The following is a 71,766-nucleotide window of genomic DNA, read 5'->3' on the forward strand; positions in this document are numbered from 1 at the left end:
TTGGAAGCGTTAGTCATTTATCTGCACAATATCTCTGTTTCTTCTGGTATAAAATAGAAATAATATCTGAACCTATTTCATGTGGTTCTTAGGAAAATTAGATAATGCACGGAAAACTCTCAGCATAGCTCCTGGCATCTAATCACTATTCAATAATATTAACAAATTCCATTAAATGTGACTTGCCTCGAATCCCCCCAAATAAGCCAACACTGAAGCCTTGGCCAGTGCCCTTTCAGTGACACTCAGGCAGCTTCCAGGATAATGGACGTTAGCCCGAGGAAAAGGAGCAACTGCGTTTCAGGCGCTGACTTCAAGACAGGCACTGTGCAGGGACATATGAGGCCGAGTGGGGCTAGTAACCGCCTAAGGTCTAGGAAGTGGGGGATGGCAGGTGGCAGTCACACTATGTGACCTCTAGTCCCACACCTTTGTTCTCAGAATCATCAGGCAGGCTTGTTAAAATCCAGACTCCAGGCCCGTCTCCCAGAGGTTTTGATTCAGCAGGCCTGAAAATTTGCATTTCTAACCAATTCCCAAGTGATGTCAATGCCAGTCCAGGGAGATCACATCTAGAGAGCTTGGTCTGCACAGAGCTGCCTTCTGCTCTGTGATTCACTGTGATGAGAGGGATGGTGCTCTAACATCTGCATAAACTCTGCCACCTCTCAGGCTGCCAGGAGCCCCAGGGCTGCCGTGAGGCACGCTCAGGAAATGTTTTGGTGAAGCACTTCAGGGCCTCATGACACACTAACCACAGCCTTGTCAGGAGCCAACACTCTCAGCTGAGTGTTCTATTTTATTTATTTTTTAAAATAGATTTTCATTGATTTCAGAGAGGAACGGAGGAGAGAGAGATAGAAACATCAACGATGAGAGAGAATCATTGATCAGCTGCCTCCTGCATGCCCCCTACTGGGGATCTAGCCTGCAATTCAGGCATGTGCCCTGACCAGGAATCGAACCGTGACCTCCAGGTTCATAGGTCAACACTCAACCACTGAGCCACGCGGCCGGGCTTGAGTGTTTTATTTTTTATTCACTTGACAGAAAACATACATTAGATCCTAGAAAACACCATGCTACAGGTTTAACGAGTTGCCACTGCACAAAAGAACTCTTCTGGGCTCTGAGGACGCCGCATGGCCGAGGACAGCTCACCAAAGAGAAGGAGAAGAATCCTGCCCCGAAGAAGAGGCTGGCTGCCAGGCTTCCCGGGAGCCCATCCCACAGCCGTACGGAGCCGTGACGTTCACACACACGCTGGACAGCATCACAACAGCGGTCGTGTTGGGAGGAAGGGGTCTCCTGAACTAGAAGATGGCCTTAAAACCAGGGTGTCCAGACAATCTATACACATTACAAACATATAAATTAACAGGTTCATATGTATACAAAATTCTTGAAAGGGGACTTAATTTCATTCTATGGCATGCCAGGTATTTATCAGAACCTTGAAAACAGGTGGTTTTCAATGGAGCCGGTATTAAAAATAAAAGGTATTTATACATGGGCCCTGCTCCTCTCGTGTGCACCATGGAATCCTCTGGTGTTGTCAGGGCCTCTGGGCAACCTCAGCACCCCCACAGGTAACCCATCTGCACTCTGCATCTTCCGAGAGAGCAGGGGACTCGCTCTGGGGCTCTTCTCCTGTGTCCCCATCTCAGCTTGGCGGCGCCTCCGAACCCAGGGGCTGCCAGAGGGCGTGATGCTGCTGTCGGAGGAATAATCCATGCACTTGCGAAGGATCTCTGGGCTGGTGCTACAGTTCAGCCTACCTTCCTCGGCCAGTGGGGATTTTCTGGAAACGCCTCTGCGTTGAGCCAAGGGGCTGCTCCAAGGACTTGAGCACGGAGAGGCATTTGGACTCAGAAAGAGATTCTGGTGGCCAGAAGGGCTGAGTTTATTGGTGACCACATGCCGCCGGCCAGCCATAGGGGACGTGGGATTGCTCTCGGGGTCGGAGGAGCTGTTAGCAGAAGACTCGTCACCCATGTATTGAAGCTCCTCAACTCTCTTGTTCGGGGACTTGTTCAAGTGGATGCTCGCAGTGGGCTCCTCATCGTGGGTCTTGTCTTTGGGAGGTTTCTTTTTGGGTGGCTTCATACCAATCAGAACAGCTTTCATGTTCTCTTTGCCCTGAGATTCCGTGATCATAAACTCATGGGCTTTGATGGCGGCTTCCACCTCCTCGAACTCCACAATGGCACATTCTTGGGTCCCCACCTGGCTGTACCGGCTGCTAATCCTCCGAATGTCAGGGGGCAGCTCTCTCCCAGGTTTGAGGATCCGCACTGATGAAATGACGCCAAAGGTCCCAAAGAGCTTGAGTAGGTGTTCCATCACCTTCTCTTGCACCCTCCCATTCTTCTGCGGGGCGCCCAGGGCCCACAGCTTAGGGGACAGGTAGAGATCATAGACCAGGAGCATCTTGCTGGGGAGGTTCTCATTGGGGAAGAGAGGGACAGGGGTGGTCCTCCTCACCTTCCGGTGGTCCTCATTCAACTCTAGGGTCACCGAGTACTTGAGGGCATGTGCTGTGGTTCTCCAGTCCCGTGTAAGGTGTTTCACCTGAAGAACACAAAGCAAATCTGAAATGGCACCCAATGTCCTGGTCTACCTTGTGTCCTCTGTACTCTCCCTCCCACCTTTCCTTCTTCGCAAGGACTGGTATCTACAACCATACCAGTGTGAGCAGGCACTCAAAAATCTAGTGAGTGAATGAATGAACAAACACACTTTGCAGAATTTCAAACGAGGCAGCACAGTTTAGAGCAGTGCTGTCCGAAAGAACTTGTCATGCTGATGGAAATATTCTATCTATTCTGAACAAATTTAGAGACTAAACCTGCAGGCTCTGGACCAAGGCTGTTGGATGCACAAATGCAAGGCTCACCTCTAACTGGCAGTGAGACCTAAAAAGTTATTCAACCTCCCAGTGCCTCAAATTCCTCATTTGTGAAATGGGGATGTTAATATGCCTACCTCATAGAGTCAGTCTGAGGATTAAATGAATAAATACAGGGTGTCCCCCCAAAAATGTATATGCACTTTGAATGATTATAAAATCAGTGTTTATTAGCACGCAGTTCATTTTCAAAATTTAAAAGAATCTACAGAAATGAATCATTTGTTTTGCCAATGCTTGTTTTCAAACTGATGACCTTTCTGAAGTTGTATATCTGCATTTGTGCCTTTGCTACAAAGGAGGTTCCAAAAAATGTTTCATATTTCACTGCAATATCTCCTGGAAATAATCTGAGCTGTTTCAACTTGGAATTAAATGCAACTTGGGCCTCGTGAAGAATGATTCAATAGAGCCCCTCCTCACAGTGGAAAGTGTGGGTATCGATGTTGCAGTATGTGAAAGCTATATTTATATGGTAAAACAGTAATTTTCAAGAGGCCCACTTTCAGTGAGGGAATTCCAGGAAGGATGAGTCATCCTGAAGAGATGGTGGAGATGGGTGGGGTGGGCGGCCTGACCCAGGAATGGTGAGATCCTCTGAGGCCAGGCCAGAGCAAGCTGCTCTGCAGAGGAACCAAAGCAGGAACTTCCCAGGGCTCAAGAAGGAGCACTCCCTCACAGGGCAGCACTGGGAGGACCTTGGCAGAGCTCTCAAGCGCACAGGCAGGCTCCTGGAAAGAGGACACTTCCACTCTAGCCTGTGGCCTCCAGATGAAATAACCGGATTTGTGCTTAGGGTGTGGGAACCATAAGTCACCTACACACAGGCAATGGGGCTGATCACTGTGACCCAGGCTAAGGGCAGAGAGAAGTGGGTCCAGGGAAAGAGTTGGACTGGCAGTGAGTGGATGTAATGAGGGATCCAGAAAGGGTGAAGATGATGACTGCAGGTCAGTGCCAGGTTGTGGGAGAGCCAAACAGTGGTCCTTTTGAGGGTAGAACATGGGGAGCCTTCTCCAAAACAGGCCAGGGAGGGAGACGCTGGAGAGGACAATCTACTGCCTAAGCCCTGAGCCTGAGCGGACGGTGCCCAGAGGAGGCCAGTGCTGCCTTGCTCAGAGGGCTGGAGAAGTGGCCGCTGGCCACGGCCAGCGGAGAGAAGAGCATGTTCTGGCAAGCACCCTTCCAGAGCTGGGAGCAAGGTCCATGAGAATCTCAGTCTGAGCGTCGCAGGCCTGTGTCTGAGCTTTTAGGAGTGGCCAGGCACCTAAGAAGAGGAACCAGGGAGCTGCGGGCTTTGTGCAATTACGGAAAGAACTTTGTGAGATTTTAAAACGCTGTAATTTCCCTGTTTGTTACCTTTGTCGTATGGGTTTGCTATTATGATTAGCAGGAAACCCTGTCAAAGGAAAAAAGGTCTTTGCTCTCATTTTGGAGGTATGGGGGAGTCTGTGTCCACTCTGTGGCAGGTTTTCAACAGAGAAGACACCTCCTACATAGATACGTAAATGGCAAGTTAAAAAGGAGAGAAAATCAGGATGACTCTTAGGGCGTCTGGGGAGGAAAAAAGAAATGTATAGGATGATTCCACTGGCTGCTGCATTTTGGGGCTCCCGACACTCTGCATGTGAAGGCTTGCTCACTGTTCTCTGCACATGTGTGATTTATAATAAGAAATATATGTATTTGGTCTTCATTTCCATTCCCGGCACTGAGCTCCTGAGTCCTTTTGCCAAGTCTTGAGGGATCAGAGCACTCGAGGCATCTTTTGTTCTAATGAGGTGACCCTGGGCGGGCTCCCAAAGCTCCTGGATGGGGCTGGTCACCAGAAAAACTGAGTCATAATTAGAAGCTTAGAACTTTCAGGCCTCTGCCCCATCCTCTGAGAGCGGAGAAAGGGTGGAAATGAAGTTAATAATGATCACTTTTATGTGAGGGAGCCTCCAAAAAAATCCCAATAGTAGGGGATTTGGAGAGCTTCCAGGTGGGTGAACACATCTGCCTACATGGAGGGTGGTGCACCCCAACTCCACCAGGACAGGCGTTCCTGCGCTCAGGACCCTCCCAGATCCCATCCCTTGTATCTCTTCACCTGGTTATTCATCTGTATCCTTTGTTACGTCCAACTGGTAAATGTCAGTGTTTCCCCGAGTTCTGTGCGCTATTTTGGCAAATAATCGAATCCAAGGGGAGGAGGCCACAGGAACCTCTGATTTGTAGCCAAGTTGGACAGAAGTTGTGGATAAGCTGGGGACCTACTACTTGTGACTGGCACCCGAAGTGGGGGTCAGTCTGTGGGACCGAGCCCTTAACCTCTGGGATCTAATGCCATCTCCAGGTAGACAGTGTCAGAACTGAGGTGAAGTGAGGACCCTCAGCTGTGTCACAGAAATGCTTGGTGTGGGAACCCTCCCCTCACTTCTATTGAAGTGTGAGTGTGGGAATAGTGTGGCAGCAAAGGAGGTACACAGGAGGAGAGTAGGTTTTTCCGTTGAAACATGAAATGCCCCTTCCCCTCTCCTGTATGTTGAAAACTCCTACTCATTCTCCAAGATCCAACTTTAATGTCGCCACTTCTGGGAAGACTTCCCAATTCTCCGGTCAGGATTAGTTGCTCTAAGCAACTCACCACCAACAGTGCTTGCTTTCATGGTGCTAAGGTCATATCGTAGCCCTTCATTAGTCTCTCTCCCCTTCACTGGACTTTGCAAAGGCAAGGGAATGCCAAATTCACCTTGTATATCCTGTGTCTAACACAGGACTCAGCATACAGGATGAGTATGCTTGATGAATGAATAAAATAAAGAGAACAGAAGAGGGCAGAGCATACCAGGACCTGAGGCAGAGAAGCAGTCTGGGAGAAAAGCTGTCCTTGGTGCTTCCTGACAACTTGGCCAGGACCTACTCATTACACATTTCATTATACAACAGTCAGCGTAGTGCTTTTCCATTCTAGTAAACACACTTTCCTCAAGGGAGACAGAGTTCTGAGGCCAACTTATCTGTCAGCTCTTCGAGAAGCAGGCAAACACAGTCCACTTGCTGGATGTGTACACAGCAGGGCCATGCGGTCTGCTGCCCAGACGGCAGCAACAGGCAGATTTCCCACATCTCCATCTACAGATGAGGGTGGCATTGCACACAAAGGCGGCTGGAATCTTGGAGAAGGGCTTATCTCCCAGAATTCTGACCACTCTTTCCTCCTTTTATTTATTCAACTATACAAATGAAAAGCTTGAATTGCATATAATTCTAGGCCTGGTAGGTGTCTCAAAAGGCCATTGCTGAGATCTGTCCCCAAACCCAGGACCCTTTTCATGTGTGGGACAATCCCAAATCCCGCCTCTTGATCATTTTTCTCTTTTTTCAGGCCTCAGAGGAAGTAAAAAATTACTAGTCATTATGTTTGAAAAGGGCAAAAAATATTTTGACCCATAACCCCAAACAGCCTTGAAACCCTTGGGGCAGCTCTGACAATGAGGCCTCACCTTTTTGAAGGATGTGAGCAGCTTAACACTCACATATCCCAACTTGTTCCTCCTCACGTGCTTTAGCAGGAAGGCATCCTTTTCCAAGTTTTCATCGGAAAAGTAGAATTCGATCTGATCCACCAGTTTCCTGATTAACTCCTCGTCTGGAGGCTTCCACTCCTGCTCCAGGTCCTCATGCTCATTCTCGCCCCCACTTGTTGTGGCGCCACTGAGACCAGAAGGAGACACTGGGTGTTATGAGCTGATTTGTCTCCCCCCACCCAGAATTCATATGTTGAAGTCCCAACATTCCCAGCTCAGAATGTGACCTTATTTGGAAAGAGTCTTACAGATGTCATTAGTTGAAGATGAGGCCATATCAGGGCAGGAAGGTCCCTAATCCAGTATGACTCGTCTTTAAAAGGGGAATCCGGACACACAGAGAGAATGCTGTGTGAAGATGAAGGCAGGGACAGGGAAAGGGGAGCATGCAGAAGTCAAGGAACATCAAAGATTGCCCAAAAAATGCCTAGGCCAGACCCTTCCATAGCACCTTGAGAGGGAGCATGCCCCCACTGACACTTTGATTTCAGGCTTCTGGCCTCCAGAACTGAGAGGCAATAATTTTCTGTTGTTCTAGGCCAGTGATGGCGAACCTATGACACGCGTGTCAGAGGTGACACACGAACTCATTTTTTTGGTTGATTTTTCTTTGTTAAATGGCATTTTAATATATAAAATAAATATCAAAAATATAAATCTTTGTTTTACCATAGTCGCAAATATCAAAAAATTTCTATATGTGACACGGCACCAGAGTTAAGTTAGGGTTTTTCAAAATGCTGACACGCCGAGCTCAAAAGGTTCGCCATCACCGTTCTAGGCCCTCCAATTTGTGGTGCTTTGTTACAGCAGCCCTCGGAAATTGCGCTGGGCCATACCTGAATTGGACTCCACAGAGGGGGTGATCACATGGCCACAGGGGATAGGTTTTGCTTCCAAAAAGCTAAGAAATCATGCTTTTGTTTTTAACAAAGAGGGGGGACCATTAATACAACAACACCATCTACTAATATTTATGTGCTGCTCTGTTACCCGATGCTTTTCACAACACACTCCTTATCCTTCCCTCCCCACCTCCACCCTGCAAATCCTGATTTCCAGAAGATAGTTTGGCAAAGTGACTAAGAGTCCCAGTTCTAGAGTTACACAGCCTGGGTTTGAATCCCGACACCACCATATATTAACTGAGTCAAACTGGGCAGGAGCTCCACTGCCACACCTCGGTGCCATTTCTGTAAATTGGGAGTCATGATAGGATTATTGTGAAGGTTAGATGATTAAGACATCCCATATCCCGAAGAGCTCCTGCATACCCGTAGAGCTCAGTGAACGACAGATACATCCATTTGCTCATTCATAAGAGGCAGATCTAGGATCCAAACTCAAACTGTGTCTCCAAAGCCAGCACACACAATATTTTCCAGGTTTCGTTGGGACCCTGCCCTGGAATCTGAAACAATCCCACTCACCGGGGGCTTAAATGAAACCCACACCCCCAGCAGCTCCACCTGGATGACTTCCCCTCCTGAGAATAGAACATGAGAACAAGCCAAAGAAATCCTGGGCAAAGCTTCTTCAGGATGGTCAACCTTTCCAAAGAGGTTATAAAAACTTCAAAGCCATAAATATTTAGGGAATGTGTGATTATCCAAATCATAGTGGATATCATTAAAAGTTATCAAAGGTGAGTTATCATTTGTATATTTATTACCAAATTAAATTATGCATTATACAAATACTACATATACTCCACAATAAAAAGGATTAGTTAAAAATTACTTCCAGAAAAAAATATAGCTGCTTTCCTATGTGGTAGCTTTATGTCCAAGAGCATGAACACCCGGCCCACAGCTTCCATTACATGTTCTGAGCAGGGAGAACAACTGCTGGTACAGACACACACGCTTAGTCCACCGAAAGCATCAGCGTGCTTCTACTCTGTTGTGAGAATGTGTTCACAGCAGCATTATTCACAATAGCCGAAAGATGGAAGCAACTCAAAGTCCACTGATGGATAAATGGGTAAACAAGATGTGGTGTGTACATACAGTGAAATAGATTTCAGCCTCAAAAAGGAAATTCTGACACATACTATAACATGGATGAACCCTGAGGACATTATGCGAAGTGAAATAAGCCAGTCACAAAAGGACAAATCCTGTATGATTCCATTTATATGAGGTCCCTAGAGTAATCAAATTCACAGAGACAGAAAGTAGAGTGGTGGGTAAAAGGAACTGGGGCAGGGTGAATGGGGAGTTATTGTTTAATGGATAGAGTTTCAAGTGGGAAAGAAAAAAATTCTGGAGTAGGAAGGTGGTGTTGGTTGCACAACAATGTGAGTGTACTTAATGCCACTTAAAGGGTTAAGATGATAAATTATATGTGTATTTTACCACAATTAAATTTTTTTAAAAACGGAGGCATTCAATAAAAAAGTATGTATGTTTACATGCATATTATGTTTCCTTTACAAAGAAGCAAACAAGTACCATTTCCCTTGGATCAGCATTAAACTCTTACTTGAAGTAATCAACCAATCCATCTCACAATTTTTCAAATTCAGAAATTAAAATTAGCATAAAATATAGGCATTGGTTGATTTTAAAAATGAAAAGGTTTTGTTATTTGCCTGCAGACAGTCTGGAAATTTTTTAAAAAAATACCTTCCTAATGTCCCAAGACAAATGTGTATGAAGAAAAGAAACATGGAGACTAACTTTAAAAATATCTTTTTAAAAAAGTCTTTTAAAAAAATATTATTTTAAAAAGGAAAAATATTAAAGCAACTCATGGGTATAACAGGTCAAATGCAATTTCAACATTAATAGCTGACTATTTTAGAAGGTCTGTAAAACGTAGCTGTGGCAGACATTAATCTGACTTACCCAGCATCTACTAGCAAACTCTTCCCCACCTGGTTTTGTTTTTTTTTGTTGTTTGTTTGTTTGTTTGTTTGTTTTTACTAGAGAGATTATTAAAAACAACAGTAACAAAAAAAAAACACTAAATACACATTTTCCTAGCTTCTCTTACAAGTAATAGCCATTTGTCACATTATAGCCAATAATACACAAATGAAAATGTTTGGCCCTGCCCCTTCCCCTTTTATCTGTTTTAAGTGTGGATGGGATGGTTAGAGCTTTAGCAGCTATTTTACTGCCATAAGGAAAAGGCCAAAAGAATCAGCTTGGGCCCTGGCCGGTTTGGCTCGGTGGATAGAGTGTCAGCCTGCGGACTGAAGGGTCCCAGGTTCGATTCTGGTCAAGGGCATATACCTTGGTTGCGGGCACATCCCCAGTAGGGGGTATGCAGGAGGCAGCTGATCGATGTTTCTCTCTCATCAATGTTTCTAACTCTCTATCTCTCTCCCTTCCTCTCTGTAAAAAATCAATAAAATATATTTTTTTTAAAAAGAATCAGCTTGGTCTGATTTACTGACGTTATTGAGTTGCTGAACCAATTCCTGTAACTACCTACCTGAAGATTTCTAATTACATGAGGAAGATAAGATCCTATTTGTTTAATTCACTCATTAGTTGGGTTATCTATTACTTATAGCCAAATACTGGGGTAGTAACACTGCATTGAGGAAAGAGGTTTTCCAAACACGCCAGCGGAAAATGCAGTGGAACAATCAATGAAGTGAAAAAGGAGAAGTGAGATGGACAGAACAAATTTTCACTTTATGAGAGAAAACGTGTACCCTAAATAGTAGCTGAAACAGACAGGTTGAATATACTAGGTAAAATAATACAAATGCATAGGAAATTCTAAGCCCAGCTGACAAGGATTACAATAAAAGCAGGGGATGAGGTGAGGTGTGTGACAATGATCAATGAAGAATTGTGGGCGGACTCAGGGGTATTAGCGAGTCCAGTTAAGTCCTAACCAGAGCCTTGATGCTATTATAAAAACTGTATTCTTAAACAAATAAAACATAATGGCAGGAAGGCGATTAGTTTTTCAGTTTCTCCAGTGCCCATTCTAGAGCCTCCTGTTCTTCCCAATGTCTGCCACGGGAAGACTTTATTTCCTGCAGATGATTCGTTTGGGGGCTTGAGGAAAAGAAGTTCATCCAATCAGACTTGCCCAAACCACCCTTGTGTCCTGCCTTCCCACCCCCAAGCTTCCTCCGTGTCTAGACATCCACCAGAGGCCCCGTTTACCACCTCAGAAGCCTTTTCTCCATCCTGGTCCTCTTGCTCTGCTGCAGGATGGGGATACTGTTGACCACCTCCTTCTAGAAACTATTCTCCCTGGGCTTATATGACTTGTTCTTTTCTGATTCTTGGTGCCCATTTAATTGCCCTTTCAGCCTCCTCTTTCTTCTCCCTTTTCTAAGCGGAGGTATTCCCTAAGGGCCTCTCCTTGACTTTTTATCTCCTGACAGCCTCACTTCTGCCCCTGGTTAGCTCATTCAGTTCAACTCTGCCTTCCTCCCCCACCTCTGCCCTTCTCTCACTCCTGAGCTCCAGTCCTACCCGCCTGCCTGCCATTCCACTTAGATACCCTGATACTGCATCAAATTCATTATGTCCGGTTCTGCAGAACTCGTCCTCAGGTAGGATTGGCACCTGAGCCTACCAAGAGACATTCTATCTGGGAAGCTCAACTTCCTTTCAGTCTCACAGTAAACAATCCATAATGTGTTCGGGGTAACTCTGCATCAGTTATTTGCACCCAGTGAGCAAGCAAGCAGGTAGGCAGAGATTTTGAACAGGCGGGCAGAGCTGGGGAGGTGTGTACAACCCCTATTCGAGTGCAGAGGTGGGCTTCTTGCCAGCAGAGGACCCCTCCCGCTGCATGGGTGCTTTAGCAGCAACTGTGTCTCTCCAAAGGGGACAGTTGGAAGAATCAGAGAGCCTGTTTTATACCTGGGAGCATGCTACTGTTTCCTGGTTCACACAAAAAAGATCCTGAATCCTTTACGAACATTTAACAAGTTCATATCCTTTAAATATTAATATTGGCAACTTTTTGTCAATTACAGCAGCCCGGTAAAAACCATATATCGTCTCTCCCAAACTGCCTCACCAATTACTTTCCCTATTCATTCTTCTCTGCACTTGGGCTCAAAACCTAAGATGTCTCTTTTGCCCACATCAAGTCAGTTGCCAAGTATTGGTTTTATTCTGCAGCATCTCCCACCTGTTCTCTTTTCTTTCTTTTTTTAAAAAATATATTTTATTGATTTTTTACAGAGAGGAAGGGAGAGGGATAGAGAGTTAGAAACATTGATCAGCTGCCTCCTGTACACCTCCTACTGGGGATGTGCCCGCAACCAAGATACATGCCCTTGACCAGAATTGAACCTGGGACCTTTCAGTCTGCAGGCTGATGCTCTATCCACTAAGCCAAACCGGTTAGGGCCCACCTGTTCTCTTTTCCATTCCAACTATCCTCATTACTTTCCCCTTGAAGACTATTAATAGCTCATCAAAAATGAATCTTAAAAATTCAGTAAAACTAAAATAAAATACTAGAGATTTTATTTTAGCAACACTTTCCTGCCAATTTCTTCTCACTAGAAGCAACCTCTCTTTATTTGATCATTTAGTTCTTATGAGAATTTTCTTATAATTCTACAAAACATGCTCATAGCTCTACTTTTCACTTGTCAATTACAGACATTCTCTACTCGTGTCCTATTATATAAGATGAGGATTTGGGGTTGCTCACCTCTCAAAGCCTCTTATTCCAATTTAAATTTTTTTTTTGCCCTAGCCAGTTTGGCTGATTGGCTCAGTGGACAGAGCATCAGCCTGCGGACTGAAAGGTCCTGGGTTAGATTCCAGCCAAGGGCACGTACCACAGCCTCAGCCCTGGTCAGGATGCATGCAGGAGGGAGGCAACCAATCAATGTGCTTCTCTCACATTGATATTTCTCTCTGTCTTTCCCTACTTTCCACTCTCTCTAAAAATCAAGGGAAAAATATTCTCAGGTGAGGATTAAAAATATATATTAAAAATTTTTATATTCTTTTTGTCTTTTTGTGTTTTTAAATAATGCACTTAAATTCTGTTTCTTACTCTAGCAACATTAAATAATATTTCTCAATTCCTCACTACACATGATATGCATATTATTACCCTACCTTTTCTTTCACTTCTCCTTCCATTTCCAAACATCCAAATTTTATCAGATATACCTTTATTTCATTTTGTAATGGTTCATAACATTTACATTCTAATTTGTAATTAATTTTCCATGTTTTGTCTAAAGACAGTAAAAGTTAAAAGTTAATCAGTAATATCTATTTTTATGAGTATTGTTCACTGCAGGTTGAAGGCATTTGCTAAGGTTACATTTGTTTTTTAAAGGCCTGTTAGTTGACTGACCATCTGGATTGGTCCTCTATGTCTCTTTTCTCTCATATTGTGTCTTTGCCTTTGTCTTTGATTTACATGGTAAGAGATTTCCTTGACATTATCTTCCAACCTCTCCTAGTGAATTTTTCAATTTTAGTAATTATTTATTGATTCTCTAAGAACTCCTCTATGTTTCCAGATTGTTCCTTTTTAAGAGCATCTTGTTCTTGTTTTGTGGATGCAATATTTTAAATTCTCTCTCAGGGTACTAACTGTAGTACACATTTTTTAGTCTTTTTTTTTCCAACAGTGTCACCTCTGTGTCCTCTGAGGTCAGTTTTTCTACTTAACTTTCATGTAATTGATTTTCTTCATGTGATTGGTAAACAATTCATCTTTTTCTTTATAAACATTTAAAAAATAAACTTATTTTAGAATAGTTTTTAGATTTATAGAGAAATTGTGAAAATAGTACAGAGAGTTCCCATAAACCCCACACCAGGCTTCTTTTTCTATTATTAACAGCTTACATTCATAATATATTAATGAATATTGATGCATTATTATTAGCTAAAGTCCACACTTTATTCGGATTTTCTTAGTTTTTTACCTAATATCCTTTTTCTGTTGCAGGATCCCATCCAGGATGTCATATTGCATTTAGTCATCATGTTTCACAGGCTCCCCTTGGCTGTGACAGTTTCTCAGACTTTCCTTGTTTTTGATGACCTTGACAGTGTTGACAGCATTCCGGTGTATTGTAGAATGTCTCTCTTTATGATTTGTCTGATATTTTTCTCATGATTAGACTGAAGCTACGGGGTTCTAGGAGGACCACAGAAGTAAATTTCCATTCTCATCACATCATATCAAGGCTACATACTATCAATATGACTACTCACTGTGGACGCTGACCCTGGTCATCTGGCTGAGGTAGTTTGTCTCCATCGTAAAGTGACTCCTTTCCCTCCCTCCCCATACTGTACACATTGGAAGGTAGTCACTGCATACAGCCCACACGTACGGAATGGGGAGTTAGGCTCCAAGGCTATTCCTTTTGAAGAATGAAGGTCTGGATAGCTTTTTATTGGTGGGTCATGTGGGTTCCCTCTAGAGCTGTACACTCCTGTTGGTTTTCTTCTTAGGTGGCTCTCGCCAATTGGCAGGCTTCACTTTAGGGAGAACAGGCAGGGAATCATGACGTAAAGGTTTATGTGGAGAAGGCTTTACATTGTAGACACTGGCTCTACCTTAGCAGCCCTAGATCACCAGTTAGTTCATTTAGTTCCTTTAGAAAATAATCTTTTTCCCCCCCTTGGAAGTAAATGGTATGCTGTCTGCTACTTTTCAATGTCAGGCAGAGAGACTGGAAATTGTTCTAAAGGAAGAATTTGAATTACTTCTCAGATATTAGCATTGTATAATGCTAATTATAAACAATTATAAACATTGTAGCAATGTTTCACGCTTGTATCCTTTCCAGGCTCCTGTCTTCCCATCTCCTGCCCCCTGCCCCACTCCAGTTGCATTTCAGGTTAAGCCTCTTCCACTCTGTGCCTTATCACATGTTTTTAAGAACAGCCATGTCATTGCTCTAATGATGATGTTAACAAAACAACAATGTTTTCTATTTCATATTAAATAAAACCCAAGTCCATAGCTCTATATTCACATTCACTTAGAATCTGGCTGTGTAACTGGCTTCCAAACTTATTTCAACCTATTCCTTTCAGATTCTTTGCTCCAAGCAATTAAAGACTTATAGTTCCTGCCCTGGCCTGGTGGAAGGCTGGTTGGAGTGTCATTGGTACACCAAAAGGTTTCAGGTTTGATTTCCAGTCAGGATACATACCTAGGTTGTGGGTTTGATCCTTGGTCAGGCACATACAGGAGGCAACTGATCGATGCTTCTCTCTCTCTCTTCCCCTCTCTCTAAAATCAATAGAACATTTTAAAAAAGACTTATAGTTCCGCCCAGCCAGCATGGCTCAGTGATTGAGTGTCCATCTATGAACCAGGAGGTCACAGTTCGATTCCTGGTCAGGGCACATGCCCAGGTTGCGGGCTTGATCCCCAGTGTGGGGTGTGCAGAAGGCAGCTGACCAATGATTCTCTCTCATCATTGATGTTCTATCTCTCTCTCTCCCTCTCTCTTCCTCTCTGAAATCAATAAAAATATATTTTGAGAAAACTAAAAAAAAGACTTACAGTTCCTTATAAGGGTCCCAAGGTTTCTGAACTCTAGGCCTTTGAGCATACTGTCCCCATCTCCTTGAATGTTTTGCCCCATCTCTCAAGTATAAATCCTAGCTAGACATCAAGGTTCATCTCAAATGCAATTCTCCCAAGAAGGAAGTCATGTGAGCTTTCAACTAACACCTGTCTATACTTGTATTGGAACTACTTGGGTGCACTTCTTTTTAATGCCCTGAACTCAAAGTGCCTGGAGAGCAGGGTTCATATTGGTTCTTTCATTCTAGCATCAACCAAGAGCCTTGCACATAGTAGGAATTTAAAAAGTACCACCAATATAAAGTGAATCATTTCTGTAAGGGCAAATCATGCCTATTAGGATTCTTTGAGACAGAAAGTATAAGTATGGTTACTGGTGAGTATCTTTAGTGTCCTTTCTTTTTTTAAAATATATTTTTTATGGATTTCAGAGAGAAAGGGAGAGGTAGAAGGAGAGCGAGAGGGAGAGGAGAGGAAGAGGGAGAGGGAGAGGGAGAGGGAGAGGGAGAGGGAGAGGGAGAGGGAGAGGGAGAGGGAGAGGGAGAGGAGAGGGAGAGGGAGAGGGAGAGGGAGAGGGAGAGGGAGAGAAACATCAATGATGGAAGAGAATCATTGATAGGCTGCCTCCTACACACCGCACACTGGGGATTGAGCCCTGGGCATGTGCCCTGACTGGAAATTGAACCATAACCTCCTGGTTTATAGGTTGATGTTCAATCCCTGAGCCCATCAGCTGGGCTTGTTAGTGGCCTTTCAAGAGAACTTTGAAAAAGATTTAAGTTTTATGTTTACATTATTGTTCATTTTAAATAAAGCATTGTACATTGGGAATGGTGATAAGTTCTAATAAAGCCTGCTAGAAATAGAAGCATAGTGTAGAAATAGGGGGCACATTTCAAAACAGAGGACTGGGCTCCACAGGCCAGTGTTGAAGTATTTATCGTATTTGCAAATAATTTGGAGAAACAAATACAGCATAAAATACCCAAGGCTTTTCTCATAAAATCTCAAGCTAATTTGGATATGTTAATTGAGTGGTTAATCCATGAAACTTTACAGAAGGAAAATATCCGATCTAAAATGGTGGAGTAGTGAGCTCCTCACTGAGACTCAACACAGGAAAGACCTCTTGGACTCATCTACCCTTGCAGATGGTCTGATATGGTGCTCTGGCCACCAAGACCAGGAAAATGCTGGACAGCAACAAGGAGAATACTGAGAAAACATCATTTATGAAAAGCACTAGGGTTTAGTTCCATCTGTGTGAAGTTTCTTTTGCTTTGTCTCTAGAAAAAGATAAGAATCTGAAAAAGTTCAAAAAGGCAACCAAATTGGTGATGCGATATGAAAACACAAGGGCAGACTCAGAAGATAAAGGTTCTTCTTAGAGACAGATTGAAGATATGCAAATTTGTTCAACTTCAGAAAAGGCACCTTGGGAACAATCCATTTTGGATGTCACTAGCAGAGGCCACATCCTGTTCTGTGTGCCCACGGCTCTGATATATTTATTAGAGATCATGACCTTCTTCTGACATGAGGTTTGGATATGTTCTCAGTGCCTGGGAAGAGAATAACTAGTGGATGTTTCTGCAGATCTAAATAATGATTTGTGATGAGGAGTAGAGGAACAAAGTACTTAGTTCCAGCCTGACCAACCTGGCTCAGTGATTGTGCATCGACCTATGAACCAGAAGGCCACGGTTCGATTCCTGGTCAGGACACATGCCCGGGTTGCGGGCTTGATCCCCAGTGGGGTGGGGGGCGTGCAGGGGGAAGCCAATCAATGATGCTCTCTCAGCATTGATGTTTCTCTCTCTCTCTCCCTCTCCCTTCCTATTTGAAATCAATAAAAACATATTTAAAAAAACACACAAAAACCAAAGTACTTAGTTCCATGTCTGGCACAAACTGGCATTGATAAATGGAGGCTTTCATTACCATCATCCAGAGCAAGGAAAGGATCACTTGAGCAATGTCCCTGAACATTATGGAGAGAAAGAAGCCTAGATGTTTCTGTTTGCTATATGAATACAGGTGTGCTCAATGGCTTATTATTTGTACTAATATTTAGTATTATAATTTTAAATCATTTTATACATTCTAAGGCAAAGCAAATAAATAAATAGGTTAATATTATTAGAAATCAAGAGTTCCAGTGTAAAATTAAAGGAAGTAAAGCAAAACCTTATAATATTAAATTAGAATTAGCAATATAAATTAAAAAAGAAAACATCTCCTAGCTCTGTCCATTGAAAGGACCTGAAAGCAGTGGTGCCCCAGTAGAAATTAGCACTCAAATCCAAGTCTTGGTTTCTAAGTACCTTTCTACTAGTATTTGAAAAACTAAGGAGTCCTGTGGAAATGGCTAAAGCCCATGCCTGGAATAGGAAAAATATAAATTAAGTCTAGACTATCTAATATCAGAAAGTAAGTACTCAAAAAGGGGGAAATAATTAACCATTTCTGTTTGCCTCTTTAGGAGGAACTCTTGTTCAATCCCAGGTGATGACACAAAACTCTCTTTTACAGCAGAATGCAAATAAATGTTCTATAAAGATAAAATTAGAAAATCACCAATTTGCCATCCCCAATGATGGCAAGGATCTGACTCCAGCAAGGATCATCAGTGCATGCTACAGCCATTAGGAGAAAGTGGTTGGAGAAAGAATATTCACAAGAAGTGCACCTATTACTTGTTAATTGCAATAGAGGGACCACCTTAACTAAGAGGTCAAATTTAGCATCACTAATGGTACATGCTGCCTAAGGAGATGCAATGAAAAGCCCATAGCATTGCTTATGAAGTGTTCTTGCCAAAATGTTTCATCTGAATCTAATCAAGCCTTTAGCCCTAACTTCTAGTTTACAGGAAACACACATGGCACAAAGGAGCAAGTTAAACCAGACCAATTCAAACTGTGAAACATTCAACAAGACATCTGGCCTCTTAGTTCCAAAATAGAAAAGGATTTTTTTAAAAAGTGGTAATGTTCTAGATTAAAAGATTCTAAAGACACATAATAGGCAAATGCCTCGACCTGGATGGGATTCTGGGGTAAAGGGGGAAAATACAACTGTAAAACACAATATGGGACAATTGGGGAAATCCTGACTATGAAATTTGACTATTAGATTATTTTAGGGATTATATTAGGGAATTGTTAATTTTCTTTTTTTAAAAAAAAACTTTAAAAATATTTTTCTTGATTTCAGAGAGGAAGGGAGAGGGAAAGATAGAAATATCAATGATGAGAGAGAATCACTGATCGGCTGCTTCCTGCACTCCCCCTACTGGGGACTGAGCCAGCAACCCAGGCATGTGCCCCCAATCAGAATCAAACCCAGGACCCTTCAGTCCACAGGCCGATGCTCTATCCACTTAGCCAAAGAGGCTAGGGCAGGGAATTGTTCATTTTCGTAATTGCAATAATAATATTAGGAGAATATAGGAGATTGTCATTATTAAGCACTACAAAATGAAGTATGTAGGGTATAAGTCTTATGTTCCAGATATTTGTAAATGCTTCAGGAGAAACCATACACATTATATGTCCATCAAATAAATGACAAAAATATTTCCAACTGTATTATTGTTTCACATTTTATGTTTGAAATTTTTATGTTAAAAAGTGATAATAAAAGGAAAAAAACTTTTTAGTGAACAAGATGTGAGAAGACTAATGACCATTTGGAGGTTACAAAGATTTTTCCATTTAACCCTTGTCCCTGGGCATAAGCCAGGTATTGGGGTAGGGACCGGAGATACGGAGAGGGCTCGGGCAAGATCACTGCCTTAAGGATCTCACTATCTAGTGGAGGAGAAACACACATACTTCAACCCCACAGAGTGACTCTGATCTCAGAGACACGATTCATTTGACAAATATTTAGAAAATACTCACTACATGCCAGGTGCTGGGAACAGGGCAAGCATGGTCCCTGAACTCACGGAGCTCATATTCTGTTGAGGGATATGGAACTCTAGAATTATAATTGTGGGTAAGTGCTCGGGCTAAAATGGACAGCAACGCAAAGGGGAGGAAACAAATTCAGTTTTGGGGTCGGGATGGGGAAGAGGCAGTAAAGCCTTCGGGCTGACTAGAAGTCATCAATCAGAGGGTCCTAGAGGCGTGACTACAAAGGCATATAGACACAAACTGCACTCTGTGTTCAGGGACCTAGAGGGGATCGGGTCTGTGGGAGCATGAATTGTTAGGGCAGGCAGGAGAGGAAGCAATGGGCTGCGGGGATGATGTGGGTGGGTGCCACATCTCAGCGAGCAGATTCAGAAACCTGGGCTGCCTCTAGCAGGCCCTGGGACCCCAGAGTGTTCTCTCAGGGTGGCAGCTTCTCCCGTGCCAGGCTGGGCCCAAATGAGGGACAGTGTGCATCCTGTCCTTGGCTGCATCCCCTTGTGCTCTGGATGTCTGCCTGCTGGGTTCTGTTGGCTGCACTACCCTGAAGAGCCCCAGGGATTTTCTGGGGTCAACTCTATGCCAGTGGGCAGCAGGAAATGCTTCTGACTGAATATTCTATGAGACTCAAGCCACTGGTGCTGGGAGAAAGGGTGGTGCTGGAGGGAAGGTGAGGAGGGTGGGGGCAAGAGGCCTACCAGTGCTGAGGATCGTGTTGTAGATCCCACAGGTGATCTTTCTGGGCCCCAAAAATAAGTAGGGCTTTCATCCGTGCTAATGGAACTGTCTTAGCCCCAGGATAGAGGACAGCTTTTTGCTAACCACAGGCAAAATAAATGTGAGAAGGATAAACCACTCAGGGCTATTATACATGACCTCTGCAATTATTTGACTAGGTGGCTGCCTTCTCCTCAGCACTGTGAGATCCAGTGACTGTGGAGTCATTATTTTTATACTCTCAATACTCAGCAGAGCTGAATGAATGAATCAGACTTTATAGTATGTAAAATGCTGAAATATCTACTATGTCATCTGCTGTGGCCCAGCTTTCCTCCTCAAATACCTCTGTCGCCACTGGACTACCCTGAATCTCTGGGTCCTTAAATCCAGACTTTTCACTGGGAAAGAGTCAGCCAGTGGTGGGGGATGGCTTTGGTCCCAGTTTCCTTATGCCCTTGAGCTGACTATTTTTCCAATGAAGGAGATTTATGCCTGCCGCAGAATAATCCTGCAGAACCCTGACAGCTAAAAGCATGTGCAAAGAGTCTCAGAAGAAGGCTCTTAATAAGCGCCTGTTGGCATTTCCCAGAATTTGCAAGTTCTGCCATTCTCTATTCTCATGTCTATGGATACTCCATACTGTCTCTCCTTTCAACAGCAGGAACAAACCCTCAGTCCTAAAAGGCCCGGGCATTAGTTGGACACAAGAATAAGATCTCCAGTTGATGACAAAGTTCAGGGCCCAGAGGCACGGCTAGACAGGAGGTGGCTTCTTGTGCCATACCAGCTCCAGGCTACCCACCACCCAGGAACCCAACGCCAAGGCAGCAAGAAGATGATGCAAGCATAGAAGTCAGGTGGGGGAAGACTATGTGAAAATGGGAATCCCCAGCAAGGGAGGATACAGGCAGCAAGCCATGAACGGAATCAGCTCTCTACACCATGAAATCACCCCTTCTGGGATCCCACAGCAGCAAGTGTCCCCTGTGCCTGGCCCCACCCAGAGAGGGAAGCCATTTGGATTGATAAACAGACTGGGCAGTGAGGATTTGCTGGAATCCCTAGGGCAAGGGGTGGGGGAGGTGGGGGAGGTGAGGGGTGGGGGGTGTCAGCCGCTAGTCTAGGGTAAAGTCCGGGCTGAGCTGAGCTTTTTAGAAGCTCAGGGAAGGAGAGGACAGGGAGAGGATAGCCCAGTAAGGACCCCCTCCTGGGTCCCAGACCATGTCCACCGACAGGCCCCTCAGATCCCCGCCACCAGCCCTGGGAGGGAGGGAGCCTTGGCCGCGTTACAGAGCTGCGGACCCTGGCACAGGACTGCCACAGCCGTTCTGACACCGTGCGACACCCGGAGCAGCATCCCTGCTGAGCGGTCGCCCCCGAACTCCCAGGTGCCGGACCGGGGTCGGCAGCTCCCACTGGGCCCGGCACGCCGCCGCGCCTACCTGTGCCCGCGGCTCGGCTCCTCCTCGCTAGCGCTGCCCCAGCCGGGGCTGAGGTTCCGAGCCGGATGCCCCGCGCCCCGCGCCTCCGCGCCCTCCTCCTCGTCCTCCAGCTCCTCCGCGTCCTCGGCCTCCTGGATGGCAACGCGGATCTGCACCGCGGTCTCGGGCCCCGGCAGAGCCTCCTCGCCGGCCTGGGCCATGGCTCGCGGGCCGGTCGGCACTGCGGCGCCTCAAGGCCGAGCCAGCCGGGCTGCAGCGTCTGCGACCCAGGGGGCAGGGGCAGCGGCGGCCCGGGAGGCACGGGGGTCGCGGCGCCCCGCCCCGCGCTGCTGCCGCCACCGCCCCGGACGCAGGCGGAGAGCCAGCACGGGCGGGGCCGCGGAGGGAGAGGGCGACTTCCTCTGCTCTCCTCCCGCAGAGGCCTGTCCGGGAAGATGCCCCGGCCCCCGGCCTTCCAGTGCGCACCCTCTGCTCACCGCCCCGACCTGACCCGAGGAGCTGGGCTCCGGGCTCCAGCCCGCTCCTTTCACAGCTGCCCAGGGCGGGGCGCAACACATCTGACTTCCCAGTTTGTAGATGACTCTGGGGGTGGCAGGCACAGATAGCAGCTAAGGGCTTCGGTGCCTCCTGCGAGTCTCCCCCGCTGCCCTGACAATATGTCTGAAATCTCCACCTTTAGTCTTTTTGGCATAGCTAACTAGACTGTGCGTCCTGCGAGGGCAGAGACTTGGTGCCTGGTTCTCGAAGTGAGGCCCCCAGACCAGCAGCACCAGCTTTACCTGGGAACTGGTTAGAAATGCAAATTCTAACCAGCTCCAATCCAGACCCGAATCAGGATCTATGATTCAGAACTTTTAACAAGCACTCTAAGTAATGCTGAAGTTGAGTTTGAAAAGCCACTGTCCTATATTACTTCTTAGACTATGTCCTCCACATAGTAAGTATTCAAGTATTTGTTGAATGAATAAAGGGTGCTATTGAAATGCCTGCCACCTTTTCCACATTTAGCTTTAAATGAGTTCCATCTCAACCCTTCAAATATGACCCAGAGCCTAGGCCTAGAAATGAATAAACCCCAAAGCTGCTTTCTGGAAGCTCTTAACGTAGTGCCTTACACATAATTTATCATGTTGATCTGCCACACTAGGACTCCCAAAGAACAGAAGCCTAGACCAATCCATTTTGATATAAGGAATCAAGTCAGGAGAGGTTCAAGAAATGGGGTCTCTTGGAAAGCAGTGTCTTGTAAAAGAACTCATGTCTGGGCTGGTGTCAGGAGAGATCCAGGGGTTCAGGAAGAACAGCTCATCTTTTTAAGGTTTGACTGGAATCTATGTCCCTTTCTTTGTCAGATCTCTCTCTTGACAGAAGAAGCCTTAGGATGAGTAAGTGAAGGAAGAGCGGGGCCTTGGTGTTCTGTACCAGCACAGCTTACAGCACAGGTTCTGAGATACTGGAAAGGCAAAAAGTGGAAAGGACCTTTTCCAAGCCACCTGTGCCTTTCTCCGGGGCTATAGAGCTTATAGAACCTCTCTACCCACCCAGTCCACTCCTGCGATGAGGATCAAGAAGAGGTTTGCATCCCCTTCCATGCCTCTAGGTCTGATAGCTTTAGTTCCTGAATTTTACAAAGCAATGCCTTTTCTTTTATCTAAACCATCCTGTGTGGCAAAGACAGCAGGGATTATTACCCTTACACCACAGTAATGCCTCACATATGTACCAGGTTTTATAGTTTATGAAGAATTCATGCATACCTTACCTCAGGGTTTCCAATCACCTGATAATGAGTCCTCTGAAGATTTTTCTGAAAATATAGATTCCTAGGCCCCCGTGGTTTGAGAACTTGCAGTTGGCGAATGAATCTGGTCTGCAGAAGCATTTTATTTAGTTGGAGTGTTGACAAATAAATTCAATTTATATGCCTTAGTTTCAAATATTTTTGGCTATGCTGGTTCTGATATCATTTACTCCTCATAAAAGAATTTTGGATTAGAAAAAATATAAAACGTCATCTAGCCCTAAGCTCTCCAATTAGGGAATGGGTACCCCAAGAGTACAAACCCCTTTCTGCCAGGGCTCCACTGAGAGAAAAGCACATATGAGTATATTAACAATTTGGAATATACTGTGAAATCAAATACAAAATTTGCTGGTATTTTTAAGGAAACTTCACATTTGATTTGACTAGTCCTACCCACATGCCCCATCATTTCTGTCATTGGTGAAGGAACCAGGCTTTTTAAAGGACTCCTTGTAGTTTCTAGCTCCTTCCTTCATAGAGCTGTGGCTGGAGAATGAGGCCAGTCCTGCGCAGGCCTGTGCTGAGCATCATGGCCGGGAGTTGGACCAGCATTGAGATGACTAGTAAAGTCTCTTTCATGACCTCAGTCTGGAGCTGACATCAGCCCCTTTCCCTGGGATCCTGAGGGCTCATTTTTACACTAAACTCAAAATAGAAAAGTTTTTTCCCCATCACTTCTGAGGATGAAACAAAAGGAAACACATTGACAAGGCATCAGGATAGACTGAGGTTAGACTAAAACAAACACTCAATAAGGAAAACCTTTGCAGTATATAAAAGGTTGTTGTTTTAGGTCCAGTTGGAAATATGTTTGAGTGTCCCTGACACTAGAGTTGGAAATGAAGGACTTAGTCTTAGAATAAGGTATTAATGTGGTGAAATTGGGGGCAGGTTAAGTGTTGAAGCTACAAATTGATAATATGATCATGGTCCAGTAAAGGGTTTGGTTTTAACTATAGGTGAAGGGAGTTTTTATTTACTCATTTAATCATTTGTTTAATCATGTAACAAATACTAGGCCCTGTGCTGGCCTCAATTGTATAAAATGACTAAGACATGATCCATAAATACCAGGAGATGGAGGGAAGCTGGAAAAGATAGCCTTCCATAGTAAGAACTGCAACAAATGCTATAGTCAAAGTCTGTACAAAGAGGCACAAGCAGTGAAAACATCACCATAGTTGTCTAGAAGCTTACTACAAAAGCTCCCACATAAGCAGTAGAATGTAGTGGAAAAAGCACTCACTCTGGTATCAGATCTGGATTCAGACACCAGCCTCACCATATTTTAGCTACATAACCTCTCTACTGTTAAATTTTCTTATCTTTGAAATGGTCCAAATGGTCCTTATCTCATCAAGCTGAGGATGTAGATTAAATTAGATTATTTGTAAAAAAAAAGTCTAGCACAGCCTGTGGCCCAAATTAGATGCCAGTATATGCTAGTATGTACTGTGATAAGGTCTTCTAAGAGCTACATACCAGGAAACTCTTAGCTTGAATAGGGAACATAAACATTCTAATTACTGATATGTATTTTCCTTCACTGGAAATTAAGAAATTGATATTTTTTTTTTGTCAATATGCCAAAATCTTCTAAGTTGAGGTAGCCTTTCAGAGCCAACTTAATTCTGAATACACTGACAAAACAGAGGACCTCTCCAGGCAGGAAATCCACATCTTCCTATCGCTCATTTCCGGCTTCAATAAGAGCTAAGATACTCATCCATAGGAATGAGGTGTTTTGTCAGACTTACCCATCAATATGCACTTTCCCTTGTTTAATAATATGAATCCCCAGTCTTAGATGGATACATGCCTGTCAAATTAGAGATTACATTTCCAAGCACACTTTGCATACCGTTATAACCATGTGACTAAATTCTGGCCAATAAGATGTGAGCAAAATGCTTTTCTCCCACTTCTGGTTTGTGCTTCTGGAAACTCGGATGTGCTTCTCCGGGCTTTTCCTCTACCTGTTGGCCATAGCAGCGACGTTGGACCCAAGGAAGCCACGTGTTAAAGGTGGCAGAGCCAGCAAACTAGCTGTGGACTTGTCAGTGGACCATCATCGGGAACATTATTTGAGCAAAAGAAGAAACTCGTACCTAGATTAAACCTATATTTTGAGATATCATTTTATAGCAGCTTAGCCTTTATCCTAACTCAAACCTGAGGATGTGGTAAGATTGAAAAAGATAACATACGGAAACACCTAGCTCAGGGCCCAGGACAAGGTAGCCACACAGTAAAATTGGTGTTGAATTTTAATTTTTAAAATTTGACAACTGAATAACTTTTATTGCATGACAAAAATATACAAACTGTGTGGTAAGAATGATGTAGACTTCAAAAAGGAGTAGACTATGCTCTCTCTGTCTAGGAACTCATGTCCTAATAGGAGAATTGGACTCTGTGTTTCTGCTTCAAACCCTTTTGTAAGGATAAGATTACCAGCATTCCTGACGGAAGTCCAACCATTGTTGCAAGTGTCAAAACGGTAGGGACTTTGAAAAAGGCTCTCTGCTACTCTCTCCCACTCCCCTAATTTTGAGGTTTCTCCCTACCAAAAAAGCAATCTTATCCCAAGTTGGGCTCCTACCATTTAAAAATAACACCTCACTGTCATAATATATACTTCTTTGTGGCATATTAACAAATTGCGTTGACACGTACTTCAGAGAGAGTATTTAAGCTTTGCCTGCCACTTATGCCTTGTGGAAAACCAGTTTATCAAACTGATGGGGAGTATGACACATTAAAAATAGATGGATTTTATTTGAGAGGAGGGAACTGAAAGGAGGGCTAAGCCTAGGAGAGTGTTCAGAAATTGCAGGGGTAAAGGTGACTAGCATTAATGCCAAGAAGCACAAGCAACTGTTCTTGTTCATTTATTGAGGAAAAGCCTAAAGAACTTGCTCTCAGCCGAAACCGGTTTGGCTCAGTGGATGGAGCGTCGGCCTGCGGACTGAAAGGTCCTGGGTTCGATTCCGGTCAAGGGCATATACCTGGGTTGTGGGCACATCCCCAGTGGGAGTGTGCAGGAGGCAGCTGATCGATGTTTCTCTCTCATCGATGTTTCTGACTCTCTATCTCTCTCCCTTCCTCTCTGTAAAAAATCAATAAAATATATTTAAAAAAAGAAAAAAAAAGAACTTGCTCTCAGCTGGGCCACACAGAACAAGAGGGCCTGCTGTAGACTCCAGTCAGAAAGGTGAGCCCATCGCTGGTCCTCCATCCCTAGGAAGACACACAGCAGCCCTTGCATCTGATCAGGGTGAGGGCTCTATTAGGTCAGCTATTTTGCACAATAGAATCAGCTGGGAAGCTTTTATAAATTCTGATGCCCAGGCTGCACCTCCATTCAATTAACTTCTGGGGGTGAGACCCAGGCATCAGAATCTTTCAAAGCTCCCAAAGTGATTTCAACATGATGCAAAGGTTAAGAACCTCTGTGTTAGATCTTTCAAGCTCATATTCTCCAGACCTTTCCCAGAGACTGGTTAGGGGCTCACTGTGTATCCAGGAGCAAGTAACTAGAACAGTTCAACCCTAGTATCTTCCTGGAACTTACTTAGAGATTGGGTGACTTAAAGCTGAATTTCTCTGGTGCACCATTTCTTAGCAGGAACAGGCTTCAGACCAGGCTGCTGCAAATTGTATGCAGGTTGTGCACAGCACAAGGACACTTGGCAAAGGGGAAGAAGGGGCTGAAATTACAGCCTAAACTCTGCTCACCAAGTTGTCATTCTGGCCTTGGGCTTGGTCCAACTAAAGGGAAAGAGATGCTTATTCCTAATTGTCAGAAAGAAGAGGAAGGGTTAATAGTATCCCTGGTTCAGGGTCAGGTCTGCCTGAGACAGAGACAAAGGGAGATTCATGAACCATCTGCATCGAATTACTTGAGATCTTATTAAAATACAGGTTTCTGGGCTCTGATTCTAGACCTAACGAATCTGATCCCTGGGGACAGGGTCTAGAAATCTGTATTTTAATAATATCCCAATTGGTTTTCATCAAGCTGAAGTTCGATGACCACTGACCTAGGGTATGGGATGATCTTTCAATAAAAATAAATTGAAACCCTACTGGTGTGGCTCAGTGGTTGAGCATAGATCCATGAATCAGGAGATCATAGTTCGATTTCTGGTCAGGGTACATGCCCTGGGTTGCAGGCTTGATTCCCAGTAGGGGCCATGCAGGAGGCAGCCAATCAATGATTCACTCTCATCATTGATGTTTCTATCTCTCTCTCCCTTACTCTTTCTGAAATCAAATAAATAGATAAATAAATAATCACTTCCTACATGCCAGGCCCATGCTACTTTTCAGAGGTACAAGAGCAAATAAGATCCCACTCGTTCCTCAAACATCCTGAGTTAGTGGGAGACTCAGACAAAAATTTTGGTTCCCAGAAGCCCAAGCCATGACCTCTGCTGTGGTTCATATAGGTCTGGCTCATTTAGAGAAACAGTGAGCAGACCCGGAGATCTCCATAGGAGGCACTGAAGCTCCTCCCAAGAGAAAAGTCATCTCAGGGGAGTAGGAGCCAGGCACCACAAGCCCGGCCCACCAACAAAGCCTTCATTGTCAGGAAGGAGGAATGATTTGGGGGACAGCTTGGTGTCTGACACATATTTATTTGTGAGCCAAAGCCCCAAGGCTCAACCCCTGTTTAGGTCCTGTCTTTATATATCTGAGTCCCAGGGAAGCTGGGGGCATGTGCACTAAAACTGAAAGAGCTGTTTCCCTGTAGCCCATATAAGCTATTTGGGCAGAAGGAATGTGACTTGGGACCCCACTCATGAGCATACGCACAAAGGGAGAGGCATTCTTTGCCAATGCACGAACAGCAGCTCACAGTTTTGGCACCCTCTGGGCTCTTTCTCAGCTGCAGGGGCACCTGTGGTGCCTGGTGGACACAGCTGTGCCCAGGAGAGAGGACACTGAAGACAGGTGCTAGGGCAGCAAAGGAGGGACGACCTGCAGGCACCAGGTGGAGACGAGCTAGACTTGCCTGTGAGACACCCTAGGAAATGCCCACAGATAGCTGGGGAGCATTTGGGGTAGCTAGGATCAGATATTAATGGCATTAGTGGGTGAGAGGGGACTGGTGGCAGGAGCCCTAGAAACATGGGTAAAAGACCCAGAAGATTTGGCTTCTTTTCATTCGTCATCTTTGCTGCAGAAAGAACTTGGTGCCTAATTGGAGTAACTTCTGATTTGTAGCCAGATCAAGTACTTGGAGAGGCCCTGAGGCATGAGCACTGGGATGGGGCAGGCTGTTGAGAGGAAAGGACCCTAGAGTTCTGAGGGGCAGGCGGTGAGGGTCATTTCCTTTGCTCAGGGGAAGGTCTAGCGTATTCTGGTCCCTGCTCACCTTTCCCCACTCATCTCATGTCACCCTAGCCCTTACTCTCTCTGCTCCAGCCATGTGGAACTTCTCTCAGTTTATTCTAAAGCACTTTAGCTTCCTATGCTTTAAATATGCTGTTTCGGATGTTTTAAATGCTTCTGCACTTTTCCCCTGGCCAACTCCTACTAATCTTTCAGGTTGCAGCCAAAATGGCACTCACTAGGGTGGACCTTCCTGGTGGACCAGGTTAGTTGTATAGGACATTAAATGCAGTTCATAAACTCAGATGTGGAGACCTAAATGTAACTCTTTGGGGTGATGAAAACTGAATCTCGGTTTTAATTTGGGCTCAACCCATAACTTGGACTTGGATCAAATTCCAGGCGTCTGGTCACCAGTCATCTGCTTATCCAGGAATCTGTCTACTGAGATTTCTGTATCATCAATCAAGAGCTCTCTTGGCTGCTTCAATGCCAAGTTTGGGGCATGAGGATCTTTTCAAGGCTCTCTGTGATCCCATGCACCTGGAACCAACACCACTGACATGCAATCATTTTCCTCCTTTTTCTCTTGCTTCCATTCTGGAGGAATCATATTCTGATCCAGGGGAAGTTGCTCTCATCCCAAACCCTATTCTGCCTAGTGGTTGTTGAATTCTTTCCTAAAATGTTATTATTTTCATGGATACAGAAAAAATAAAATGAATGTCCTTATAAACTACTGGATTAAAAATTGTTAAGATTTTTTCATCATTATTTCCTCACCTCTAAGTCTTAAAAATAAGGACATTCATCTACATAAGCACAACACTATGGCCTCATCTAACAAAACTAGAGGCCTGGCGCACGAAATTCATGCACTTGAGGGGGGCCTCAGCCCGGCCTGCACCCTCTCGCAGCCTAGGAGCCCTCAGGGGATGTCCAACTGATGGCTTAGGCCTGCTCCCCACAGAGAGCGGTCCTAAGCCAACAGTCAGACATCCTTAGCACTGCATGGAGGTGGGAGAGGCTCCCGCCACCGCCACTATGCTCGCCAGCAGTGAGCTCAGCTTCTGGCTGAGCAGCGCTCCCCCTGCAGGAGTGCACTGACCACCAGAAGGAAGCTCCTGCATTGAGCGTCTGCCCCCTGGTGGTCAGTGCATGTCATAGTGGCTGGCCATTCTGCCGTTCGGTCAATTTGCATACTAGCTTTTTATTATATAGAATTATCTATATTTCCACAAAATCATCTAATATCTAGTTCACATTCAAATCCCCCAAATGTTCCATTCCAATCTTTTTTTTTTTTTTTTTGCTTAAAAATAAAAACTAGGATCTAATTAAGCATCACACATTGCATTATCTCTTTATATTCTTCTAGCCTATTTTATTCTAGAATATCTCCTCCACCTTTTTATGTCATTATTGTCACTTCATGGTGTTGACATTTTTGAAGGATTCATGTCAGTTTTCCTAAAGGACTCAGGTTTTGGAAACAAAAGCCAGAGAACTCTGCTCCAAACTTTCTCTGAGGCAAAAAGTTTAACCAACCCCATCCTGGTTTACTCAGGATTGAGGGTTTTCTCTGACTGGGCAGGTTTAGTGCCAAAATCAAGAAAGACATGGACAAACCAGAATGCATTAGTTACCCTCAGGAAAGGAGGCACAGAATTGGATATTTGCTTGAGTGGTTGCCAGGCACAGGGTAAAAGCCTAAAAATGATAGTTACCCAATATTAAAGAGCTGCACTTGATTGATAGGTGCTTTCTAGCATTCTGTGGTTATGCTTTTGCAACACTCATCATTTTTTTACTCTGATTATTGTCTACATTTCCCAATAGACAGTAAGCTCCATGAAGGCAGGAACATGTATGTCTTTCTCATTACCATAATCCCACTGTATCTCTATAGTCCTCCTATATATAGTGTTTTTTAAATATTTATTGAATGAAGAAATAATTGAATAATGTCAAGATATTTCAGAATTGAATGTATAAAGTAGAGTTCATCATTTTCTGAATGCCCAGCTAAAAAAAATTGAAGCAGTAAGACTGCAGCCCTAGTTGATACTCTCCATACCTCTAATCAATGAATACTAATAGGTTATGTGGACTGCATGGAAATCTTAACAGGCATCCTGTACAACAGTGTTGGCCATCCAGGTGAGACTTTGGAAGTCTAGTAATCTTTAAGATCAAACTTAGACCTTAGCTTCTAAGTCCTCCGAAGTTTCGTGCAACAGGGAATGGATAAGGATAAGGGGTACCTGGGAATCTGGAGACACTTAACCCATTGGCTAAGCAGCACTGGCCCATATACAAGAGTCCTGAGAAAATCAATCGCACTGTAATAAAATTCAATTAAATCAGGTAGAAATCAAAATAATAATCCTATGGTATTTTAAATTTTAATCATAATTAAATTATTATTAAAATAATAATTCTACTTGTACCATTCTTTAGATTTGAACCATTTGGGCCATTAAATAATTGGTCTCTGAGAAGCCAAGAAGGAGGGGCTGGAGTTGGGGAAGCCATTGAAATATGGTGTAATTCTGGACCTGGCCTGAACTCAGGTTGGCTCAAGGTCAAGTCTGGCCCTTGGGAATTCTTCTGGACTGGGGATTTGGTGACAGACTTGAAGTTGCAATGAGTACCTGATTGTAGATAGTTTAATTGGAGGCTGGTCTGGGCTGGAGTCTTGAAGGGCCCACTGCCCAGGATTGACAGGGTACAAGTGGAAGATATCACATCTCAATGCATGCTCTCTCTTTCTTTTCTCCCTCTCCAGAGGAAGATCTGGTTGGGACCCAGGCTAAGTAAAAAAGGGCTGACTTTGTGGCAAGAACACTTAGTTCAGTTACTCACCAAAGAAAGAGGTGTCAGGGACACTACAAAGTATCAAAGAAAGACTTGATACAGAAGAGCATTTAGAAAAGAAAAGGACTTCTTAACTGAGAAGAAATTTTGAAATATATCATGAGATTTTTTTTTTCTTAATCCTGAACATCAACAGAGTACTTTTTATGTGTCCCTCACACTAGGGTGGGGACTGAGGTACTGAGAAGACACCAAAGTATTGCAAAGAAGATAAAAAGAATGACCATTCATGAAGCAATTGCTGTTTACTATGCGCATGACCTCATTTCATCCGTGCAACAGTCCTAATGAAGTATTGTTTGGGGAAAGTGAGGTTTAGTAAAATTAAATGACTTGCTAAGTTATATGGCTGGGATGTGACAGAACATGAACATTTATACTTGTGCTGTCTGACTCCAAATCTCTACCTTTCCCACTATACCACGCTGCATTCTTTTGTAGATACAATGGGATGAAGGCCTAAACAGACTCAGAAGTGGGAGGATTATTAAATCCAGGTGAAGGACACACTCATTGCTGCCGTGCTATTCCAAGAGCCCTGGAAAGATATTTTTGCTTTCCAATTTTATCTCCCACACCTACCACAGTCCTGGCATGCATTGCTTTGAGATGAATATAGGGGCCATGCCTCTCAGAGCCATTCTAAATGGGGAGAGTTCCTCTGTACTCTTCTTCTCTGTCACCTCCATTCTAATACATTCCAGATGTCCCAGCAGCTTCATTTCTCAGTATTAGCTGTGAACTTCAGAGCACTGTGTTTGCCTGTCTCTGGCTTGATTGTCTTTTGTTCTTGAGGGAGGGGAAAGGGCGCGGATAGCCTGGAGGGTGGCCTGATTTTTCATTTTGCAATCTCCAGCCACAGCTGCTAAAGAAAACTTATATTGTGTTTTATTCAGTGGGGAAAACATGTTTTGCTTTGCACTCTTGTGTAACCATGACACATCTTGAGTAACTTAGCTTAACACTTCCCTCCAGTGTCACATTTGGGCTAAATGACATAGAAAAATGTTCACCTTGACCGTCACATATGTTTGGATGTGTACCCTGCAGGGATTCATGTAGCAGTTACAGGCAGGGCCCACCACCTTTATCCCACATCACATTATTACTTGTAAATGGTCAGGGTCCAAAAAATGATATTTGGGCACTGAAAATGGAAACACCGGACGGCTTCGAAAGAAGTACCTGGGAGATTTATTCAAACTCAGACTGGATGCTCGGCCAGTGTGGCTCAGCGGTTGACCATCAAGAGGTCACAGTTTGATTCCTGGTTATGGCACATGCCCGGGTGATGGGCTTGATCCTCAGTAGGGGGCAGTCAATCAATGTTTCTCTTTCATCAATGATGTTTCTATTTCTCACTCCCTCTCCCTTCCTCTCTGAAATCAATATAAATGTATTTAAAAAAAACTTAGACTGGCTCCCATCCCCAGACTTTCTGATTCAGTAGGTCTAGAGTAAAGCACAAAAATTTGCATTTCTGGTAAGTTCCTAGGTCAGTGATGGCGAACCTTTTGAGCTCGGCTTGTCAGCATTTTGAAAAACCCTAACTTAACTCTGGTGCCGTGTCACATATAGAAATTTTTTGATATTTGCAACCATAGTAAAACAAAGACTTATATTTTTGATATTTATTTTATATATTTAAATGCCATTTAACAAAGAAAAATCAACCAAAAAAATGAGTTCGTGTGTCACCTCTGACACGGGTGTCATAGGTTCGCCATCACTGGCCTAGGTGATGCTAATACTACTGGTCAGGAGTTGGTTATAAAGGGACATATTTTGAAAATCGCAGCTTTAAACTTTGGTCAACCAAAGTGAGGAATTGAACACAGTACATGCGATTGGCAAAAACTATATAGAGCTGTATACAGTGGCAAAGTTCAGTTTTATGCTTTGTTTTGTTTTCCTAACTAGCCAAGAATTGATGCTAAAATGAGATGGCCCCATTTAATCATTGCTGGTGGAAGGATGCTTTGGTACAAGCTTTCTAGAAAACTAATTGGCAGTAAATAAGTATTTATAGACCTTGATCCCACCATCTAGGTATTCCCTACCCTAAAGAAATAATCAGAAATATGCATAAAGATTAAGGTACAGGAATATTTATTGCAGCTTTATTTAAAATGGTAGACACTTGGAAATCACATAAATAGCCAATAGTTCATAAATTATAATAATGTTCATACAATGAAATATTATGCCACCATCGAAGTACTTGTTACTGTAGACAGTCCATCAGAGCACCAGGGAGTCTCCCCCATTGACCAAGGTGGCCCAGGGGGAGATTCTTACACTGAGTGTGCCAAAAGCTAGACAGGTGAATGAGCAGAGCCCAAGCACACCAAAAGCTACAAAGATAACTGGAGAGGGCCCCCAGTGCCAGAAAGCTAGCAAGATACTTGGATAGAAATAAGTCATTTCCTTCCTATCCCTGTAAGCACCATGGCTTGAGCAGGAAAGGGAGATCATCTTTGAGATGGGAGTCCACCATTCTCCCAGATCACAGTACCTGAATAAAACCTCTTTCCTTTTGCACAAGCACCTAGAGTTTGGCTTTCCTTGAGGCAGGTAGCCAAACCTGCATTTTTCAGTTACAGTTTTTGGCAACTCTGAAGGGACAGCATGGGCCTCAGTAAGTCCCTGAGGGCCTGGGCTGGGGTCCCAGCCGCCTGTGGCAGGCCAACTCCTGAACAGGACTGTGGGGATTTCCCACCAGCTCCTGAGAGCTTTTCTGTGGGAATTTCTCTGCACTCCTTCTCAAGGCATCAGCCACCTGAAACACTTGGCTGATGAAAAGAAAGGGTTTCTGGGGAACAGACGGACTCCAACGCTGGGTAAGTCAAACTGGTGTGCAAACCCAGGGTCCTCTGTCTCTATTGCTTGGGCTTCACAATACTTGAGTCCAGTTAGGACCATTCCTCATACCAATTGGTAAGCTGTCCCTGCCAGGTGGGCTTCATTCCGTTCGGGTCTGGTAAGAGCCACTTGTTGTATTGGTTGGTAGGAGATAAGACCCTGGGAGTTGCTTGTGAGCACTCATTTGGATGAATAGAATTAGGAATCCAAGTTCTGTTGGTATGTTCCCACTTTCTTTGAGGTCTTGCAATGGTTATGGTTTGGGTTTACACTTTCATGCCACCAGGGCTTGTTCTGTTTCAACTCCTGAAGGGATCCCACTGGGCCGAACTTTAGCAGATTGGTTGATGTACAGCTGTGAACCAATGACTAAGAAGGAATTGGTTTTCTATTGTAACACTGGTTGGCCTATGTATACTTTAGACTACAGGGAGGGAGGAATGGCCCCTAAATGGTTCCCTAAATTACTACACCATCATACAATTGAAATTGCTTTGCCAGTCATCAGGGAAATGGGACAAAATCTCTTATGTCCAGGCATTTATATCTTTACACAATACGGATTTGGCAAAGAAAGGGAACAACCAAATGATGCAGAGAAGGGAATTGGCTTCAAAACCCCTCCCTGATAGTAAGACACAGGAAGAAAAGGAAAATGAGGAGATGAGTCTCCTTAATGTCCTGAATTCAGAGGACCCAGGATCATCAGCAGGAAGATTTCCCCACCACCACCCCTGCTGTCAGATATTCTTGCTAATGGGCCCAGAGATGCAACAGCCCCACCCCTGTATGATTAAGGAATGGTCTCCTCCTTGAAGACCTTGCAGGGCACCCAACTTGGCCAGAAAGTATCCCTATCCAGAGCAAGACAATTCCCTTTGAGGCAAAACCCTATAGGTGAAATAAACCAGGAAGGCCAGCCTACTAGCTACTATTGGCCCATACTCCATTTTCCACTCCATATTTACTGAATTGGAAGAATTATAACCCCTTACATTAGGGAAGACCCCAGAAAACAGCAGATCTTATCATCTCCATTTTTTGCCACTTGTCATCCAAACTGGGCAGACAACAGGAGAAAGGTGGCTAGTTATATAATACTAGGGGCTCAGTGCATGAATTTGTGCACCAGTGCGGTCTCTCGGCCTGTCCTATGGAATTGGGCCAAAACCAGCTCTCCGACATCCCCCGAGGGGTCCTGGATTGTGAGAAGGCACAGGTCAGGCGAAGGGACCCACTGCACGATCAAGGCCAGGGAGGGATGCAGGAGGTTGGACAGCCCGGGAGGGACTGCATGAGGGCTCCAGGTTATGTCCAGCCTGTTTCACTCAGTCCCGTTTGGGCAGACCCCAGCAGCAAGCTAACCTACTGGTTGGAGCATCTGCACCCTGGTGGTCAGTGCACATCATAGCAACTGATTGACTGGTTGACTATCTGCCCCCTGGTGGTCAGTGAACATTATAGGAAGCAGTTGAGCGGCCTTAGCATATCATTAGCATATTACGCTTTGATTGGTTGAACGGACGACTGGACAACTGGACACTTAGCATATTAGGCTTTTATTATATAGGAAGGCTAATGAAGAAGCTCATGCCTTCCATCAAGAGAATCCCAACAGGGACCTCCAACCCAGCTGGGGCAATTCCCTTGACAGAGCTCAAGTGGGACCCGAATAGCAGGGACCTAGCCTTCCTAGAACATTATAAAAGGTGCATATTGGAAGGGCGTAAGAAAGGGTGCCTAAACAAAAGAGCCTGAATATGATAGAAGCCAATCAACAGAAATAAAGCCAAGATCCTTCTGAATTTTTAGAAAGACTCTATCAGGCCTTTTGAAAGCATGTAGATGCTGACCCATGGGCACCAGAAAATGTCTGGATGTAAACATGATTTTTATTGGGCAAAGTGCCATGGATATCAGAAGGAAGCTCCAATATTTAGACAGAGCATTGGGAATGAATTCCTCCCAGCTTGTGGACATGAAGTTTACCATGCCAAAGGAATTAAAGCAGGCTACCATTTTCTTAGAAACAGTGCAGGGAAACCAGAAGGAAAGGTGGAACCTGAAAGGAAAGGGAAAGACCTACTAGGGGCCAATCTATGTGCCTATTGAAAAGAGAAAGGCCATTGGAAAAAGGCTATTGGACTGCCTGGAACTCAAAAATAAAAATAAAAAGGATAGAAACTCTCTCCGAGAAATGTTAGAAAGGAATGACGAATCTGGTAATGAGCAAGGAGGCCCAGGAGCACCCCTAGAACACATCTGACCTGTTGGTATTTCCCCACAGGACCCCAGGGTACAATTAACAATGAGGAACAAGATAATTTACTGCCTCATAGATATGGGAGCTACAAAACTAACCAAAAAAAGTTTAGCTACAGTTGTAGTTACTGGAGTGATCGGACAATCACAAACACAGATGTTCCTTCAACCTCTAGAATGCCAGCTTGGGGATCAAAAACTTACACATAGTTTTCCCTATAGTCATACTGCCCCATTTCATTGTTGGACCAAGATTTATTTGGTAAATTGCATGCACATATAACTTTTTCCCCTGAGAAGCATCGATGTTGTTTATGAGTCCAGCTGGAACATGCTCTCCAGTCCAGGTGCTCCCAACTTGCTAGGAAAGACACGGAGGTTAATTCTTCCTACCTGAGATGGGAATTATGACGAGGTTGATTGAGCTGTTTAGGCTGAAGGAAACCTAGGTAGACAGTTAACATCCAACCTGTAAAAATTAACCTAAAAGATGGGGCAAAACCTACAAGATGGAAAAAAAAATATCCCTTTAAGAATGAAGCTTTAGAAGGAATTCAACCAGTCTGTAGAAATTCTTAAAATCAGGATTAATTCAGGCATGCCTCACCCTGATGAACATTGGTTTCTACAGGACCTTAGGGCCATAGATGACATTGTCCAGGATATTCTTCCTACAGTGCCCATGCCTTGCATTTTGTTGACCATGGTGCTCAGGGATAGCAAATGATTCTCAGTCCTAGATTTGAAGGATGCTTTTTCCTTCATCCCAATAGATGAACAGGTTAAACTATCATTATTATTATTTTATTATTTTTTAAAAAATCTTTATTATTGAAAGTATTACATATGTCCCCTTTTCCCACCATTAACCCCCTCCAGCCCACCCTCACCCCTCACCCAGACCTTCATCACCCTATTGTTTGTGTCCATGGGTTATGCGTATATGCATACAATGTCTTTGGTTGATTATTTCCCACCCACTCACCCTCCCCCACCTTCCTTCTAAGATTATTAAAAATATATATATTTTTATTGATTTCAGAGAGGAAAAGAGAGGGATAGAGAGATAGAAACATCAATGATGAGAGAGAATCATTGATTGGCTGCCTCCTTCACATCTGGGCAAGTGCTCTCACCAGGTATCCAACCATGACCTCCTGGTTCATAAGTCAATGCTCAACCACTGAGCCAGGCCAGTTGGGCTTAAACTATTCTTTGCCTTTGAATGGAAGGACCCAGAAACTAAAGCAGTGCCCCAATATTGTTGGACTGTGTTGTCACAAGGATTTAAGAATTCCCTGACCATATTTGGGGAAATGTTAGCTAAAGATTTTAAGGGATATTAAATTGAAATAAGGAATTCTTCTATAATATGTAGACAACTTACTAATAGCTAGCAATATTTACAAAGACTGTTTGCTCAACACCATCACAGTCCTAAATCATTTGGCAAAAAGAGGATATAAAGTATCACTTCACAGGGCCAAGATTTGCAAACAGGAGGTGATATACTTGTGATTCCAACTGAAACAGGGTATTAGGAACTTGATGGCTGATCAAAAACAAACCACTGCTATGATAAACTTCCCATAGAACTGGGGGCAACTTCATGGGTTCTTAGGGATTGCAAGGTTTTGCCAAATTTGAATTTCAAACTTTGGACATGCATCTTGGAGACCCCAATCTATGGGGAAGACTGAGAAAATGAACCATACAATAAAGAAGATCCTGGCAAAAATATGCCAGAAAACACATTTGAAAGGGACCAGGCACTCCCTATTGCCTTGCTCCAGATTAGGGTATCACCCCAAAGTGGGCTTAAATTAACATGTTTTCTCATTGCAGGTCTATCTACCCATCTGATGAGCCCTTGCACCCATTCCAGCTGGAAGACTGAGTTTTACTAAAGACCTGGAAGATTCAAGGTCCTGAACAGCAGTTAGCCATGCAATGGACCCATCCCTATGATGTCCTGCTGATTACACACTCTTCCCTATAGCTTATGGAAATTAAGCCTTGGATCCACCACACTCAGATAAACTGGGCGCCACCTGAGAAAGACTTGTGTCTTGCTGCTGCTGTTGATACTGAAAGGAAAAGCTGGACCTGCATTCCTGAAAGATATGTAAAATTCCTCCTTTGGAAAGGGATGGGACCTCCCAAAGCTAAGTGACAATGTTATTTTTCATATTACTATTACTTTTTGACAATTGCTATCCTTTATGGCCACACTGGGACTGATAATGCCTTTGTCCACATGTCCCAGACAGTGGCTTTCTTTGTAAACTTATCCACTCATTGTTGTCCACCCAAAGCCTGTTCAGAATTAGATCATGGGGATCTTTCAGTCTCCTCCATTTCTGGTTTCATAACAATTCCTCCTGCACTACTAGGCATAACTCTCACTAAATTCTTGATTGCTTGTCTACACAATAGGTCTCACTTTGGAAGCCCATCTGCACCATCTCTTAAAATATGAAGCAGTCTACCAGCTTCACTTGTCAGCAGTGCCATCCTCTACCCACTGAGTATGCCATTTCTGAAGACAGCAATTCTTCTCCCTCGCATAAAGACCTCCCTCCATTCTTGATCTCCTTCTTCCTTTAGTAGATAGCAAGAATCTCTGGACCTGGGGATTGGTAAGACCATGCCCCTTGACAGCAGGAAGAAACTACAGAAGATGAGAACTCCCTCTGTTTACCTTTGCACGATTACAAGGGTCCACAGTTTTGAAGGGGAGCATTGTCATCATAGACAGTCAGTCAGAGTGCTAGAGAGTCTCCCCCACTGGCCAAGATGGTGGCAGGGGGAGGTTCTCACACTGAGCCACCAAAAACTAGGAAGATGCATAGAGAGGGCTCCAGCACCCTGAAAGCTAGCAAGAGAATTGGGTAGGAAAAAAAATACCTCTCCTCCCTATTCTTGTAAGAACTGTTGGCTTGAGCAGGAAGGAGAGACGGTCTTTGAGACAGGAGTCCACCATTCTCCCAGGTAACGCAGCACCCGAGTAAAACCTCTTTCCTTTTTGCAGCAGCATCTGTCTCATGAGTTTGACTTTCATTGCAATAGGCAGCCAGACCTGCATTTTTCAGTTACATATTTAGAGAAAAATTTTAGTGATGATGGGAAATGCTTGCATTAACTAGTTGCATCCAAATAGTAAATAAAAAGTCCAAGGCCACAGAGCTACTGTGAGCCCTGAGAGGGAAAAAAGACTTCTACTTAGAAGGGATCCTGGTGGCTAACTGGGCTCAAATTAAAAAAGCAGAAGCCTAGCAGCCATTTCTGCACAGGGCTCTCTCAAACAAACTGCACTCTATGGAGAGGCCTCTATGCTAAACTGCCTGCCTACACTGTTTCTGCCATCTGAGCCAGACCAAGGTTTCCTGGAATCCTCTTTCAACCAATAGAACTGAGGCTTTCCCCATTCAATCAGAGCTGCACAGCTCTGGCCAATCAGAGAGGCTCTATCCTGATCAATCAGGACAGTGCCTTTGGACTAATCAAACTCTGAGGGTTGATTGACCAATCAGGGACTAAACACAGGGACTCCTGTGCATACAAGCCGGCCTCCTTCTGGCTCAGAGAGTGCACTGGCTTTTCTATTGAAGGATGAAGTCTTTCTCTCCCTGGCTGAGCTGCAACAGTGAAGATATCCTGCAAGAGCAAGCCAGCCCTGCGTGGAGCAGAGCAAAGCAGGCCACCACTGGAGAGGGACCTGGCCCAGAGCGGTTCTAAGCTGTGCTGCTTCAGAGCCTCACTGTAGCAATGTTGAGCTGTTTGCATTGAATACAGTCTCCTTCTTCATAGTGCCCCAAATTGGGGATTCCTTTGGCATTGAATTGGTGCCAACAACCATAGGTTGACACTACTTATATAGTATATCAAGCAAATTATATATACATACTGCTATAAACAGCATATTATCTAAGGAAACACGCAAGTATTAACAGTGATGAATTCTGGAAGGCATTACATTTGTATTATAGATGGCAGTCATTTCCCTCCTATTTGATCTTCTAAAATAACCTTTCACACCCATAACTCCATCCTTCCAATCCAAAGAGAAGTTTTAGGCTGGTATATTTATGCCAAGTGATTCACCCTCCCAGTGATGGGTGATTGGACCCTGTATATACCTGACCCAAGGTGAACCTACCAGAGACTCCATCACAAAATTGGACTACTAAACTCAGCAACTGTGGTTATTCAGTGGTGGGATATGTGTAGACTTAGGGCTGGTGACCATCTTGGGTTGTATGCAAGCAGAGGAGGCCAGTGCAGATCTGCAGCTCTCGGTTATGACAGCTTCAGGATAAGCAGCACATGCAGGTGTGCATGCACACACAAACCCTCCTTAGAAAGCATGGGGGAGGAAAGGTTGTAAATATTAAGCTTTAATCCTTTTGTCTCTGCTGTGTTTCCAACAATATCTCTTTTTTGCCTTGAGCTAATTAGAGAGGGTTTCTCTTCCTTGCAAGTGTGCTTTAGATTAGCAGGTGACTTTTATTTGTTTATTCATACAAGTTTGTTTTTTCTTATTCTCCCACACTGAATGTATTGTTGCTTTTATTAACAGGAAAATAATACTAAAATTAAAACACTGACATGCAATGGAAAAAAATATTTACTGGGAAGTTCCGGGTTGATTACTGGCTCTCTCCTCCAAACCTTTCTTTTAACACTCTGTGCTTCAGAAACTGAAGCAGTTTGGTTCAAAATCCAGGAGAGAGTTTAAGTTTGGAAAGTGTCCATGAAAAAGTCTTGTCCTATACTGAGCCAAGCCCTATCATTTCCCACAGCAGCTCTCTGAGTACTCCAACAGCAAAGACTGATGGCAAATAAAAGATGAAGAGCATGGTTTTCACCGTTGATTTATGGACTGTAAGATTGGAATGGTGAGTCATCAGCAGCATGAATCGGGAGGGGTTGCTGCAGAGCAGCTCAGTTCGCATAAAAATTCTGTTGCAGTGTCACATTAGCTCAACGGTGGCTTTTTATTTTTAGAAATATGATGAATGTCATATAGTTGATTACCACTTTTTATGACACATCAGATTCATGTGAAGTTACATCAATCCCAAAGGGTAATACAATTCAGGACAGGACTGTTTGACTAAGCCTATTAGCTAATTCTTATCCCTCTCAAGGTCATCATCTCATCCTCTTACCCACTGGGAGTAAAATTCTAACTAAGGAATGATTGGAATTGATTTTGGAAATTTTTAGATGCGCTCTAAGATTTCTATGGGGAGGCTGATTCTGCCATATTTGATTTTCTCCTCAGTTTGTTGAATAAGTGAAAAAACATTCATATTGTGCTAAGGGATGAACCTGGGGGATGAGTACTTAGAAGTAACTTTCTGAGGGGTTCAATTTGGGGACCCAGAATTGTGGTTTAGGAGCCTGGGGTGATGTTGGGGATAAAGTGGTGATACAATTTCTCCAAAAGTATGTCTTCTAAAAGGATAAGAAAATTATCATGAGGAGAAAATTATTGCCACTTTAATAAAAGAGGAAATTTAGACCAGAAAAGTTCCATAAATAGAATCTAAGAAAGCTGTCATATCCCTGAGGAGAGTGATTCGGGACTGAAACCAGGCAATGGATCTGCACCCAGAGAAAAAGAAGACCTATTTCCCAAGAGATTCTGAGACCTGTGAGAGAAATGAGTCAGTGCTGAAGTCAAGCAGAGGTAACCTGAGTCTAAACCTGCAGCTGACCCAAATTTAATAATAATTGTGCTCTGCTATTCCATTATGAAGTAAAATATCACATACATTTAAAATGGCGAACTAAACTTATTATGATACAATAGAAGGATGAAGGTTTAGATGAGAAGGAAACAGGAAAATGCTGATGCCTTTTCCCTAGTGAATCTTTACCACTACATATACAGCAGGTAGTGTTTTGCTGTGTGACACGCTACCCTACAGTGTAATGATTTAAATGACCATTAATTTATCTCACAATTCCATGGCTTGGTTGAAAAGTCTCTCTGTCAGGACAGGATTGGCTGATGCTGCTGGGCTTGCTCATGCTTCTCCAGTCACCTGGCATGCTGTTGGTGGTGAGATGACCTATGATGGCCTCACCCATGTTGGGCATTTAGAAGTCTCTTGGCAAAGGTCTGGATGCTTCTTCACATGGTTTCTCATCCTTTAGCAGCCTAGCATGGCTCATTCACCTGGTAGAGCCCGGGTTCCAAGCACAACAAGAGGACAAGCCTTTCAAAGCCTCTGATTGCATCATCTTTGCTAATGTCCCATTGGCCAAGCCATATACCTCTTGGTGGAAGTGGAATTTATGGCCATTTAAAAAAATCTACTACAACTAGATAGTAGGGTCAGTAAATAAATAAACCAGTAAGTCCTCAGAACTATAGAGAAAGGGTTGGGATATCAAGGACACAGTCCTTAGCTATAGAAAGTATTCATTTCTTGGATAGTGTTAACAAAACAGTGCCTGAATGTCCTTTTAGTCTAGCTAGCAAAGGCTCCGTCTAGGGACTGCCATGGGTTATGTTATCCCAAAGCCACGTTTGAAGATCTGAGTAGGACTGCAAATACCATTTTGGAACAATCTTGAGATGTCATGGATGTCTGGGATCCATCTGTTCTTAATCTAAACAGGCAGGTACAACCACCTGAGATTATCTGAAAACCTAATCCTGATGGGGAAAGAGGGTCTACCTTTTCTTTTCAAGGGCAGGGAAGAAGAGCCAGGAGGAGCCAAGGATGGCTAGGTGAGTAGCAATGACAGGTTAGTTGTTTGAGATGGAATCAGGAAAATAAATGACTATGGATGGTAAGCCCACTCCCAGAAGTAAGCAATAAAAGTTAATAATAAGCAGAAGAATATGACCTGGATAAAATGTTAGGGAACATTTAAAGAACCGGTGGAAGAAATGTGATATTCTCCTGAAGCAGTTTGAATTTTTTAAAAGATGATGAGCCAGTAAAGATTCTAAACTCAGCTCTGCCACTAATCAGTTAGTTATGTGCCTGTGGATGAATTACCTCTTTTAGTTTTCTCGTTGACAAAATCAGAGATTTTGACTCAATGATTTTTCCAAAGTTCTATCCAGCTCTAATATCTTCACAGAAGCTAGAAAAAGGAGCAAAGGATTGGCATATGTGTGAAAGGAATGAGTCTATGTTAGGAGGAATCCCTTGCAGAGAGCATTGGAACAGGTATGGAGGAAGATGTGAAATCTCTAGAGTGTTAATGACATGAAAAATCCCTATCATGCCTTCAACAAATATTAACTGAAGATCTACTATATGCCAAACAGAGTAGTCAGTGAATGACAGCAGCTTGCTCTTGCTCCTGCAGCTTCTTCCTGCTTACAGAATCATGCAGGTTTGTTCAAATAATTTTAGAGAAAAAGTAGGATTTGTAAGCACATGCAGCTTTATTATTCAACCATTTCTCATGAAGAGTGGGATTGGGTTTGCCAAAAATGGGCAGACAGGGTTGCTGAGACAATTGCAGGCACAGATTACATCAGACAACTCCTCTGACTTCCAGTTTCTTCATATGCAATATAAAAGGGCAGATTAGATCATCCCTAAAGTCTCATTCAGCTCCAAAATTCTGATCTGGCTGCCAAGTGGTGCTTAGTGCTTTAGCTCAGCAACCCCACCTAGCGTCTCTGTCAAAAACCTCCAGTAGTCTGCCACTGACCAGTGAGGGCCCCTGAAGAGACTGAGCATAACTGAAGATAGGCTTGAGAACCACGATAACAGCAACAGGTTAGTGGTGATCACAGCTCACACTGGCATAATGTTTACTATGTGTCAGGCACTGTTCTAAGTGACTAACATTCACTTAATTTTCACAAGAAATCTATGATAAAGGTACTAATAATACCCTTACTTTGCAGATGAGGAAATGGCACAGAAAGATAAAGTAACTTGCCTAGTAAGTGGCAGAGACAGAATTCAAGCCCAGGAAGTGGCCTACCAAATACATCCTCTTAACCAGCACACTTTCCTGATTTCAAGCTAAAAATTACAGAATACTTGCCATGTGCCAGGCACTGTTGAAGGTTTCTGCATTTTGTACCTCCCTTAATCCTCTAAACAAAAATATAATGTGGGTACTAAAAATCACAATTTTTCAGATGACAACTCTTAGACCAGAGAGATGAAGTAACTTGTCTAAGCCCAAGTAGTTGAGAAGTGATAGAGACTGGACTCAAACTTCAGTATTCTGCCAGAGTGAAGGGAGCAAACCAAAAGGTGCATCCAGGCTGCTTCCATCTGTCTAGATTTTTTTCTCCCACTTTCCCAAATGTCATTGCTTCATTATTCTTGGTACAGAAAGAAACGATGCAAGCATCAAATGCCAGACGTAGTTTTGTTGTGTGTTTTGTCAATTATCTGAAAAGTCAATTCCTAAATATTCAGAATTTGTTAATTCTGCTGATGGGTAATGCATGCTTGTATGCATTTTTTAGGTCTCTCTTGCTTCTCATTTTGAAGCAATGTTACCAGGTAAGTAATGAAGACATGAAGTGTCAGAGGAGGTTTATCAGCTCTCCTTTAGGAATCATCCATCATGGTTTCAACTACCACTTTATGTGAATGCCTCCAGACTACATCTCCATGCCTCACCATGCTGATGGCCTGAGAAATGCATCTACTCTCCATTGACATTATCCTCTCTCAGAAGCAACACTCAAGATTCATTTAGCCAAGACTTAAAAGCACTTCTTACATGCCAACCACATATGCAAAACCCTTAGGCCGTTAGAACACTGGCACATGGGAATCCAATGGAAAGACAGTCCTCACTTTCAAGTTTTACAAGAGTCTGGTGGGGAAGATTGGTCAACAGTCCTTTAAAACACATGGTAATAAATGCTATGATGGACATGCTTTGGTATATGCAGTGACATTTAATCCAGTCTTAGAGAGGTAAGAGTAGGATCTGGTTAGGTTCCTTAGACAAGTGAGTCCTAAATACTGAAATTAACATAATTCTCGCCAAATTGTCTTCTTCTTAATTATACTCATTGTGCTGTCAATTTTAGTTTCCCAGGCTTCAAACTCAGCCACTGTGTACTCTTTCCTTGTTCACAAATCCACTATCAAAATTAATTATCATGTTCAGTCAATTCTTCCTCCTCAATATCTCTTCCATTCTTTACATTTCCCCACTCTAGTTCAATCTCCTATCTTGTCAAGCTGGGCTATTGCAAACGTTTATCATCTTAACCTTAACAATTCACTCCTTTCCAACTCTCCCTGCACCATACCCCAGAATCATTTGCCTAGTATACTTTCCTGCTCAAAAATCTCAAAAGGTCAGTTAGCGCCCAAAGGATAAAGACCAATCTCCTTGTCCTGGCAGCATTCTACCTCGAGGTTTCTCCTACCCCTCTATCTAAAACTCCTACAACTTCTTTGTAAGAGCCTCTGCTTTCAATCTAATGATACCACTATCCCTCTAACCCACCTGTCATGCCTGTGTTGACTTTTACTTAGCCTTCAATTCCCTTTTAGAAAACACACACACACACACACACACACACACACACACACACACACTTTAGAGGCCCAGTGCACAAAATTCCTGCACTGGGGGAGGGGGGGAGTTCCCTCAGCCTGGCCTGTGCCCTCTCCCAGTCTGGGACCCCTCAGGGGAGCGGGCCTAAGCCAGCAGTCAGAAATCCCTCTTGCAGTCTGGGACCCCTGGGTCCTTACTGCCCGCCTGCTCGCTGCTCCTTACCACTTGGCTCACTGCTCCTTAGAGCTGCTGTGGAGGCAGGAGAGTCTCCTGCCACCACCATTGCGCTCACCAGCCATGAACCTGGCTTCTGGCTGAGTGGCCCTCCCCCTGTGGGAGTGCACTGACCACCAGGGGGCAGCTCCTTTGTTGAACATCTGCCCCCTGGTGGTCAGTGCTATCATAGTGACCGGTTATTCTGGTTGTTCTGCGGTAATGGTCACTTCGGCTTTTATTATATAGACTAGTGGCCTGGTGCACAAAATTCGTCCGGGGCGGGGGGAGGGGGGGAGGCGGGGGAGGACTCAGCCTGGCCTGCACCCTCACCAATCTGGGATCCCTCTCACAATCTGGGACCCTGGTCCTAACCACTCACCTGCCTGCCTTCCTGATCGCCCCTAACCACTCTGCCTGCTGACCTGATTGCCCCCAGCTGCCCCCCCCCCCTGCTGGCCTGATTGCCCCCAATGGCCCCCCCCCTGCCAGCCTGCTCACCCCCACTGCCCACGGGTACCCTCACAGGTAGCAGGTGCTGATTAGGAGAGAAGGGCATGATTGTTTCCTGGGACTGTAGTTAATGGAAGCTTTGCAGAGGGTTCCGCAGGCTTTGGAGGGGCAGGCTCTGGCCAGCAACCCTGTAGTGGTGGTCGTCCCTGGAGGTGCTGGTGGGGGGCAGGGAGTTGGTGGGGGGGTGGCGCTAGGAGGGCAGCAAGGCCTAAGGGGGAGTAACTGTCAAACCTTCCCACTTGGTGCCTTTCTTTAAATTGTAAGTGGCTATTTCACAGCTCTACCTGCTCAGGGCGGGGCTCCAATATCCTGGAGTGGGGTTGGGGCTGGGCTAAGGCGGAGCCAGGTGGGCTAGGGGAGGGTTTAGCCACGCCTCCAGCAAGGTTCTGCGTGCTTCAGCTGCAGAGACAGCACTGCTGCTTTGTGTGTGTGTGTGGGGGGGGGGGGGGGGTCTGACCCTGGGGGGCCGCTCAGGCCTGCCTCCACCCGGGTCTGGAGTTGTAGGGAGGAGAGACCTGCCGGCCCCAGTGGAGGGGCCCTGGGTGCCTCAGGGGCGCTGACGGGTGGTTGCCGGTGTGCTATTGTTGTGGGTGCCCCTGGCTGAGGAAGAGATGGGGAGTTGGAGGTGTGGGCTGCAGGGGCTGGGGTAGGGTGTCCATCTGTCCCCCCAGGGGTGTGGGGGCTGGGGTAGGGTGTCCGTGCAGGGGGATTGGAAGAGCTCCCAGTGGCCGCTTCCTCTTCCTTCTTTGCAGTCTGGGCTCCTGTCAGATGGTCTCCTCAGAACCCTGGGAACTTGGCTACAGCCACCCACCACCCTGCTGCATATGCATCAATATGCAAATAGGTCGTTACAGGAACACCGTAATGGCAAATAGCATATTACCTCCTTATATGTATAGATTATATGTGTAGATATCCTTTCTCTCCTTTTTAGATTGAATTTATTGAGGTGACACTGGTTAATAAAAGTATATAGGTTTCAGGTGCACAATTCTACAACTCATCATCTGTACACTATATTGTGTGTTCACCATCCCAAGTCAAGTCTCCGTCCATCATCATGTATCCCTCCTACTCCCTGCTCCCCCCTCCCCTGGCAATTACCACACTGTCATCCATGTCCATGAGTTCTTTTTATTTTTATTTATTTTTTGCTCAACCCCCCACCCCCACTCCCCTCACTCCACGTCCTCACACAGCTGTCTGCCTGCTCTATATCTACGAATCTGTCTATTTTTCTTGTTAGTACATTTTGTTCACTAGATTCCACATGAAATCATATGGCACTTGTCTTTCTCTGATTGGCTTATTTCACTTAGCATAATGCCCTCCAGGCCCATACATGCTGTTGCAAAGGGTAAGATTTCCTTCTTTTTTTTACCACTGAGTGGTACATTTACACAATGAAATACTACTTGGCCATGAAAAAGAAGGAAATCTTACCCTTTGCGACAGCTTGGATGGACCTGAAGAACATTATCCTAATCACTCCTTAAAGAGCCGTTACAACTTTGCCTCTTTTATAAAGCCTACCTTAAAAAACTACAGAGTTTATTGTTTGTACTGGTCATTTGACAATTAGCATGTTTTGCCTTTTGCTTTAGTCAACTGTATAAAGGTATAATTTACATGCAACTACAACCCATCATCACACCAAGATATAAAACATTCCTGTCACCCCCAACATTTCCTTCTGCCCCTTTGCACATAGTGCTCCCCTGCCCTAGACCAAGGAAACCATTGATTTTCTTCATTACTATAGATTAATTTTTTTCTTTTCTGGAATTTCATGCAAATGAAAACATGGAGTATGTATTCCGATCTGAGTCTGGATTTTTTCACTCAACATAATGGTTTCAAAAACTCATTCATGTTGTTATATGTGTTTGTTCTGTTTTATTACTGAAGAGAATTGCATTGTGCTTTTTGTTTGTTTAATTTTGTATGGTTTCAGTTGTACAATATTATTTGCTTATTCATTCACCTGTTGATGAACATTTGGGTTGTGTGGGGAGCTGGCACGTCCATGGCATACTCAGCCCCAGGGCGCCTTATGTGCCATGCCAGCTCAGCCTGGTTCAGTGACCCTGAGTGGGAGCGGTGAAAGGATTAAGACAGACAAGAGAATGAAAGCTGGGTCTCGGTGGGACGCTGCTTCTCTGAGAGACAGCACCAGTGCCCACAAGCCGTGCCTTTATTTTATAGCAGATGCCACGAGGCAAAGTAAGGGCGTGATCAAGATGTTTACAACATTCTCGTGAGTTTCACTCCTACTCAACTACATGCACCTGAACTATATCAAGCCCACATCACTCAGGCACGTGGGGCCACGTGTTCGGACATAGGTTCAAGCTTACAACTACAGCTGTTGGCTATAATTGTGCTGGGAGGGCCCTGCCCTCCAAGCTGGGACTTGCACGTGGCAATGAGAGGACTGTGCCGTCTCATCAGTCCAAGGCTTGAACCTGTCCAAAACACTGTAGCCGCGCCCCATAGGGTTGTGTTTAGATTTTGGCTCTTATGAACATTGTGTAAAAGTCTTTGTGTGACTATATGTTTTAATTTCTCTTGAATAAAGACCTATGAGTGTAATTGCATGGTTGAATGATGTGGGTCTCCTATCTTTATACAATTTGACAAACTGTTTCCAAAGTAGTTATATCATTTTACATTCCCACCAGCCATGCATGAGTTTCAGTTGCTCTTTCTTTTTCTAACACTTGTTTATTCTAAATCCTTTGCATTTCTATATTGTAAATGGTATTGCTTTTTAATTTCACTTTATAATTGTTCATTGTTAGCATATAAAAATACAGTTGATTTTTCTACATTGACTTTACTAAACTCCCTTATTGGTTCTAGAAGATTTTGTAAATTCCATAGGCATTCTGTGTACATGATCATGACATCTATAGAAAAACGACAGATTATATCTTCCTTTTAAACTTCTATGCATTTTTGCCCTTACTACACTAATTAGGATCTATAATACAATGTTAAATAAAAGTATTGAAGAATGGACATCCTTGCCTTGTTCCTAATTTTAGATATAAAACTTTCAGCCCTTGAATGTTAACTATAATATAATTGGTACATACTTTATGGCTGAAATTTATCATGTTGAGAAGTTAAGTTCCCTTCTATTCCTATTTTGCTGAGATGATTTTATTTATCATGAATGGATATTGATTTTTGTCAACTATTCTTTCTAAATCTAATAAGATTATCATAGGATTTGTCTACTTTATTCTTTTAGTTTGTGAATTGAATTGGTTGATTTTTTTAATATATTTTTTATTGATTAAGATATTACATATGTGTCCTTGTCCCCACGTTACCCTCTACCCCCCCCCCCCTCATGCCCTCACCCCCCCGTTGTCCGTGTCCATTGGTTAGGCCTATATGCTTGCATGTAAGTCCTTTGGTTGATCTTTCCCTCGTACCCCCACCCTCCCCTACCTTCCCTCCAAGGCCCGACAGGCCAATCAATGCCTCTCCGTCTCTGGATCAGTCCTTGTTCATCAGTTTATGTTGTTCATTATATTCCACAAATGAGTGAGATCATGTGGTATTTATCCGCTCTCCAGTTCCATCCATGCTGTGGCAAATGGTAAGAGTTCCTTTTTCTTCTTCCTCTTCTTAAAGAATACCTTTCAGCATTTCATATAATGCTGGTTTGGTGGTGATGAACTCCTTTAGCTTTTTCTTATCCGTGAAGCTCTTTATCTGACCTTCTATTCTGAATGATAGCTTTGCTGGATAAAGTAATCTTGGTTGTAGGTTCTTGCTATTCATCACTTTGAATATTTCTTGCCACTCTCTTCTGGCCTGCATGGTTTCTGTTGAGAAATCAGCTGACAGTCGTATGGGTACTCCCTTGTAGGTAACTGACTGTCATTCTCTTGCTGCTTTTAAGATTCTCTCTTTGTCTTTTGCTCTTGGCATTTTAATTATGATGTGTCTTGGTGTGGTCCTCTTTGGATTCCTTTTGTTTGGGGTTCTCTGCACTTCCTGGACTTGTAAGTCTATTTCTTTCACCAGGTAGGGGAAGTTTTCTGTCATTATTTCTTCAAATAGGTTTTCAATATCTTGCTCTCTCTCTTCTTCTGGTACCCCTATAATTCTGATGTTGGTACGCTTGAAGCTGTCCCAGAGGCTCCTTACACTATCTTCATATTTTTGGAATCTCTTTTCTTTTTTCTTTTTCGGTTGGGTATTTTTTGTTTCTTTGTATTTCAAATCTTTGACTTGATTCTTGGGATCCTCTGGTCTGCTGTTGGATCTCTGTAAATTATTCTTTATTTCAGTCAGTGTATGCTTAATTTCTAGTTGGTCCTTTTTCATGTCCTCCAGGGTCTCACTATACTTATTGAGGGACTCACTAAATTTATCGGCGGTTTCCATAAAATTCTTGAAAAACCTTATAAACGTGGCCTTGAACTCTATATCCAGTCATTTGCTTTCCTCCATTTCTGCCATTTGTGACCTGTTTCTTTGTCTCCGCATTTTGGCTGCTTCCCTGTGTTGATAGAGTGGCTTTGTGTGCCAGGTGTCCTGTAGGGCCCAGTGTCTCAGCCTCCCCAGTTACCTGAGGTGGACACTCTTGGTGCACCCCATTGTGGGCTTTGTGCACAGTCTTGTTGTAGTTATGCCTTGGTTGTTGTAGGATCACTGGGAGGAATTGACTGCCATGGCCAATTGGCAGTGAGAATCAGCTGTGTCTGCAGTGGGAGAACTTCTGTGCTGGAGACACCCTTCTGGGGCAAGACTTGCTTCAGTGGGGTTTTGGTGCTCACTGGGTCTGCACCCTGAGTGTGTCCCTTATGGATCTGAGGAGTTGTGATCTGGATGGTCCCCCTCTGACCACTGGGTACAGTGGCTCTTGGATCTAAGGAGGTGCTAATTTAGCCTCTGCCTGAGGTTACACAGCAGGAGCTACGAAGAGAACTGCAGATTCCCCTTCCTTTTTTGGAGTTTGGAGGTGCCCTGATGAGGCTCAGCTGTGAAGCAATGCAAGCCGCTGTGGGGCCTTGGGCCTTCTCTTGGAAGTTCTGGGTCTGTCTGGCCCGGCTGCAGTTAGGTAATTATCAGGTTGCAAAGGGCCGGGGCATTCATATGCAAAAGCCTCTGCTGCAGCCTGGGTGGGGCGGGGTCTCAAGGAATCAAAGGGCGGAGTAAGCAGCTATGGTGGATCCTTAGCCCTGCCCTAAGGAGTCGTGCGTCTCAGTGTCCCGGTAACGGCTGCAAGCACCTCTGAGGGAAAGCCGCCCTCAAGTTCGCCCACTGCCAGACAGTCCAGTTACTCCCTGTATGAGTCCTGGGTCCCCAGAGACTTCCCGGAACCAGAGTTCAGAGCCGTCAGGAGCTTGTGACTCCCTCCAGATCCAAAAAGACAGCCGGGTCCTCAGGTGCCAGCCCCTTTCTGCGTGCGCGAGCCCCCGTACCTCTGCACTTTACTTCCACAGCTCCTCTGGCTCTCAGTGTGCTTTTCTTTCCTTCTAGTTGTAGAATTTACACTCAGCCAGCCTTCCTGTAGTTCTGGATGATGTCCGTTTTGTGTTCCTAGAAGATTTTTCAATTGTTGTGGGAGGCAGCAATTTCCCGGTGTTTATCTATGCCGCCATCTTAGTTTCTGAATTGGTTGATTTTTTAATTTGAAGCTAATCTTGTATTACCTGAACTAAACTATACTTGGACATATAGTATTATTCTTCTAATATACTGCAGAATATGTTTCCTAATAATTTGTAAAGGATATTTGCAAATATGTTCACAAGGGATATTGGTTTGTAATTTCTTTTCTTATAACGTCTTTGAATCGTTTTGATAGTAGGGAATGCTCAACTCATAACATGAACTGGAAAATGGTCTCTAGTCCTTTTCTCTTGACAGACTGTACATCATTGACATTTTAAAAATGTGTTTGATAAAATTTGTAAGTGAAGTCATCTGAGCCTACAATTTTCTTTGTGAAGGGATAATTACAAATTCAAGTACTTTAATGGGTATAGAACTATTCAGATTTTCTGTTTCTTCTTGTGTCAGTTTTGATAGCTTTTCTCCTTTCAGTTCTAGAATTTTGATTTAGTTCTTTTTTAGTTTCCTCTTCTCTACTGAGATTCCCTCCTTTTCATTCATTATTGGTATACTTTTTCATTTTGAACATTAATAGATTCTTTAAAGTTTAATTCCAACTTCTGATCATCTTGGGATTGGTTTATTTTGATTCCCTTTTGTCTTGTTTGTGGGTCACACTTTCCAATTTCTCCACTTGACTAGTAATTTTTAATTAAATTTACCTTTTAAGAACATTTTGGAAAATGAATTCTGCTATTTTTCCCCAAAGAATGATGAATTTTTTTCTAACAACCAGTTAACTTGACTGAACTAAACTCTAAATTTTGTTTCCACTATGATGGGTAGCAATTATGCTAAAACTTCCAGCTATTGCTTTTGCTGGGTCCCTTGTATCTCTCCACACAACACATGGGTAGTTCAGTGATTAGTGAAAATTTTGGGTGGAGTTTATAAACAGATTTTATTGCTCCCAATAACATATTATCTCACATATATGTGGACTCTAAAGAACAAAATAAACAAATGAAACTGAAACAGACTCATAGATAACCACAACAACAGACTGATCATTGCCAGAAGGGGAGGAAGGTTGGGGACTGGGTGAAAAAAGTGAAGGGATTAAAATGAATAGTTACAAAATAGTCATGGGGATGTAAAGTACAGCATAAAGAATATAGTCAATAATATTGTAATGACTATGTATGGTGCCAGGTGGGCACTAGACTTATGGGGGAATCACTTCATAAATTATATAAATGTCTAAAAACTAATATAGAGTAATATTGAATATTAATTTTAAATGAAAAAGAAAAAAAATGACACCATCACCACCATCATCTCTCTAGAATTCCCATAGAATATTTTTAATGGAACAAGCTATATATTCACATACTCTTAAGCATAAAAAATAAATACCAGCAAACATTTAAATAGAATTTAAATCTAGAATAAAGTAAATATTCTTGATTGGACCTCAAATGCCTTTCATGGTCTGGTTCTGTAAACCACTCCAATTTCATCTCCTATTCTTTTCCTTGTTCATTATCTTCAGCCACCCTATGGTTTAATTCCAACTTTATATATATATATATATATATATATATATATATATATATATATATGTGTGTGTGTGTGTGTGTGTGTGTGTGTGTGTGTGTGTGTGTGTATATTTCTTTCTTCAGTGTTTTATAATTTTTGAGTATAGGTCTTTTACATCCTTGGTTAAGTTTATTTCTAAGTATTTTATTATTTTTGAAGTAATTGTGATTGGGATTGTTTTCTTAGCTTCTCTTTCTGATAGTTTATTACTAGTGTATAAAAATGCAACTGATTTCTGAATATTTATTTTGTGTCTTACTACTTTACTGCATTCATTTATCAGTTCTAGTAGTTTTTCAGTGGAATCTTTAGGGTTCTCTATATACAATATCATGTCATTTGCAAATAATTACAGTTTTAATTATTCTTTTTTTTTAATTTGGATGCCTTTTATTTCTCCTTCTCTTCTGATCCGCGTGGTTAGGACTTCCAGTACTATGTTGAATAAGAGTGGTGAAAGCGGATATCCTTGCCTTGTTCCTGATCTTAAAGGAAATGCTTGTAGTTTAGTTGTCTGGCACAGGGTAGGTTTAATGAGTACTTATTATATAAATGAAGAATGGTATGGGAGGTATTGAGATAAATCTAACTTTTCCCTCATTAAACTTATTTGGCAATAAAATAATTTAAAATATTTATGCAAAAAGTAAACAGTGTTATTTAAACAATAGGTTCTCTATGTTATTTAAAAATAAAGCCAGCATTTTTGCTTTACTTCAGGGCAGTGAAACTTTACACAATACATTATAAAATCATGTGAATCAATACACTAAATATATATTTTCAATTCATACGAGGAAAAGAACCTAACTGAATTGTAAAAAACTAAATAAAGTGCTGTTAGGCTGTCATAGTTGTTTAACATGCAGAAAGTAAACTTATGGCAGTGAAGTTTGGAGATGAATGGGCATATAACATTCATGGTGATTTGAATTAAGGAGCTAGGCTGTTTAAAAGCTCAAGGGAGCCCTAGCCAGTTTGGCTCAGTGGATAGAGCGTCAGCCTGCGGACTCAAGGGTCCCAGGTTCGATTCTGGTCAAGGACATGTGCCTTGGTTGTGGGCACATCCCCGGTGGGGAGTGTGGGGAGGGCAGCTGATCGATGTTTCTCTCTCATCGATGTTTCTGGCTCTCTATCCCTCTCCCTTCCTCTCTGTACAAAATCAATAAAATATATTTAAAAAAAATAAAATAAAAGCTCAAGGGACACCAGGTACTTACTGATAGTATTTAGCTTCAGAAGTTTACATGCTTAATTTTAAAACATAATGCTCTCTTAAAACATAAAGTAGTCACCTTAAATCCAAACCAAAGCAGCAATAGTACTAATGCTATGTTTCTGCATAATCATTATTCAGTCTCACAAAATAAAAAATTAATATTTTGTTAATTTTATTATTCCTTTTATTAAAATGAAGTCATATATAAAATTAGCTATTGGAGAAAATAACTTTGGTATATTAGCTAAACCTTCAAGGATAAAATGCATGCAGGTTCTTCCAATCATCCAGAACTAAAAAGACATGTGAGGTACAAAATGGGCATTTATTTTTATTATTTTCAACAAAAGAGTTATAAGAAGTTTATCAGAAATCATTGTAACAAATTACTTCATGGTACAAAGTTGTCATATACATTTTCCTGGTCAATGGCAGATGGGTCAGCTAAGTTTCATATGCTTATTTAATTCAATACAGAGGGGTTGATAGAGGAAAACCTAATTCCTAAAATTGGGGTATGTTATAAATGTAATTTTTTTGCATGATGTTAGTACTTTTAATCTAATTTAAACAAATTAACTTGTGATAGGAACTGATGCAACTAGATTTCATTAACAAGGTAATGTAAGTATATAACCACTATTTAAAATTGGTTCCCTTCTCAAATTTTCTGTAAGAGCCATTGCTTCACCAGAAATGTTCACAGGGTAGATTTAATAGTATTACAAGTGGGCAGACTAATAAATAACATAGACAATAATAATCAAGGGTAAAATAAAATAATTATCAAGGGTAAACATCCTGGCTTTACCCCAAATCATTTAATAGTATCATTATTATATTATATAATGGTTGTGCTCACTATCATTGTTCTTTATTTTTAAACTAGAGGTCTGGTGCATAAAATTTGTGCACTGGAGGGGGGCGTCCCTCAGCCCAGCCTGCGCCCTCTGACAGTCCGGGACTTCTCATTCCTTACCGCCCACCTGCTCGCTGCTCCTTAGTGCAGCCACGGAGGTGGGAGAGGCTCCCGCCACCACCACTGTACTCACCAGCCATGAGCCTGGCTTCTGGCTGAGCAGCGCTCCCCTTGTGGGAACGCACTGACCACCCGGGGGCAGCTCCTGCGTTGAGCGTCTGTCCTCAGATGATCAGTGTGTATCACAGTGACCGGTCGTTCTGGTTGTTCTGCCGTAAGGGTTGCTTAGGCTTTTACTATATAGATTATTTAGAAGAATAGTGAAATTTTAACTCATGAATATCAAGTTAGTTCCCATATGAGCTTTGCTTCTGAGCTAAGCTTAAATATTCAATTCTTAATCTTGACCTGGAAATGCTGCTATTGTGTGTATTTTTAAAATTTACCTTTATTGTTCTGATGTTTATCTTCCTTTTGTTGAGTTGTGTGAGTACTTTATATATTTTGGAAATTAACCCCTTATCAGATGTATCATTGGCAAGTATATGGTTTTATTTTATAACTCGATTTTCACCAAAAAGATAAAAAGAATAAGAAAGCGAAAGAGGGAGTTTGGGGTTGTGGACAGGATTATCTTCATTATTTTGGCAGGCAGGTAAAAGTTTGCATAGAGCTAAACATATTTGCTGATACTCAACTGTCAAGTTAACTGGAAGTGACAGATTTGCAAAAGCAAAGAGATAAGTATATGAGTCAAGATTTGAAAACCTATAGCACATCAAATCATTTGCTGTTGTGTTTTTAACTGGTCTCTTCTTTCACTTGCTTATCTATATAAGACAATTTATTCTGTTCACTCTTGATGTCCAAGGCTGAATCTGTCTGAGTCATTGGAGTAAATGCCAAAGATAGAGGGAGTTCTAGACTATAATTCATCAGCCTGACTAGTTGCATTACACAGAAGTTTCCCAAACACTTTCACTTTGGCCTGATTACTGGAAAGAGAATAAATTATCAATGAGTTTGGCTTTGCTTTCACATATCTTCCATATACAAAAGATCAATTCAACTGATCAATTAATTGAAGAGTCAAAACATACCCACACTACGGTGAGGACCCTTTTCAGAGAAACCTGTTTGCTTTTATGCACTGAGCCTTCTTCACAGTGAATAGGTGCTGAAGTGACATCATTTAATAGATTATCAACATGTATTGTGTTTGTACAACTTCATTTTCAAATGCAATCCAAAAATGTAAGTCATAGGAGAATTATATTAAAGGTAAATTTATATAGTTCTATCTTTCCAAAAGTTTCAAGTAGTAAAAGAGTATAGATAATACTTTTCAAGATCACATCAGGATGGCTGGAATTAGAACTCAGGCAAACTGGCTCCATAGTCCAAGTTCTTAAGGACTCTTCCATACTGTTCTTTACCATTTCTAAACCATAAATTGCTAAACATTCTGGTCAAGCAGAGATCTATAAACTATTAATCTCTTTGCTTACAACCATTATTTTTTCTAAATCAACAGCTGACTATGGTAATGTTACTAATATTAAATTATTAGATATCAGAGCTGTAGCACTATTTTAGAAAACCCAATCATCGGTCCTTTATACCTTACAGAGAAATACATAATAAGATAATAAGATTGGCTATAGTGTTTTTATACTTCCCTGAGGAAAATTACAATGTGAAATGGAAATTTTGATTTGTGGTGGAAGTGATAGGATGAGGATTTGGAAACTTAGAAAGTAACATAAGGCTAAGTACCTATAGATTATGTGGAAGAGGCTAAGAAAATACATCTAAAAAATATAAGAGGGCCTGAGAGAAGAAAAAATAAGAAGTGATAGAAAATTAAAACAAAATTATAGTGCTTTGCAACGTTACCCATGGTTCTGGTTCAACTGTCTTCAGACCACTGAAAAAATATTTTATTGGCATCTTTGGTTGTTGTAACACAGGCTATTAATACACAAGTTAAAAAAAAAACCCTATGAAGAAACTTTTGTAAAGAGTCCCTTTGTACCATGAATAATTATATCTGATATTATTAAAGACTTAAAAAAATTTATCTTATTTTTATTTGTGTTTATAAAATTATGACTAAAAAAAAAAATAAAAAAAAAATTATGACTAATATCCACTGGCTATGTCTACATCTAAGCCAAGCATTTTAAAGTCTAAAATATGTATATCTGTCTTTACAGAACAGATGTATGCCCAACAAAAAGGAGTTTTAGTAATTTAATTACATTTTAAAAAATTAATTTTTGTTGCCTAAATATCAATACATTTTATCACTGAGAAGAAAATTTACACTATACAGAGAAGCGAAAAACAAAAACAAAAAAACACCCCACATGAACAAAAAAACAAAAACTTAAAAAATCAGTCATAATCTCATCATGCACAGCTAACAACATAATATTTTGGTATACTTTCTGTCATTATGCATTTAAATAATTTAGACTCATGTATTTTATAATATAGTTTCTCCTTTAATATATCACGTTTTAATGTTACTAAATATCCTACATCATGATTTTATGGCTTCAAACACTTTATTGTACAGATATACAGTAATTTATTAAAACCATATTACTGGAAATCTTTTTTTATTTTATTAAATTCATTGGGTGACATTGGTCAACATGAACATATAGGTTTCAGATGTGGGTTTCTATGTTACAAGATCTGTATATTGCATGATGTACTCACTACCCAAAATAAAATCTTCTCTTGTCACTATATATTAGGACTCTCTTCTCCCCTCACCCCCTTCCTTCTGGCAACCCCCACACTGCTGTTTGTGTTCATGGGTTTCAGTTTTATATCCTACATATGAATGAAATCACGTGGTTCTTACCTTTTTCTGACTGACTTATTTCACTTAGCATAATTTAAATATTCTAATTTAAATATTCTAAAAGTCTATTTATGTTGTTGCAAATCATTCTATTTCATCCTTTCTTATGGCTGAGTAGTATTCCATTGTGTACATGTACCACATCTTCTTTATCCAGTCCTCTATCGCAGGACAATTTGGTTGTTTCCATGTCTTGCCTACTGTGAATAATGCTGCGATGAACATAGGGGTGTATATATCTTTGGAAATACATTATTTTGAGGTTTTTGGGTATACATGCAGGAGAAGAATTACTGGGTCGTATGGTGGCTCTATTCTCAATTTTTTTGAGGAATCACCATACTGCTTTTCGTAGTGGTTGTACCACTCTACATTCCCACCAGCAGTGGATAATGTTTTCCCTTTTTTCTACAACCTCTCTAACATTTGTTATTGTTTGTCTTGTTGACAATGGCCACTCTAACAGGAGTGAGGTGGTATCTCATTGTAGTTTTGATATGCATTTCCCTAATTGCCAGTGAGGTTGAACATATTTTCATATATGTATTGGCTGTTTGTAGGTCTTCTTGGAAGAGGTGTATTTTCAGGTCCTCTGCCCACTTTTTTATTGGGTTGTTTGTTTGGTGTTGAGTTTTATGAGTTCTTTATATATTTTGGAAATTAAACCTTTGCCAGAGCTACTGTTTGCAAATCTCATCTCTCATCTGGTTAGCTGCTTCTTTGTTTTGTTGTCAGTTTCTTTTGCTATGCAGAAGCTTTTTAGTTTGATATAGTCCCATCCTATCTAATAAAAGAGAAACATGGTAATTTGCTGTACATCCGCTACCCTTCCCATTGGCTAATCAGGGCGATATGCAAATTAACTGCCAGCCAAGATGGCGACAGGCAGCCAGGCTACTGACATGAACAGGAGGCTTGCTTGCTTCAGTGATGGAGGACTCCAACGTTCCCCGCCTGCCGCTGCTGGGCTCTGAGCTGCTAAGAAACATTGTTACAAATATAGTAGCTAAACAAAACCGCAGAAACCTGTTTTCAGTCAGCTGGGATCTCAGAGCTGGAGTCGCAACAAAGTTTCAAATACAGCCCTAGCCAGTTTGGCTAAGTGGATAAGAGCATCGGCCTGCGGACTGAAGGGTCCCAGGTTCTATTCCAGCCAAGGGCACATGCCAGGGGTTGCGGGCTTGATTCCCTGTAGGGGGCATGCAAGAGGCAGCCGATCAATGATTCTCTCTCATCATTGATGTTTCTATCTCTCTATCCCTCTCCCTTCCTCTCTAAAGTCAATAAAATATATATATATATATATTAAAAAAAGTTTCAAATATAGAAAGTAAACAAAGCCAGAAACCTGCTTTCAGCAGGGAGGTCTCAAAACTAAAGCCGGCTCTCAGCTCCAGTGACAGCCATAAATCCAAGAATAAAAAAAAAAGGAAAAAAAGGAGCAGTTCAGAGTTTCAGTCATCCGCCATCCTGAAAACGGCCCTCAGCCCCTCACCCAAACTGGCCAGGCACCCCAGTGGGGACCCCCACCCTGAAGGGGGTGTGACCAGATGCAAACAGCCATCATCGCCTCATCCAGGCTGGCCAGGCACCCCAGTGGGGACTCCCACCCTGATCCAGGACACCCTTCAGGGCAAACCAGCTGGCCCCCACCCGTGCACCAGGCCTCTATCCTATATAGTAAAAGGGTAATATGCCTCCCAGCACCGTGATCAGCGAGGCCTCCTGGCCCCTGGAGCAGCGTGACAGGGGGCAGTGCCCAAACCCCCTGATCGCCCTGTGGCTCTGTGTGTGACAAGGGGTGGGGCCACAACCTCCCTATCGGCCCTCCTCTGTTCATGACAGGGGAAGGCGCCCCAACCCCCTGATCGGCCCTGCTCTGTGCCTGATGGGGGGAGCTCCCCAACCCTCTGATCGGCCCTGCTCTGTGCCTGATAGGGGGGCGCTCCCCAACCCCCTGGCCCTGCTCTGTGTGTGACAGGGTGGAGCCGCAACCTCCCCATCAGCCCTGCCCTGAGTGTGACAGGGGGTAGTGCCCCAACTCCCTGATCGGCCCTGCTCTGTGGGTGACGGGGCGGCGCCCCAACCTCCCCATCGACCATGCCTTGAGTGTGACAGGGGGCGGCACCCCAAACCCCCAATTGGCCCTACCCTGAGTGTGACTGAAGGTGGCATCACAACCTCCTGATCAGCCCTGCTCTGTGCATGACATGGGGGAGCTCTCCAACCCCCTGATCAGCCCTGCTCTGTGCGTGACAGGGGGCAGAGCCCCAACCCCCCTGATGGGCCCTGCTCTGTGCGTGACAGGGGGCAGTGCCCCAACCCCCTGATCAGCTGGCTCTGTATGTGACAGGGTGACACCACAACCCCCTGATCCGCCCTACTCTGTGCATGACAGGGGGTGGCGCCGCAACCTCCCCATCGACCCTGCCTTGAGTGTGACAGGGGGCGGCGCCCCAACCCCCCAATCGGCCCTACCCTGAGCGTGACAGGGTGGCATCGCAACCTCCTGATCCGCCCTGCTCTGTGCATGACGGGGGGCGGCGCCCCAACTTCCCAATCGGCCCTGCTCTGAGCCCGACCAGGGACTGCGGTGCAGGCACCTAGGGACTGGGCCTGCCCTCTGCCACCTGCGAGTGGGCCTAAGCCAGCAGGTCGTTATCTCCCGAGGGGTCCCAGACAGTGAGAGGGCTCAAGTGGGGCTGAGGCACACCACTTCCCCACCCCCCGCCAGTGCACTAATTTTTGTGCACCGGGCCTCTAGTTCATTTATATTTGTCTTTACTTCCCTTGCCTTTGGGGGCAAGTTCATAAAACGTTCTCTACAACCCAGGTCCATAAGTCTGGTACCTATATTTTCTTCTATGTAACTTATTGTTTTGGGTCTTATATTTAGGTCTTTGATCCATTTTGAATTAATTTTTGTACATGAGGACAAACTGTAATCCAGTTTCATTTGTTTGCATGTGGCTTTCTTGTTTTCCCAGCACCATTTATTGAGGAGACTACCTTTACTCCATTGTGTATTTCTGGCTCTTTTGTTGAAAATTATCTCTGGTTTTATAGTTGGGCTCTCTATTCTGTTCCATTGGTCTCTGTGTTTGTTTCTCTGCCAATACCATACTGTTTTGATTATTGTAGCTCTGTTGTATAATTTGAATTCAGGTAGCATGATACCTCCAGCTTTGTTCTTTTTTTCCTCAGGATTCCTTTGACTATTCAGGGTCTTTTGTGGTTCCATACAAATCTGAAAGATTTCTCATCATATTTCTTTAAAAAATGACATTGGGGCTTCCACTTCCTTCTCTCTCTTTCTCCTCCATCGAGGTGTGTGTGTTTGCTTCTTGTTCACCATGTCTTCCCACAAGACTTTCAGGATCAGGAGGTTCCTGGCCAAGAAACAAAAGCAGAATTGGCCCATTCCCCAATGGATTCAGATGAAAACTGGTAATAAAATCAGTTACACCTCGAAGAGGAGACACTGGAGAAGAACCAAACTGGGCCTATGAGAAATCACACATGAGAGATGACTCACATATTTATGCTGTATCCAGGTTGCCTACACCTTTAAATGATTGAAAAGATGCTACTGTCTGGACAGTTGGGGCATTTTAATTGGAAAATTAATGGACCTGTGATTTTGCTCTGTTGATTTTTTCCCCCTGCAATAGTGAGTTGGTTCAGTAATAAATGTGTGAGACCATTAAAAAAAAATGACATTGGGATTTTGAAAAGGATTGCATTAAATCTGTATAGTGTTTTGGGTAATATACCCCGAAGTTATAGGGGATTATCTCCACAGCATTGAACCTGGGCTGAGGAGTCTGGTGTGGGGCTGGGACCCCTTGCTCCTCACAGAAGGCCTCTGCAGCATAGATACCCCTCCTGATTAAAACAACAACAACAACAACAACAACAACGCCACACGTGGGTGTTGATCCAGCCCATTCTGCACCTCTGCCCCTCCTACCAGTCTTGCTTTCTTCTTTAATTCTCTAGTGGTAGGGCTTCCATTTAGCCAGAATCCAGGCAGTTCTGAATGATGATTGTTTTGTATTTTAGTTGTAATTTTGACGTGTTGCAGTTGATTTCGAATTTTAAGGCATTGTGGTCAGTGAATAAGCTTGGTATAATTTCAATCCCTTTCAATTTATTGAGGCTAGTTTTGTGACCCAACATATGGTCTGTCCTTGAGACAGTGTTTAATGTGCTGTGGATAAGAATGTATAATCTGATGTTCTTGGATGAAAAGTTCTGTAAATGTCAATTATGTCCATTTGGTCTAGTGTTTCATTTAAGGCTGCTATTTCTTTCTTTCCTTTTTTTTTTTTTTTCTGTTCATCAGATTATTTATTCACTTGATTTTTAGATTCACTTGTTGATAGATGTGTATTTGTTGTTCATAGTTTGTATCTTTACCTTTTTCTTCCTCTTCCTCTTCTTAAAGGATACCTTTTAGCATTTCATATAATACTGGTTTGGTGGTGATGAACTCCTTTAGCTTTTCCTTATCTGTGAAGCTCTTTATCTGACCTTCAGTTCTGAATGATAGCTTTGCTGGATAAAGTAATCTTGGTTGTAGGTTCTTGGCATTCATCACTTTGAATATTTCTTGCCACTCCCTTCTGGCCTGCAAAATTTCTGTTGAGAAATCAGCTGACAGTCGTATGGGTATTCCCTTGTAGGTAACTGAGTTTCTTTCTCTTGCTGCTTTTAAGATTCTCTCTTTGTCTTTTGCTCTTGGCATTTTAATTATGATGTGTCATGGTGTGGTCCTCTTTGGATTCCTTTTGTTTGGGGTTCTCTGCGCTTCGTGGACCTGTAAGTCTATTTCTTTCACCAGGTAGGGGAAGTTTTCTGTCATTATTTCTTCAAATAGGTTTTCAATATCTTGCTCTCTCTCATCTTCTGGCACCCCTATAATTCTGATGTTGGTACGCTTGAAGCTGTCCCAGAGGCTCCTTACACTATCTTTGTATTTTCGGATTCTTTTTTCATTTTGTTTTTCCGGTTGGGTGTTTTTTGCTTCTTCACATTTCAATTCTTTGACTTGATTCTTGCACTCCTCTGGTCTGCTGTTGGGTGTCTGTATACTATTCTTTATTTCAATCAGTGTATGCTTAATTTCTAGTTGGTTCTTTATTACAACATCGAGGGTCTCATTAGATTTCTTGAGGATCTCACTACATTTATTGGCAGTTTTTTGAAAATTATTGAAAGACCTTAAAAGTGTGGTTTTGAGCTCTATATCTTCCATTTCTGACATCTGCGTCCTGTTTCTTTGTCTCTGCATTTTTTATGCTTTCTTGGTGCAACCCCTAGTGGTCTTTATGCGCAGTCTTGTTGTAGTTATGCCTAGATTGTTGTAGGTAATACTGGTGGGGATTTGACCTCCAGGCCAACTGGCTGTGAGACAAGGCTGCTATTTCTTTATTGATTTTCTGTTTGTTTGATCTGTCTAGAGCTGTCAATGCAGTAGTAAGGTACCCAACTATGATTGTGTTTTATCTGTCCTAACTTTAATTCTGTGAGTAGCTGTTTTATATATTTTGCTGTTCCTTGGTTGGGTGCAATATACTATTAAGAAGTGTTACGTTTTCTTGATGCAGTGTTCCCTTTATCATTATAAAGTGTCCATTTTTGTCTCATTATCTTTGTTATCTTGAAATCTATTTTGTCAGATATAAGTATGGCTACATTTGCTTTTCTGTGGATATTATTTGCTAGGGAAATAATTTTCCACCCTCTTATTGAATCTACTTTTGTCTTTGCAACTTAAATGTGTCTCTTGTAGGCAGCATATGGTTGGGTTTTGTTTTTTGATCCACTCTGCTACTCTGTTCCTCTTTATTGGTGAGTTCAGACCATTTACATTTTGGGTAATTATTGATGTGTGAGGATTTCCTATAGCCATTTTATCTTTTGTTTTCTGGTATTCTTTTCCTTTGTGTTTCTGTTGTTTTGTTTGGTGGTATTCCATACTTCTTTTTTCTGTTTCCTTTTTTTTTTTTTTTTTTTTTTTTTTTAATACAAAATGCCTTGGAGAGGGCTTCTTTGGATTGAGGTAACTAGTTGTTCTATTTGCTTCTTGGATTTAAGGATGTAGTTCTCTCCATAGGTTTGGGAAGTTCTCATCCACTATTTGTTTGAATAGACTCTCTGATTCATGCTCCCTCTCCTCCTCTTCTGGAATGCCTATAATTCTAATTTAAAGGATAATTTTGCTGGATATATTATTCGTGGCTGGTAATTTCTCTTTCAGGTATTTGAAAGAATTATCTGAAAAAAATGGCACTCTGACTACACTGCTTTGTACAGCCTGCAGGACACCTTGGACCAGCTTGGTTTTACTCCGGATTTCACTGCCATCCCACCTGGCTTGTTCCTGCACCAGCATGCAAGTTCTTTCCCTTCCCTGCCAGCCAGACAGGCAGACGGAGCGGCAGGTGCGGCCTCTGCCTCTCCCATAGACAGTGCGGCCTTGCTTTTCTGATGGAGTCAGATAGTCCTTGCAGAGCGCTTTCATTTTTCTTTATGCTCAGTTTTCCTCTTCTTCCCTCTGTGTCACTTCTAGGTTCCTATAGTTGATATCACAAATTCCTTCCTCCATCTATGCTCAGTATTTCATGCTTAATCTCCTTAATTGCATACTTCATTTCTAGGATTTCTGGTTGGTTCTTTTTTAAGGTTTCAATCTCTTTGGTAAAGTACTCATTTTGTTCATTGATTTGTTTTCTGAGAGCATTGAATTGCCTATTTTCTCGCATCTCATTGAGTATTTTCAGAACTGCAATCTTGAAATCTTTGTCATTTATATCACATATTTCCTTGTGTTCCAGCTTGCTTTCTGGAGATTTTTCATTTTCTTTCTGATCGTCCTTGTTACTGTGATTATTTATGGTATTTGTTATCCTCCTTTGCCTTTGCATTTATCTCTGAAGAGCTCTTTCTACTATTTTCCAGTAGATGGTGCTGAATTGCAAGATTCTTTAATCTCTCATCTCCTAGTCTTGAACTTCTGCATTTGCTATAAGACAGTACAGCCTTACTGCTTAGGGCTGGGGTTTGTTTTGCTTTCACTATAATGGCAACCCCTGACCTCCGTGGGGTTCCACACTGTTAGGTCGGAGAGAGCCCAGGATCGGATACATGCAGACATGTGATGAGATAATGGACTTCCCCTGGAATTTCTCACAGATCAACGTGCCAGACACAGATACCGGCTTCTTCTCTCTTAATCCACATACCCCCACACAGATACTGACTTCTTTCTGAATACCCCCGCCCATCCCCTGCGGCAGAGAATTCCTTAGTTGAATGCCCTGATGATCCCTGCGGCAGAGAATTCCTCAGCTCAGGTCCCCCGCCCTCACCAAACCGCAGTATAAAAAAAGCGCCCCCCTCCCTGTTGGCATGAATCCACGTGCCCTGTCCTTGGGGGTACGTGGGTCTCCCGGGGACGCAGAATAAACTTTCCTTCCTTCCTTTCTTTTCTGATTCACTTGACTCTTTATTTCTTATGCCGCCTCCTGAGCCACCTAACCTAACACACCCCAAGCACCCATCCTAGGGATCAGTCACAGATGGAAACAGTTCTACTGCAATAGCTCTTGGTTTCCAGATAATAAGCTCCTGGACCCAACTCCAAAGGCAATGGGAAGCGAGTTTTGGGAGTCGAAGCCGTGGCAGGGCTCTGTGGTTCCATTTCTTTGTTTGAAACATCCCTCCTGGCCCAACATTGGAGAGCCACAAGGTAGAAGCCCATGCTCTGTCAGGTGTCTGCTGACTCAGATACTATTCACTCCCTTGGCTGCTTGCCCCGCTGGGTGGTCCCTGCCCTGCTCCCCCCACTCACCACCACCAGCTCTTTGTTCCTCCCAGCCAAAGGAAGCACCTGCCACCCCCATCTTTCTTCCCTCTCCTGGCAGGCTGAGCCAGGAGCTCCGGACTGCAGGGCTGTGTCTGCAGGCCGTCTGCATTCCTCCCTTCTTGTCTTCCTGCTTATTTCTGGTTGCCCACCTTTAGATGTTCAAATGCGCGGGTCTCTCAGGCATGTGTCTGTGCTGAGCAAGGATTTATTGTTGAATTATAGTTGGTTCACATTGCAATTTCAGGGAGAGAGGATAAGGGACTCTCACACTCTGCCATTCTTTTGATGTCCTAATGGAAATCTTTGAGTTTATATATCTCATTACTTCTTCATATTAAAAGGTTAAGAAGCAGAATTTCCAGGAATGTATTACTTAACTGGAACATGAGTCAAAAGAAAATATTTAGCGTGAGGCTAAGAGAGCCAAAAGGATGGAAAATATAGAAAGGACCACAAGAGAAATAGTGGATAAGATGAAAAAGTCTAATATATAATTTTAATTGTAGTCCCAGAGGAAAAGAGAAAGAAAATGGCATAAAAGCAATATTTGAACAAATAAACTTTACCAAAATTCTCAGATGTTATTAAAATAAAAATTTTATCAGAATAAAAATAAAGGAAGCCATAATTATGCACATTATAGTAAAACTGAAAACCAAAGAGAAATACTTAGGGGCAGCCAGAGGACTAAAGATACATTTCCTTCAAAGGGGCAACCATATGACAGAATAATACCTAAACCCTTAAGGATACAGAAAGATTGAAAGTAAAATGATGCAAAAAAAAAAAAATAAAAAAATAAAAATGGCAACGAAAGAAAGAAAGTAAAATGATGTGAAGATATGTACTATGCCAACACTAACTAAAGAAAGCTGGAATCACTATATTAGTGTTACATAACTAATAACATAGCTTCAAAATATATAACAAAAACTGTTAGAATTATAAGACTACATATGTAAGTTCAAAATCACAGCGGAAGATTTTTAACATACCTCTTTCAGTAACTAATACAATAAATAGACAAAAATTCCATAAGGATATAGGAAATTTAAACAACATGATTGACCAACATATGGAGCATTGTACCAAACTGCAGAACACACATACACATCTCAAGTACATATGGAACATTTATGAAAGCAGACCTATGTTAGGCCTAACACAGCTTTCATAAATTTCAAAGATTAAGTCCATCTGTGGTATATTATCTGGCCACAATGTAATGAATCTCGAAATCTACAACAAAAACGTTACTCCAAAATGCCTGTATGTTTGGAAAATGTAAAATATGCTTTTAATACCTCATGAGCAAAAGATAAGATGACATTGAAAAATAAAGATAGATAGAAGATATTTTACAAAGAATGAAAAACATTTTATATCTAAAACTTGTAGGATTCAGTTAATGCCTGATTAGAAGGAAATTATAGTCTTAAAATGTACATTATAGGAAAATTATTAGGCTTGATTAATTTAGACTAGAATCATTGACATCATGCAAAATGTATTACACAAAATATTTCTAACATGTACCCATTTCAAGAGTCAGTTTTTCCCTATCTATCTCATTCTACTGAATCCTGCATATGGGAAGTAAGATCATAAAACAGCTGCACCATCTGCCATTCATTATGAAAATTCTGAAAATGATCTCATTTAACTTCTAAGGAAGTTAAGGAAGAATAGTAAATAAAGATTCAAAACATAGAGGGACTAAGGGTGAACTGTAATGTAAACTATGGACTTTGGGTGATGATGTGTCCATGTAGGTTCATCAGTTGTAACAAAGTATCACACTGGTGGGGGATGCTGATAATGGAGAGGCTGTGCATATGTGAGAACAGGGAGTAATATGGGAAGTCTCCTTACCTTCCCCTCAATTTTGCTAGGAACCTAAGCAAAACCATTCTAAAAATAGTCTTAAAATAGTTTATAAAATACTAAAAATCTTTTTAAAAAATGTAAGGAGTTGGTCAAAATAGAAAATATTTGGTACTTCAATGTCTTGTCTTCACATAAGCAAGTTAGTTATCCTTAAGGTATTCTTTGTGCGAAATGCCTTATCTGAATATGTAAAAATATGCAAGTATTTAAGTTTTCACTTTTTAACAAGTTTGATTAATTAAAAAACAGATGTGAAAAGACCTGTTAATCATTTAGCTCAGTAATTATAAATACAACTTATCAATTAAAAAATAAAGCTGAAAAAACTTAATGGGAAGGAAATAATAATAGAAATAAATGAAAAAGAAAAATATACCAGAGAAAAGACTAACAAAGCAAAGTTTATTCTTTAAAAATATTTTTTTAATTAAATCTTTATTGTTCAGATTATTACATTTGTTCCTCTTTTTTCCCCCCATAACTCCCCTCCACCCAGTTCCCACCCCACCCTCCGCCCTCACTCCCCACCCACTGTCCTCATCCATAGGTGCACGATTTTTGTTCAGTCTCTTCCCGCATCCCCCACACCCCTTTTCCCCCCAAGAATAGTCAGTCCATTCCCTTTCTATGCCCCTGATTCTATTATAATCACCAGCTCATTCTGTTCATCAGATTATGTTAACAATAAATTACAAAAACATACAGTAAATTTTAAAAACATTTTAAAGTAAAAAAAATTAAATTATAGTTGACATACAATATCATATTGGTTTCAGGCATACAACATAGTGATTAAACATTTATACTAGTATAACTTATGAAATGATCACCCCATAAGCCTAGTACCCATCTGACACACAGGTCATGTTTGGGTGAACTCTTCCCATGTGTAGAAAGAATAACGTTTAGATCCAATTAAGAATCATAATTTAATCTACACAATGGATAGGGCTGAAATTTCATTATCTCAAAGAAGGCTGGGCAGTCTTTAAGAAGGGAAGTGGGGACGAAGATGGTAGTGACCAGATGGCTTATAAGGACAAAGGCAGCAGGCAGATGCAGGCAGATGGGTGAAATTGACCTTAGTAGGATCATTTAACTTAAAGGCAGCTCGTGGCAGTCAAAGGAAGTTTAAGAGCGGGAAGGGATTATCAGCAACCCCCTTCCCCACCATTTTGAGGCATACAATTGGCATTTCCTCAAATTTGTGTCTTGCTTAATGTTTTGCAAAATCAGTATCGAGCACCCCATTCCTTGAGATTTGCTCAAATAAAACTATAAAAACCCTGGAGCCCGGGGGAAGACGCCTTTACAATCTGAAGGACCACAGTGTTGGCTGGTGTGGGTTTTGAGGGAGGAGTAAGTGGAATGAACTGTAATTCCCAAGTGTTAAAGCTAAAGAGAATCTCGGCGATCGCCTTCAAAGCACACTTCATTTTACATCTAGGACAACGGACACCTTAGAGACGAGTGATTTCCCACGCGGATGCGCCCGCCCACGGTCTGAGGGTCTCTCCACCACCCGCGGCGGCCCCGGCCAGCCCCTCCCCGGTGAAGCCGCAGCCCTCCCCCGGCCGGGGCAAACCGGGAGGCCGGACGCGGCGGCTGGAGTGCCCGCCTGCCCGGGCTCTCCGCCTTCTCAGGGCCGCCCGCGTGGCCCCCTCTGGTTACCCGTAGGTACTGGGGGGACACAGGGTGCCGGGCGGACACGGCGCCCGCCACCAGCCGCAGGCGCTGGGGGAATCGCAGGTTCTTCTGGATCACCGAAGAGACGTCTCAACAGGCGGGAGCGCAGTGGTCAGCGCAGATCACAAAGTCACCCCCCGGCCAGTGGGCGCGGCGGCCCCGCGCGGCCGGTCCTCGGGGAAGCGGAACCACGGCTGGCGCGGAGGCGGCCTGGCGCGGGGAAGCCGGGGTCCCGCGCGTTTCCTTCCCCTACCTCCGGCCACCAGGAGAGTCGAACTGTGGCCCCCAGTGGGGGAGCGCTGCCCCTGGGACACCTTCCTCCTCCTCCTCCTCCTCCTCCCGCGGTCGCGGCGGGAGAGCAGGTGGCCACCGCACAGGGATACTTGGCTCGCGCTGGGCGAGCAGAGGCGGGCCCTGAGGAGGCGCGGACCGGAAGCGGTGGCTGTCATAGCTACCGGGGGTCCAACCGGCCCCGCCCCCACAAACCGCAGATTTGGGAGAGGACCAGACCGGAAATCGTTGTTTCCATAGTAACCCCTGAGCGGGTTGCCTGGGACCTGACCCGTTTTGGTCTCTTTGAATCTCTGCTGTAGCGTCATTTCTAATGCAGATCTAACAGATCCTGGACTGACGCCTGCCATGATTCCCGGGAAATTCCGCTCTGTTTCTGGCCGGGCTACGAACAATGTAGGTTGGGTGTCCTCCTTTCCCTTCTTTCCATTCGCATCGTCCTGTCTGTGGCGTCTTTGTCCTGGTGATGTGTGATCGGGGCTAGGATGGCTGAGCCTTAAGCTATTGTCTGGCCGCGGCTGGAGGTTCGAGCACCGGGCCCAGGCACCTGAGGGCGTTAATATTGTATGATGGGGTTCAGTCTCGTCCCAGATCCGCGCTTCCCAGGAGATGGAGCTGATCTGCTGTGAAAGGCTAAGGTTCATTTAAGTTCCTTTCACTAGTCAATTCATTTTTTTAGCTTAAGAAAATAATTTATTATTAATTGACGCTCCCAACTCCTTCACCTTTTTCACTGAGATATTTACTTAGGCCTGAAATGGCAAGTGTCTAGATCCTGAGATGCTAAGTAGAGGGTTAAATTGCTGCAGACATTTTAGAAAATAAATCACAGTGAAACCTTTAATTCTTAGTTGTGATTTTACTGTTTTCAGCAAATCCTCAGAACATGATCATATAGCAGAAACAAAGAGCAAACATTCTGTTTGTTGTATCTTTATTTGTATTATTTTGGGGAGGAGTGTGTGTGTGTGTGTGTAAGTTAACATATTTTATGGTTTAATTTTTACATTGCAGGTGAACTGTGGGCTTCATCTGGTTATTCAAACTTCACCTTTTCCTGAGAAAAACAAAGTAAGAAATAGCAGCATGATTTAAAGAGTAAAGTCTGAACTGGAAATTTTAAGTATATTTATTTTAGTCTCCACTCTAAACCTATTTTTTTCTGTCTGCATAAAGCCAAAAAAAAAACAAAAAACAAACAAAACCCCAAAACCAAAAATACCACAAAACCACCTCTTTTAAAAACTGAATCGTATTTCACCAATTGCAAGAGGTAAGGTTTTTGTATTTTGTTTTTTATATTTAAACATTTCTTAAATCAGGATCTTTCTTAAAATTGATGGGACATTGTAGTTTAATTGGGAAAGTCTTTTTCTTAGTAATGGGTAAAGGTGTGTT

The 71,766-nt window shown here is 42.9% G+C and overlaps 4 protein-coding genes across 8 annotated transcripts in view; 2 read left to right on the plus strand and 2 right to left on the minus strand.

Annotated features, from left to right (window-relative positions):
• Nucleotides 1-978: 978 nt before the first annotated feature.
• Nucleotides 979-21,636, minus strand: LARP6 (La ribonucleoprotein 6, translational regulator). Of its 2 annotated transcripts, XM_036347631.1 has the most exons (4): nt 13,656-14,000; nt 13,364-13,578; nt 6,397-6,607; nt 979-2,571 (listed from the first exon to the last, which is right to left on the minus strand). In XM_036347631.1, the coding sequence occupies exons 2-4, from the start codon at nt 13,411-13,413 to the stop codon at nt 1,504-1,506; spliced, it is 1,329 nt and encodes a 442-aa protein (XP_036203524.1). In that variant the 5' UTR covers nt 13,414-13,578; nt 13,656-14,000; the 3' UTR covers nt 979-1,503. The 2 variants fall into 2 exon arrangements, with proteins under 2 accessions (XP_036203524.1, XP_036203514.1); XM_036347621.1 differs by lacking the exons at nt 13,364-13,578; nt 13,656-14,000 and adding an exon at nt 21,065-21,636.
• A 34,924-nt stretch (nt 21,637-56,560) lies between these two features.
• On the minus strand, nt 56,561-70,718 carry THAP10 (THAP domain containing 10). The gene is given in 6 exon segments (XM_036333274.1): nt 56,561-56,642; nt 56,644-56,786; nt 56,878-56,972; nt 56,975-57,008; nt 69,838-70,326; nt 70,533-70,718. Coding segments are annotated over 6 exon segments (1,029 nt in total).
• On the plus strand, nt 61,988-62,200 carry LOC118675267 (60S ribosomal protein L39-like). The gene has a single exon (XM_036347695.1). The coding sequence runs from the start codon at nt 61,988-61,990 to the stop codon at nt 62,141-62,143; it is 156 nt and encodes a 51-aa protein (XP_036203588.1). The 3' UTR covers nt 62,144-62,200.
• The window catches only part of LRRC49 (leucine rich repeat containing 49), a 205,067-nt gene continuing 203,888 nt past the window's right edge, over nt 70,588-71,766 (plus strand). For 3 of the 4 annotated variants that reach the window (XM_036347684.1, XM_036347647.1, XM_036347658.1), the window contains exons 1-2: nt 70,588-70,764; nt 71,383-71,439. In XM_036347684.1, coding sequence (XP_036203577.1) covers nt 70,717-70,764; nt 71,383-71,439 — 105 coding nt within the window. In that variant the 5' untranslated portion in view covers nt 70,588-70,716. Of the gene's footprint in view, nt 70,765-71,382; nt 71,440-71,766 lie in introns of those variants that run through there. The other variant, XM_036347676.1, reaches the window with a different exon arrangement.

Source organism: Myotis myotis, unplaced genomic scaffold, assembly GCF_014108235.1.
Source record: "Myotis myotis isolate mMyoMyo1 unplaced genomic scaffold, mMyoMyo1.p scaffold_m19_p_1, whole genome shotgun sequence".
In the NCBI taxonomy this organism is placed as follows: domain Eukaryota; kingdom Metazoa; phylum Chordata; class Mammalia; order Chiroptera; family Vespertilionidae; genus Myotis; species Myotis myotis.

Bases quoted from the DNA above. Each gene is read 5' to 3' on its own strand.
- LARP6 (XM_036347621.1), bottom strand. From the start codon at position 21,264: ATGGCCCAGGCCGGCGAGGAGGCTCTGCCGGGGCCCGAGACCGCGGTG. The intron at 6,608-21,064 runs GTAGGCGCGGCG...TTCTGGTCTCAG, and splicing joins GAGCCGAGCCGCGGGCACAG to TGGCGCCACAACAAGTGGGG. The intron at 2,572-6,396 runs GTGAGGCCTCAT...TGTGTTCTTCAG, and splicing joins TGCTCACATCCTTCAAAAAG to GTGAAACACCTTACACGGGA.
- LOC118675267 (XM_036347695.1), top strand. From the start codon at position 61,988: ATGTCTTCCCACAAGACTTTCAGGATCAGGAGGTTCCTGGCCAAGAAA.